General features: G+C 44.9%; 2 protein-coding genes across 9 annotated transcripts; one reads left to right on the top strand and one right to left on the bottom strand.

Annotated features, from left to right (window-relative positions):
- Positions 1–41,723: 41,723 nt before the first annotated feature.
- Positions 41,724–45,978, top strand: Smpd1 (sphingomyelin phosphodiesterase 1). Its single transcript, XM_047517025.1, has 6 exons — positions 41,724–42,240; positions 42,712–43,484; positions 44,225–44,396; positions 44,645–44,721; positions 44,927–45,072; positions 45,211–45,978. The coding sequence occupies exons 1-6, from the start codon at positions 41,935–41,937 to the stop codon at positions 45,618–45,620; spliced, it is 1,884 nt and encodes a 627-aa protein (XP_047372981.1). The 5' UTR covers positions 41,724–41,934; the 3' UTR covers positions 45,621–45,978.
- Positions 45,979–46,107: 129 nt separating this feature from the next.
- Positions 46,108–70,834, bottom strand: Apbb1 (amyloid beta precursor protein binding family B member 1). 8 transcript variants are annotated; one of them, XM_047518140.1, is made up of 16 exons: positions 70,754–70,834; positions 69,954–70,112; positions 62,240–62,971; positions 55,969–56,159; positions 55,810–55,866; positions 55,640–55,725; positions 55,467–55,530; positions 54,887–55,036; positions 54,387–54,514; positions 54,282–54,287; positions 53,873–53,987; positions 53,642–53,726; positions 53,284–53,367; positions 47,040–47,155; positions 46,762–46,938; positions 46,108–46,679 (listed from the first exon to the last, which is right to left on the bottom strand). In XM_047518140.1, the coding sequence occupies exons 3-16, from the start codon at positions 62,955–62,957 to the stop codon at positions 46,512–46,514; spliced, it is 2,145 nt and encodes a 714-aa protein (XP_047374096.1). In that variant the 5' UTR covers positions 62,958–62,971; positions 69,954–70,112; positions 70,754–70,834; the 3' UTR covers positions 46,108–46,511. The 8 variants fall into 8 exon arrangements, with proteins under 8 accessions (XP_047374096.1, XP_047374090.1, XP_047374093.1 ...); XM_047518134.1 differs by lacking the exon at positions 70,754–70,834 and having other exon boundaries at positions 69,954–70,117; XM_047518137.1 differs by lacking the exon at positions 70,754–70,834 and having other exon boundaries at positions 55,969–56,144; positions 69,954–70,114.
- Between the last annotated feature and the right edge of the window lie 612 nt (positions 70,835–71,446).

The raw sequence follows: 71,446 nt of genomic DNA, 5'->3' as shown, positions 1-71,446 counted from the left end.
CTGAGGCAGGAGGATCACAAGTTCAAAACCAGCCTCAGCAATTTAGTGAGGCCTTAAGCAACTTAGTAAGACCCTGTCTCAAAATTTAAAAAATCAAAATCAAAACAAAACAAACAAACGAAAAAAAAGGTTGGGGATGTGGTTCAGTGGTTAAGCACCCTGGGTGCAAAAATAAAAAAACTAAATAAAAAAAAAGTACACTTGCACTTATCTACAACTTGTTGCCACAGATATTTAGTTCTTAGTTTAAATAATAAGGTCCAGCACAAAAGAGCCTAGACAAAAAAAGGAGCCCAGACCATAAAATGGCCCAATCCAAATTTGTTGCTTGAAAAAAAAAAAGTTTGCTTTGCTAAACAAGACAAAGTACCAGTGAAAAGAGGACCGTGTTTGCAATGACCCTGAGAAGTAATGACACTAATAAGCATGAAGCCACTGTTTCTTATGTAGCACACTTGCAAGAAATAGACTCGTGAGGATGATGTTTGGAGTGTGGGAAGCACAGTAAATGTACTAAGTCTATTCACAGGCCAGGCCTACGATGTTTGGAATATGGGACACTGATAGTTTAATTGATGTCCCTTGACTTTCCTAAAACCAGCACCCTTGGAAAAACATAAGCAGCAGTCAGTGCAAGAGAAGTCACCATCACTTTCATTGCCAGACGTACCCACACTGAAGAAGAATCTTCAGGCCATGGAGAAATGCTGGCAGCAAGGGTTTACAGTGAGAATTGTGCCCTGCTTTGACTTATGTCTATTTCATCTTCTCGTAAATAACTCTTTGCTTTGGGATCCTCAAGATTTACTTTATTTTATTTACTTAAGTGAGTAAGAAACAAATTATTTCTACAACTGAAATATTTAGTCCTGCTCCTATTCCAGGCTAGATATAGAACTTAATTCTCTATAGGTTGCTCCAAAATTTCTTGGTTGAAATTGAACACAGTCACCATAGGAAAACCCCGCAGTTTTTCCATGTATTGTGCAAGCCTTGCTGGACCAGGGTCTTGAGACTATCCAACGATCCCATGTGATCTCTCCTCTCAGAGTAGTCTGCTGTGCTTAGTGCCTAACTACACCTTGTGCTCCACAAGTTAGGGACTCCCTTTTTCATTCCTCAGTTAACTGGGGATCTTTAGAATAAAGGGAACAAAGAAACAAGATTTTGCCAGGGACAGAGGCACATATCTGTAATCCCAGCAACTTGGGAGGCTTAGACAGGTTGATTACAAATTCAAGGCCAGCCTCTGCCACTTAGTGTGTCTCAAAGTCAAAATAAAAATGAACTTGGAGTGTAGATCCTTGGGTTCAGCCCCCACTAACCACCCACCCACCCCAAATAGAAAGAGAGAGAGAGAGAGAGAGAGAGAGAGAGAGAGAGAAAAGAAACAAGATTTTAAGTAAAGGAGGGAGAGAGGTAGTGAAGAGAAAAATACATTAAGATTTAAATTAAAAGAATGGATTAAATATACACTATATATATATACTTATATATACAATAAAATCAGTAAAAAAGTTCAATTTAAAATCAAATTTAACAAGCTGATGCCAATTGAATAAGAAATTGATGGTAACATTTAAGAAGTAAAACTGGTCTTTATTTTCTCTCTCCTCCATAGTCCGTGTCATGTTGTCCATGCTTTTAATGAGTCTGTACCAAGTGAACTGACCCAAACCTTGCACTTCAAGAGTTTGAACCTTTGGTGAATTAGACTAGAATTGTGTGAAGTGTATAATTAGCCCTTTCTGCCAGGCACACTGTATAAGATGTCTTAAAAGTCATGTCTCTGACATTCTATGTGCCTACTTCCAGGCCTTTGTTATCATGTGTCCTCGTCAAGACCACTTTTGTGCCATGAATTTGGGTCCACTCACCAAACAACTATTCCCAGGATGACAAGGCTTCTCCACTAAGGGACCATGCAGCAATGCCGGGGACAACACCCACAATCCTTCTGAGGTTCTTTGCTTGCAAACCTACTTGCCAGAATCCATTTCCCTTCCAGGGAGGGATCAGTTGGTTGCAAGGAACAGAAAATATCTCAGTTAACTTATGTAAAGATGGGTTTACCTTAAAAGAATATTGGTGGCCAACTCAGCTTCCAAAGTGGACTGTTGAAACAATTTATTGAGTCTACAGCTTTTCCTGAATTAACAAAAGGGAGGAGCCATTAAAGGATAATATAGCTTATTTATTATTTCAATAGCTTCCCAGGCAGAGCAGGAAAGAAACCAGACCTCTTTTCTGCACAATAATGGGATCCACTAACTCTGGGGAAAAGGCAAGATATCCTTCTAATTGAGGAAATATATCCTTTTTCAATATGAGTTTAGACTGTACTCTCTAAAAATTAATGTCTGTTCCTAGGAGCTGTGCATGAGCTAATATAACAACTCTATTAATCAAATGAACTAACCTGAATCCTCCTCACATATGTACGAAGAGCAAAAAGGAAATTTAGCCAGGAAAATCTAAACCCACAATGAACTACAGACTCAGAGGCTCTTCTCCTTCCTATCCCATCCCCACCTGCACCCCCATACACACAATTTTGGGAGGCTTGGGTGGCAAGAGGCATTATTTTTAACTAGCTAAAGTTCTGAGGATCCTACTTCAAACTGACACATTCAAATTTGGGATGCTGGGATAGATCAGGAGTGATGAATTTAGAGAGAAAGATCTAAGAAGTAGGATTCCTTCTTGTGAATAGATGTGGGATTTTCCCCAAGCCAATTAGTACAGTTTCTAATGGACTAAACTTAAAAAGGAGGCCCAAGGAAACAGCAAACTGTACATCTAAAAGCCAGGGAGCTTGTGAAGGATCTGAATCTGAAGGAACTGTCCCTTTGAGAAGTGAAGAGAAAATCTAAGTTAGGAGTGATTTGTTCTCTCCTTGACATTGAAGTGCCCTTCTGAAATTGTCTCAACTCCCTTCAGTCCAAAGTTCCACACACTCAGATACCCTCACACCATACACCCACTCAGAGTTCCCACGTCCCTTCTTTTCACCTTGATCCTTTCTCATATATCTGAGAGCCCAACACCACCTTCACCAATTTTCACAAAGAAATGCACTCTGAAGATTTTGAGGATTAGTCATGGGAAGTGTTGATATCAACATCACATTGCATCACATCTACCCCTACATGCACACGCACACACACATAGACTTCCTTCCCTCCCTCTCCAGAGTAATCAGCAAATTCTTTTCCTTTCTCCTGAAGATGTTTTGCCCATGCTCAGTCTCCTTGTTTTATCAGCTTTTACCTCAGATGAGCTTGTCGTGAAATTCTTTCAAAAACTACAGTAGTCTCTCTTGAGAAAATCTGGTGAATATTATTTCCTCTCTCTCATAAACCTAGGTTCAAATGATCATCTAAGGAATCTAAGGACAAGAAAAGTCTGCAGACTAGACTAAGGTCAGAGAGCGAGGCTTCTCCCTCTGATCCTCTAGAGCTTCCTGACCCCTTCCTTTTCTATGTGCCTGCTCCATGCCACTTCCTCTAAACCTGAGCTTCCTGGGCTGCTTTCCAACAGCACATGGTGTTAATATGGCCTTCCTAATTTAGCAAAATGCCTGCCATCAAATGATTTCTGTTATTGTGTCTAAAAAGAATTTCTTTTTTTTTTTTTCTTCTGTTGTTTTTTGTTTGTTTGTTTTGTATTTTGTACCAGGGGCATGCTTAACCACTGAATTATATTCCCAGCCCATTTTTAAAATGTTTTTCTTATCTTAAGACAGGGTCTTGCTGAGTTTCTTAGGGCCTCACTAAGTAGCTGAGACTAGTCTCGAACTTGCAATCCTCCTGTCTCAGTCTTCTGAGTTCCTGGAATTACAGGCCTGTGATACCACACCCAACCTTTAGTAGAATTTCTTGAGAGATGAAGAGAAGGAACATATAACTAGAAGCCTGGACTCAGGTCCAATCAACTGTTGCCCAGGGGGTGAGGAAGGAGACAAATATGATACATGCAGTCAGATCTTCCAGGATCTGTGGGCAAGGTAGGCACATGGAGGTTTACTTGATAAAAGTAGCTAGCATACGTACCTTTAGTTTTTGAGGGACTTAGGGGCTCTAATAAATTATACCCTGCCCAAATTCTGAACCAATAGAAAAAAAAAAGCATAAGACAAAGGAGAGATTAAGATAATATTACTGATGAAGTTGATATTAGCAAATATAGCCTACCTCATTTATCAAATGGATTTCATAACCCCAGGATTAAGAAGACTAATCCATCTACTCACAGAATGTACAAGAAAATTATAGCTGTTCTCCCCTTTCATTTATATAGATGAATCAATATTGACCATGAGTTGATAATTATTAATGTGGGTCATGAGTATGGATCTTTATATTATTGCACCAGTGTCTCTCCCATTTTAGTACTCTGCCTAACACCTTTTGGAGAAGAGTGTAATCACCCACTAATATCTCTTTTCTTCAAAGTTTAGAAAATTGCATTAATGCCACCTCAGTCATTAGGCCTTCTCAAAGGAATTTTTCATTTCCATTCAGCCTGCTCAAATTTTCCTGAATTCAATATAGCTATTGAGCCCAAAGCTGCTGACACTGGATTACACCCCAAGTGCATGCCTCTCCTGACTTCCAAGACTGTGGTGCTCCAATGTGTTGGAATGAGAGCGAAAGGCATTTTTAGCTCCGTTCCCCCGTGGCTGCTACTACTAACTCCTACTAAGTAATTTTAGGTTCAAGAAACCTGCTTCCTAGGGAATTTCTCCCTACTCTCTGCATTCATTCCCACTAGAGAAAGATCATACCAAATTCCTGAACTGAAGATGCTATTGACATTTGGGAACTTGGGCCCTGATTAGTAGGATAACCAACTATCTCAGTTTACCTTGGGTACAAGATTTCCAGTGCTAAAGTGAGGAAAACCTGAATCGTTGGTCATTTAACTCAGGCCTAATAAACACCAGACAGTAACTCAGCCATGACCTTCCCCAAGACAGTGTCTTTTCTTGACTTTTGATTAGTCTAGGCCTTGAAAATCAGTTCTTTCTGCCACTTGGACATTTCTCCTCCTCCTCTTTCCTCTTCTTCCTTTTCTTCTCCTGTACTGGGGACTAAACCCAATGACACTCTACCACTAAATTACATCCCCAGCTCTTTTTAAATTTTATTTTTTATTTTGAGATAGGGTCTCACCGAATGGTCCAGGCCACCCTCGAACTTGGGCTCCTCCTGCCCCAGCCTCCCAACTACCTGGGGTTGTAGTCACATGCCACCATGCCTGGCATGCACTTTAATATGTTTTAACTTGAACATGCCTTCTCATAGATTCCTAATTCATAAACATTTCAGGCATATTCTCTCATATCTAATCTCTTTATACAATAACCATGTTACCTGGAAACCCCTGATGATGCTTTGAGTACTTTATAATTATCACCCTGGTCTTCCTCTCCCAAGTCTATTCAGTTTTTCTGTAACTAGATGATACATCTGTTCCCATCTTTAAGGGGTAGGTTCCTATTACTCATACTATGATCACTTGCTCTCTGGTGCTAAAAAAATGTCTCTTAGCAGTGCCCTAGATCTGGACCCCTTTTGAGTGAGTTGTTCCAGCCTAAACAACTGAAACAGTCTGAAATCTAGACTATTTTATCTTGTTAGATTTACTTAGAACCTTATTGCTAATTCTGAGTTAATAATAACTCAGTCATCTCACACTTTTCTGAAACCATCTTTAAAAGCAATTAAATGCATCTCCTTTTCCTATTTTTTCTTTGTCTTGGCAGTCTCAACATGTGGTGAGAGACAGATCTTGAGTCTGAGATAAGCAATATGAATCTGAGGTTAGTCCCTCCCTGGTTGCCAGTCTGGGCAACTTAGTGATACCCTGTCTAAAAATAAAAAATAAGAGGGTCTAGGAATGTAGTTTGGTGGTAGAGTAGGACCTCTGGGTTCAATCCCCAGTACTGCAACAAAATACTTCTAATACTAATACTACTACTAATAATAATAATAATAATTTTTCAAGTGAACTTCAGCCAGTTGTGGTGGCACACGCCTATAATCTCAGTGACTCAGGAGGCTGAGCAGAAAGATTATAAGTTTGAGGCCAGCCTCAGTAGTTTAGCAAGGTCCTCAGCAACTTAGTGACACCCTGTCTCAAAATAAAAAAATAAAAAGGACTGGGGATGTGGCTCAGTGGTAAAGTGCACCTGGGTTCAGTCCCCAGTACTAAAAATTTTAAAAATAAATAAATAAATAAAGTGAACTTCAGAAATAGAGAAGGGCTTGCTCATCTATAAATCATGCTAGAAAACTGAGGTCTCCCCATTGGAGGAAACGCCTTTAAAATATCCTACAAAACACATCCTTCTGTGGTCAGCCCAGTTGCCAAAGAAAAAATTAGAGGAGCAGAACCAATATGTTCAGTTTGTTCTTCCCAAATGTATCATTCGGCTGCAATCGACTTCTCTTCTGTGGAGAGAGCCAGGACTGTTACCCTAGAGGAGCTCCTTCCATGTGAAATGAACCATTGAGACTGGGGGAAAGCACTTTTTTTCTCCACAGTGGTCAAATGACTCATCCTAGCCAACACTAGGAGACTCTTTACCCTTTCTGCCATGTGTCATGAGAAATGTGAAATGACTGGTTTCCAATCTCCAATGTAGTGGAATCGTTTTCATGGTCCCCTAGTAGAAATGTCTTTGATTTGGGTAGCAAAAGAATCTTGGTGTCAGGAAGCCAACATTTTTTTAAATATGTTTATTTTTAGTTGTAGATGGACACACTACCCTTACTTATTTATTCATTTATCTATTTATTTTTATGTGGTGCTGAGGACCGAACCCAGTCCCCACATGTGCTAGGCAAGTGCCCCGCCACTGAGCTACAGCCCAAGTTCCCAGGAAACCAACATTTTGAGAAAGATTTTTAAAGTATAATCATGAGTGATGACACTCATCTTCACTTCCCAACCTGAGCCTGGTTGACTATTTTGACTTTGGGAAAGAATACTAAAAAGAGAGAGTCAGAGAGAGAGAAATCTGACCACATAAATCACCATCAACAAAATAAGTTGCCAAGCTCACAAGAGATTGTTCCCCAGCTTGTGTCTAAGCTGAGCATCATTTCTCTATATTAGTGACTTCATGATCGATCTGTATTTGCTTTTCAGGGCTACCATAACAAAGTGCCACAAAGATGGTGGCTGAAAACAACATATTAATGGATTTATTCTCTCAGTGTGAAGGATAAACTCCAAATCAAGGTCTCAGCATGGTGCGCTGTCCCCAGAGGCTTGAGCAAATTCTTCTTTGCCTGTGGTGGCTCCTAGCAATACTTAACATTCCTTGCCTAGTAATTGTATCACTTCAATCTTTGCCTTCATCTTCACATGTCTCTGTGTCTCCAAATCTCCCTTTCCTAATAACGGAACAACTCATTGCTTTTGGAGTCCTCCTTAATCCAATATGAATTTATCTTAATCTGACTTCATTGGCAAGAACCCTATTTCAAAATGAGGTCACCTTCAACAGTTATCACAGTCAGGACTTTGACAGTATCTTCTGGAGAGACACAGTTCAACCCTTCATAGGTTTCATGCTGAAATCAATGAATGGCAAGGATGTTGGTTCATTTTCATCTTTTACTATGAAATAAGTTTCTCGATAGAGCTATGATACATTATTTTTTAAAATGAACCCAATTCTTCACCACTCCCTATATCAGTGCCCTTTGAAATGTGATTTTTCATCCTTTCCATCAAGCAATAGAGCCTAACCTGTTGTAGAGGCACATGCCTGTATTTCCGGCAGCTCAAGAGACTGAGGCAGGAGTATCACAAGTTCAAAGCCAGCCTCAGCAACTTAGTGAGGTCCCTAAGCAACTTAGGAAGACCCTGTTTCAAAATAAAAATTGAGCTGGGGATATGACTCAGTAGTTAAGTGCCCCTGGGTTCAATTCCTGGTACCAAAAAAAGAAAAGAAAAGAAAAGAAAAAGAGCGTTTTCCTTACTCAGTGAATCTACACTGGTATACTGGCTATGTGGCTTGCTCTGGACAATTGAATGCAGCCGAAATGGCTTTGTGCCAGTTCTCACCTAAGACTCAAACTTTCAGTCTCTCTTTTGGAACCCTGCCCCTGCCCTGCCATATAAATAAGCCCAGGCTAGCATGCTGCATGAGAAGACACATGGTCCAGTCTCCCACGTCACTCCAGTCATCAGCCAGCCAACCACCACACTTGGATGAGTGAGGTCATTCTAAACCAGTCAACTCCTAACTAACCCAGATGGCCCACAGATTCACAGTCTAAGATATATGGTGGTTGTTTTAAACTACTGTAGGTTTTGGGGTAGTTTGTTACATGGCGTTGGATAACTGATGATCAGAGGCAAGAGATTATGTGATTCTGTGGCAATAGATAAGGCATTTAGTTAGTTCACAGATATCAGCACTGGTAGAATCATGACAATTAGAGAAGAAATACCCACATCCAGAATAAGTGTCTGTTTCTATGAGGAATTCTGGACACTTACGTAATGGAACATGTCTTTAAAAAATTCTAACTGGTACCAGTAGCTGGCTGGCCACCTTGAAATGCTGCCCCATAATATGAATTCAGAGTTTTCAGAGTTTGTCAGTATAAACTGGCAATTTGGGAACTTGGCAATGGCAGCAGCCAAATAAGACTTGGCCAGGAAAATTGCACTATGAGTCCAAACCTAGTTAACATCCCTGATCCCATTGCCAATTTATTCATGAATCCACTGGGCCAAAACTAGAAAGGTTGGAGAAGGAGGTTTGATTGATGTAGCAGACGCAACTTGTCCCAATCCACATCTTCTTGTCTCACCTTTTTCTCCAGTCATTGGAAATCAGCTTCCTGCATATAGAATCTATCAGCAGTTTGACTCAGCTTCACTTGTGGCCCAAGGCACACTCCTGCACATTCAACCTCAAAGGGCAAAGCAACTAACACCCTGGGGCAACTCTTGACCAGTGAAGAATGAAGCCAGCGATCAATAAGTGCATGGAGCATTTTACAACTATCCTCAGAAGATCCTGGAAGATGTAGCTCAGTTGCTCACAATAGTGATTGACTCAATTATATTCCTGAATTGGCCCTTCCAGAATGGTGGGGGAGGCAAGAATAGAGGAAGGATGGATCGTATAGAGGAAAATGAGCGGTAGGAGGGGGTGGGGGAAGGAAAGATAATAGAATGAGACAAACATCATTACCCTGTGTACATGGATGATTTCACAGTGTGACTCTATTTTGTGTACAACCAGAGAAATGAAATTTGTACCCCCATTTGTGTGTACAATGAATCCAAATAATAATAAAAATTGTAAAAAAAAAAAAAAAAAAAATGAAAACCTTATGGCAAGCATTCATAAAACAAGAATATGTTTTATCTCTGGGCCTATTTTGAGAGATGTACCTCAAATGCCTTCTTTAGATCTTGTCAATTCTCCAGTCTTGCCCTTCTCAGTCTCTGGCTATCTGACAAACCCATCAGACACCACCCAGGAATCAGTCAATTCATCCCCAAGAAATGTGTCACTCCAGACTGGGAAAGATGGGCTTCCCCTCCCCTACCCACTCCGGCCTGGTGGCTGTGTCCTGTGCAGGGCATCTGCAACTTAGACTTGAGTCTTCTCCTCTGTGGACAGATGGAATTTGAGGGAGGGTGGCAGGAACTCTCATTCGGTTTAATGACAGACATTATGAGGAACACTTCTTCACACCTTGTTTAATCAGTCCTCTGTCCATGGTATTTTTGTTGTTACAACACTGCTGCAATTAATATCTTTACTATCCCAATCGCCTCAAGGAACTGATAGGCCAGTGGAAGAAACCCACACTAACCCAGTTATTATGAAAACAGTTACTTAATTATAACCGTGATACATGCCATGGAAGAAAGTACTGAGTGTCGTCACAGTGAATTACACATGGACCTGACCTCATGAGGTTGAGGGTGAGTCAGAGAAGGTTACCCTGAGGAAACCACACTTAAGCTAAGACTCAAAGAGTGACTTGATTGGGCAATGGTTGGTAGGTAGGTGCAGATGAGAAGGGCCCATCTGTGAAGATTTCCAGGTGGAGGGCTCATTACCAGCACAACATATAGACAGGTGTGCAGGGTCAGGAACAGTCAGCCCTTAGGAAGTTGCCAAGGGCCCTGTCTACCTGATCTTAAGAATGAGTGGGGAAAGGCTGAGGGTGTCAGGACACGTATGCTTAAGGGCTTTGTATACAACTTTGAAGTAAACAGGATTTTTCTGAATCTCACTCTAGAGGCTATGTGGAAGGTGACCTGAAGAGCGATAGGTTGAAGATAAGAAAATTAGGTCAGAGACATAACTAGCTGTGTGGCCTCGGAAAAGTCACATAACCCCTCTGAGCTCCCATTTCCTTATCTGAACATGCAGGTGATAATTATTATCTTAGAGAGTGCTGCTATGATTAGCAGTATTAAGTATTACAAATGTTTAGCGGAGCACAGTGGTGCATGCCTATAATCCCAGTGACTCCGGAGGCTCAGGCAGAAAGATTCCAAGTTTGAGACCGGGCTCAACGACCCTAACCATCTTAGTGAGACTCTGTCTTAAAAATAAAAATTAAAAGGACTGGGGATGTAGCTCAGTGGTAAAGCACCTCTGGATTCAATCCCCAGTACCAAATAAACAAACAAATAAATAAATTAAATATGACAAATGTTAAATGCTTAGTGAATGTTAACACTGAGTGTTTTTCTAAATTCCTCATTCTCCCTTACCCTTCATATCTACTTCAATACAAAATTCTGTTTACCTTCCCCCCTCAATTCCCCTTGTCTTTTTTCTCCTCTCTGTCACCCTTCTAAATTCTCAGAAATCCTAACTTGGTTTCCTACCTGGTGCCTGCCTGCAGCCTGTTCCTCCTCTAATGGACTTTACAGTGTGACCACCAAAGTAACTCAATAGAAACCTAAATATTTCATCTGCCTACTTGAAAATCTTCCAGGTCCTTCATCTGCTGTAGGACCACAACCCAAGCCCTACATATGGGTTCTAAGGTTCTTACTGATCTTCCCTCATACATATCTGCCATTCTTACTCCTCGCCCTCCTCCCAGCTCACCTTCCCCGTCTCCTATACCTTAGACATTTTGGACTTCATGAAAACCCCTCAGCAACCCAGGCTCTTCACCTACTCCACATCCTTACCCACTTTTTTTTTTTTTTTTTTTTTTTAACATTACTGGGGATTGAACCCAGGGACCCCTACTACTGAGCTACATCTCCAGCACTTTTTAAATTTTATTTCGAGACAGGATGGCCTTGAACTTGCAATCCTCCTGTCTTGGCCTCCTGAATCCTGTGATTACAAGCATACACTGCTATGCCTGGCCCTTATTCACATTTTCTGTTCTGCCCCAGACTCCTTCCTCCTTTGTGCCTCACTCATGGAATCCCCGTTTGTGCTTTCAGACTCTGCTTCAGTGTCACTTCTTTCACCTTAAATGTTCACAACCTCCTCAAGCTGTTTATTCGGTCCATCCCTGGGCTCTCAAATCATTGTGTAGATCCCTGTATTACAGTCCTTATCATGTTTATGTTACATTAAATGTTCACCTCCAAAACTATAGGCTACTATAGGCTTCTGAACATTAGTGACCTTGTGAAATCGCTCTTGTATCCTCAGTGCTTAGCATAGATTCTATAATATGTGGAATGTTTGCTTGCTGAACAAATAAATGTATGAATGAATCAGACAAAATCACACTGCATTTGGAGTTCCTATGGTGATAACAGGGTTTGGCCTCTAGACAGTTTGTGTTTAGGGGATGTGCCTTAGGTCAAGCTTGATCCCTCCTTGCCTCCAGGGAGTCTGGTCAGAGGGACAAGTAATTTCCTGTCTCCCACATCTCACTCACTTGCACCTGGACCCCCCCTTGGGACCTAAGACAATTGGCCCTCCGAATGTGGAGTTGCAGTGTCATCTACTGGTGACTAGAAGACCTGCAGGTCAGGCTGGAGGAAGAAGAAGGAGGAGGAATTAAGGCTGGTTTATTCCAGTAGTGAAATCTCAGCTTTTGGACCCCACATTGGGCAGTTTTTCCCACCTAAGTGAGTCCAAAATTGATGGTCAGAGCCTTATTTAGACTTCCCGTAGACTGAAGACCCTTAGTCATGTCTCAGTGACCAGAGCTCTCTCTTCAGCCCTCTAAGAGCCAAGGCCCATTCCCTCTGTCTCCTCAGAAGCTAGTGACCCTGACTCATGACCCAGTCATCCTCTCAGTCCTCTCAGCACACAGCATCTCACTCAGGACCCATTGAGCCCACTCGGGAATTTGCTACCAGAGCCTCCCTCCTGCCCCTCGGTGGCCAGGTCCTCACATGGCTCCCTGCGTGATCAAAGCCCCTTCCTGCATTCCCTTCCCAGTCAGGGCCCCTCACTCAGATCTCTCCAGTTTTCACTCAAGTGTCAGAGACAGGACCCTCCCTCAAACCCCTCATCAGGGATGGCTTCTTCACAGACCCATAGGAAAGAGCTATGTCATTGCTGAAGCAAAAACACCAAAACAAAACAAGGGTGGGGGTGAGAAAGAAAAACCTTTTATATAATTAAAGAAAAGCTATATTTTTAAAGATTTCAGTATTTGTTGAAAAGCATCAATGAGACCATCGTGGGGTAAACCTGAACTTCATTGACATTCTTTGCACTTATAATGTTTTATTTTGAATAGCATATGGAGACCAACCATAAGCTTTAGTGTTTAGACTTTAAGACTTGATCCAGTCCCATGCCTCAGGGACCTGGTGCCCATCACTCAAGATACCATGAAAGTTCTTCAATTAAGGTCTAGTGAGCATGACAAGAGCTAGACAATCCCTTCAGACCACCCAACTGCCTTCCCCTCACCCCTGCCACCATCCCCCAAGAGGCTGTTGGAGGTTCTTGCTTCTGGGACTCTGCCGCCTGCCTTGTCTCTGAGCCCTTTCTTCAGATGGGGGCCACAGCTGTGCCCAGGTCTCATGAGGAGCTGTGCGCCCTGCTAGGCTAATTGGTAAAATCCTGGGGATTGTTTCCCAGAAGGCCAGCATTGCCACCTCTGCCCCAGTCCACCTACATTAGGAGTGATTAGCTAACCTTCTGAAATGCTTCTGCCACACACTAATCCACACGGACAGTATCACAGATAAACAAACCAACTTACACTTTTACCCCAAATCCTCTGGGAAATACAGCAGTGTCCAAAGTAAATATGATTTATGGGGGAAATTGGAGGGTTGAATATAGAAAACTGTGACTCACTATCCCCTTTACCATACCCAGACCTTCCAGAGTCAACCCCTCCCCCCTATTTTGGCCTGTGCTGGGATCTCCTATGCTTGACTGAGCTGTCCATGCAGTCCCTTTAACCATTGACCATTGTTCTTGGTCATCAACTACCTCAAGGTCTGGTTTTTCTCCCTCCTTTCCCAAACAGAGCCTCTGGCTTTAAAGACTCTTTTCATGGAAACAAAACCATCACCTGTTTATCAAAGGCATAACAGGCCAATCATTCAGTCCATCCATTCATTCATTCTTAATACATCTTTACTGAGCTCTGCTATGTATTGGGTCCTGTGCTAGGTTTTGGAGATACAGACGTGACTAAAATTAATCCTGAGCCTTGTGGAACTTACCTCCAAATGGGAAACTTAGGATGTTAGGCAAAGTATATGGTTACTTACTTATTGCTAGAAAGTATGACACATGCTGCAAAAAGATGGACCTCACATGTCCCTAGGCCTGTCATCCATTCCCTGGGCGATGGAAAAGAAATGAATACAACATACATCTGCTGTCGGTGATTCCAAATTTAGGTAGAGAGACAACTTGGAACACCTTGTGGGACAGAAGGTTAGACAAAAATCTCTCTAAATAAAATTCTTGAAGCTATCTGAGACTTGTGAGGACTGGAAAAGACAAAATACACTGGGCCAAGAAATAAAGAGGGTCAGGAAACAGGGCCAAGGTGTCAGGGTTGGCACACTAGATTTGCACAAATACACCAAACAAGAAGGGATGTGTTTAAGAAAATAGAGTTGCAAGGGACTGGAGTGGGACTCAACGGTACGGTACTTGCCTAACATGTGGGAAGCCCTTGGTTCAATCCCTAACATGGAAGGAAGGAAAGAAGGAAGGAGATGTAGTTTCCAAGGGCTGCTGGTGCCACTGACCAGAGAAAGAAATAGAGAAGAGGGGAGGATTTCTTGGAATCAGAGCAACCAGGCTTCACAGGCCAAATGCATTTGTTCATTGATTTGTTCAATCATTTACTGATCAAAGTCAGGCATCATGTTGGGCACTAGAGACACAATAATAAGCAACAGTTTTATGCAGGTAAGCAGGTACATGCTAATGCTCAAAACTAACTGCTATTAAAAATACGTGTATGAAGGTGAGTGGGAGCCCACTACTGAAATTAGTGCTGTGACAACGTCTCCTCACTAATTCGGGAGAGGAAGGAATAGCATCACAGCCAGCGTTCAGGAACTGCTTCTGCAAAGTCGGTGCGACATATGCAGCCGGCAGGAGTGGGCAGATTGCTAACACACCAATGGTCGTGCCAATTTCGAAGCATCGATCCCATTGCCATGTAACAGTTATTTTTACCATTGGCTTTGATTTCCTGCAAAAATTCTTCCCCGGGTCTAGTTAAAATTGGGCTTAACCTTTGCAAATGTGTATGAATATGGATATCATCCATCACATGTGGGCAGTGGAGAAAAGATTGAGAATGGCCACCACACGTGGCCACACACGGCTAAGGATGGTTGAGTCACGATCCTCAAACCAGAAAGGAAGCTGAGTAGGAGGACCTAGCAGGAGGGAGCAGTCGGTGTGAATTGCAATCTGTGACCTGCAGGCAATCATGACAGGTGTTAGTAGATCTCTCCACTGTGGCCTCCCTTGAGAAGCCCAGATAGAATCAGGCCTGGAGCCCGAATGTCTGGGTGGGGGTGGGCATGGGGGGGTCCCTGAAAGCCAGTGACAGGGCAGGTCCCCTTATCGTGGCATCTGAATGCTACACTCCGGAATATCAGTTGGTAGTGAACTATTTATATTTTCTATTTTCTCTTCCTCTGTTCCTCAGAAAAATTTGCAGAAAATGCCTTCTCTATCTTCTTCAATAAGCACGTGTAGCTCATTTAATTTTTTAAGGTATTTATTAAAAGTCATGTTTTTTTTAAAGACCCTAAAATGAAAACTCCAGTTTGAGCTGTGTTCAGAGGAACCAAAGGAAGTTTTGCTCGTTTCCTAGCAGAGCTGTAAAAACAAGAGCAGTCCAATCCCAGTTAGGAGTAGGGAGCAAGGGTGGGCAAGCAGTTAGTTTTCAAGTCAGAAAATTCTAAGGTTTAATTAAAGTGAAAATGAGAAAAAGAAAAAGGGGGAGGAGGAGACAACTCTGAGGCTGCTGGGGAGGTAGGCAGAGATAAGGATGGGTGAATGTGGGCTCTCAGCCGGCTCCCTTCTCCACCCAGACTGCAGAAATCTCCTTCCAAATGCCCCATTAGTCCTCCCTGAGGCTTCATGGTGGCATAAGGGAAGTTGCTTCCACTGCAGATGGATAATGGTGGCCAGAGAGATGGGGGAGACAGCAGATCTAGGCCTCAGAAACCCTACAAAGTCAGAGAGGACCTGGGAAGGGCTAGTGAGTAGAGAAAGCCCTATAGAGGTACACCCCTCGCCCCTCCATCTCTCTAAAGTCTACCTTTGGGAATAAGCCCACAGCCCACCTCAACTGTGGAAAGATGTTCATGGATCTCTGGCCACCACTGACCTCTCCTCCCTGAAGCTGTCTCTAATTATTAAAATTAATTAAGCACCATTTCATGTTTTTCCTCTTTTGTAACTATCTGATCACATACACTCTACCTGCCCGTCAGGACCTCAGTGCAGTCTTTTAAAATCAATTTGTGGGAGTTCTTGATACAGTTGACTAAATATTTCCTTAATTTGTTTACTCTTTTATTTAATTACCTTTTTTTTACATGCTAATGTTTAAAATACTATATCAAATCAGTTCCTCTTTTCTTTTGTGACCACTTCTATTGCTTTCTAAGATGGAAACATTATTTCCTTACAGAGATTTGATATAGTTTCTGTGTTCGTCTGTTTAAGCTCTCTAGTCCCTCTGGAATGTACTTGGTATACAATGCAAGGAGAGGAGCTAGATTATTTTTTTCTCTAATGCAATGCTTGTATAGAATAAATTCTTCCTTTTCCAGTAATTTCTGACTCCACCTTTAAGGTATATGAAATTCATATATGTCAGGGCCATCTTTTTTCTGGGCAACCTATTCCATTCCAAGCAAAGATTCTTTGACACTTGATTGTGCATTCTATGTTATTCTCTACTAACTATATTCTAAATCACGTTTTACTCCTGATTATTCATTCAACAAACCTAAACCTTGACAATGGTTGATTGCTAGAAATAAATAATAAGGCAGGCACATTTTCTGCCATCTCTATGTTCATAATCAAATAAGCTATAATGATAAAGTATGGAAAGTTCATAAGCAAAATGTGGATCTTACAGGTGCTGAGCAGGAAGTACTGGAGGTCTCCTGGAGGTTTCTTTCTGACACCTGAAGGACAAGTAGTACTAATGCAAAGAGGAGGAGTCAGTTGCATCCTGGATGTGAGGATACCTGGGCCAGGCAATTCCTACCTTGTTGCAGTGGCACATACCTGTAATCCCAGTGGCTCAGGAGGCTGAGGCAGGAGGACCACAAGTTTGAAGCCAACCTTGGCAACTAATCAAAGCCTTAAATAACTTGGTACAACACTGTTTCAAAATAAAATGGGCTGGGGATGTGGTTCAGTGGCTAAGGGCCCCTGGGTTCCATCTCTAGTACCAAAATGAAAACAACCATTTCCATCTTAACGTGACAGGAAAGGCGAGATCCCACTCAGCTCCATGGCAGACATCACACCAGGACATACATATAATTCTCATTTAATTCCCAGAATTCTTCTCTTGGTTGCATTATTTACCCCACTGTGTAGTTGGGGAGACTGAGGTTTGAAGTATTTACATTATTCACAGACTCAGTGCCCATAGCACAGCACGGGCAGGATGAAGCCCTGAAGCATGAACACATCCACTTTGTTCGACTCTCTTCCCTGTTCCTTGGGGGAAGTTTACTATCCCTGAAACTTGTGCTTCCTGCTCTCATGTCGCACACCCTAGACCTAAGTCTTTATAAGGTGAGTTTGACACACCAGAGTTCTTGGACTGGCAGGGACCTGGGTCAGACCTGCGAATCTCCCAGGCTATATGACTTTGTCCTTTCCATTCTCCACCCAGTCACTTGTATAGCTCAATGAGCTTGTAAAGAATCATTAGGACCTTCTGGTTGTCGCAGATATATATACCAAAACTTCAGTATAGTACGCACTTGCAGGATCACAATCTTGCTGATTATCTTTTGGAACTTTACTTCCCATCACCCTTTTCTATGAAGGCCATGGCCAAGACCCACCTATGTGGTTACTATCTTTCCATCTTGTGTATCCCTATACTCTGTTTCCCAGCCTCCTCACTCCCCTGCCATACCACCATGAATATGACAACTACCAGTCTTTATACTAGCACTTCTCAAGGTGTGGTCTATAGATGAGTGCCAGTCCACAAATTGTTATTGGTTCATGATGAGATAAGTTTGGAAATTGAAAATCAGTGCTCAGAAACTTTTTATCAGCAATTTGATAGAATAACAGTATGTCATTTGAACATAATAAACAATAGTGCAGTGAATGTAATAGAGTATCCTAAATTGAATCCTAGAAAAGAAAAAGGACATAAGTGGGAAAACTGTTGAAATCTGAAGAGTCTATAGTTTAGTTCTTAGTACTGTACCAATTTAATTTGTTAGCATAACAAATTTGTAGCTAATTTGTTAGTTTTAACAAATGTGTCACAGTTATGTAAGATGTTAACATTGACTGACCACAAGGGCGCACGCCTGTAATCCCAGCAACACAGGAAGCTGAGGCAGGAGGATGGCAAGCTCAAGGCCAGCCTCAGCATCTTAGCAATACCCTGTCTCAAAATTTATAAAAAATAAAATAAAAGGGCTGGGGATGGAGCTCAGTGGTTAAGCGGTTCAGGGTTCAATCCCCAGTGTAGTAAACATTAGGGAAGCTGGGGCAAGGGTACACAGCAACCCTCCACTATCTTTGACATTTTTCTGTAAATCTAAAAGTTTTCTAAAATAAAAAATTATTTTTAAAAAGTGAATTTTTATTTTATGTCTTTTTTACAAAAATGTGAATTTGCAATGGATTCAATATGGAAATTTTAAAAATGAAATTAGTCTGCCACCATAGACAGGTTTGAGCAGCACTGCTTTATATCTCTGTCCTCCACAGCACTTGTCACCATAATTGTGATGGATGCTAATCATGAATATTGGGTGACAACAGCTAGACCTGCAAGTGCAGATTTGGGGACCAGTTACAGCACACTATGAATAAAGTCACAGCCCAGAACCCTGTCAACTTTTCAAATGTAGGCACATTTAAAAATGTAGGACTCTGTCATGTACCCAGGACATCTTAGGAGCCTGTCACATACCAGCTGCCACATACCAGCTACTGTCACAGCTCAGGTCCAAGAATGAGCTTCAACAAGACCCTGAGAAAGTGCCAGTGTACCAAGATTGGCAGGACAAGCAGGATGTGATGGTGCATGACTACAATCTCTGCTACTTGGGAGTCTGACACAGGAGGATCACAAGTTTGAGGGCAGCCTGGGCAACTTAGTAAGATCTTGTCTCAAAATTAAAAATAAAAAGAGTTGAAGATGTAGTTCAGTGGTCAAGTGCCCCTGGATTTGATCTCCAGCACCACAGGGGTTGGGGGGAGATTGACAGGACAGACCCTGAGTTGTTGTGTTTGTGAAGGGTCCTGGGATGTGCTTTCATCTGAGAATGACAAAGCACCGCTCTGTGACTATTATCTGGGGGTAAGACAAAGCCCTTGAATGTGGTGTGGTTCTGGAATGTGACCGGGTTCTAGGATGTAAGGTATTGATAGTTCTGGGCTCTGACAAGTTCTGCTGTGACAGGCACAGACTAGTTCTGTGTAGGTTTCACAGGGATGAGAACAGCAGCTCTAATGTTCAGGTGGATCCTAGTTTGTGCGGGATCTGTGGTGTAACAAGGACACTCAAGGAACCCAGAAGTAGAAGTGTGTCTGGTATTTTAGGCTACATTTTCATTCCAGGGCTATTGACCAAGCCTGCTCTTTCTCCTGGGGTATGGAGCAGATTCAAGCCTCCTATCCCAAGGTACAGAGTTATCAGGGCTGTCTTAGATCATCGCCCCAGAGAATCTGGTCAGGGTTCGTCTAACACCCCCACCCTGCAAAACCCAGCAGCTCCAACAGCTGCCTGAGGCTGCACCTGAGCCTGTCTCCCCTGAGGCTTCACTAGGGGTGGGAGTGGGGTTTGAGTGAGTGGACCTGAGGCCCCTTCTGAGTTCAGACCTCGTGTGGGGCCACAGTGCCATCTACTGGCTAATGTGAGCCATTCTGGTCATGACAGTAAATACTGGACTCACCGGCAGCACTGAGAAACTGTTCTCATCTGAGTCCAAGATTTACAGAGGTGACCTCTTCCTTAAGCCCCCAGTGCCTAGGGTCCCTCACCCAGGTTTCAGTGAATACAGTCCCTGATCCAATCCGTTAGTGAACACAACCTTTTGTTCAACATCCTTAGAGATCAGGTCCACTCAGTCAGTCCCCACTCCCACCCCTAATGACCAGAATCCCTCGCTCAAGTTCCACTGACTCCTAACCCAGGCCTCCCTCAGTGGTCTGGCCACTCAATGACCAGGACCTATGGTTCATAATCCCTAGAGGACCCTATGACCAGGGCCTTACAGTGATCTGGAGCCCCCTCATTTAGAGGCCCCCTCCGTGCCTAGATAACTAGAGCTTATTACTCAGAAGTCAGTGGACATACAGTGTGGCATTTGTGGTGACTCTTGCTCCCCAAGAGCTGAGCAGGTCCTATTTGGCTTCCCCTTTTGCCTACACCTTCCTTCAGTCCCTAGACAGGTCAATACAGAGGTTTCTGGTTACCAGGTCTGAGCTACTCTGTTCCTGGGTCCCTGCTGCCAGTATGACCACAGATGTGCCCAGGTCTCATGAAAAGGGCACTCTCTTCTAGGGTGATTTATCTCATCCCAAGGCCTCTGACCTCAGAAAACCAGATTGTGTAGTATTGCAGTTCACCTGCCACACTAGGACTCACATCTGCTGACCTCCCAGCACCAGGTCACATATTTCTGTGCCGTCTCATCCCATCTCCATAGACAGGGTTTCTATGACCAAGTGCTTCTCAGATGAAGCATCCCACCTGAGACATGCCCTAGGCCCCTAGTGCTGACTCCCATTCTCCTCTCCTTCCAGACTCCAGCACAGCTCAGACCCTACCTTCTTGTTTCCCATCCTTTTTCAAATGAGCATCTACACATGTTAGGAATCTCCTGAATCAGGGTGTGGGGTGGGCATGCAGAAGGCAGCAACACTGAAAAGTCATTTTGGCAGAGATTTTCTTTTTCTTTTCTTTTTTTTTTTTTTTTTTGTAGTGGGTATTAAACACAGGTGCTGCTTTACGAAACACTGAGCTACATCCCCAGTCTTTTATTTTTTAAGACAAAATTTCACTAAATTGCTGAGGCTCACCTCAATCTTGCAATCTTCCTGCCTCAGTCTCCTGAGTTGCTGGGATTATAGGCATATACCACCACACCCAGCTCCATTTGGACAGCAATTTGAAGAATTAGTAAGAGTTTGTCAAAGGGTCAAAGATAGGAAGATATTTGAAGACTATAGCTGATAAGTGTGGATGTTTTCCCTCTAGGATGGAAAATCAAAGAACTCCAAATAGGAAGTAATAATTTTTTTTTAATTCTTCTTTGAAAAATCAGTTTTAGGACATTGTGGAAGATTGGACAGGGACAAAAACAGCATCAAAATATTAGTCAGTGCAGCTCTGACATTCATTGAGTCAGGTTCATGTAGCAGGTTAACTGGTGGCCCCCCAAAGTTATGTACATGTCCCAGAACTTGTGCATGTGACTTTCTTTGGAAAAAGGGACTTTGCAAAGGGAAGAATGGAGGAGCGCTGGATTGTGTAGAGGGAAATGAGGGGAGGGGCAGAGGTGGGGGAAGGAAAGATGGTGGAATGAGACGATTATTATTACCCTAGGTACATGTATGAGTACACAGATGGTGTGAATCTACAGTGTGTACAACCACAGAATTGAAAAGTTGTACCCCATCGGTGTACAATGAATCAAAACGCATTCTGTAAAAATAAAGATAAATTTTAAAAAAGGGACTTTGCAAACGTAACTTATTTAAGGATCAAGGTGATATTATCGTTGATTATCCAATGGACCCTAAATCCAATGATGAGTCTCCTTATGAGAGACTCACAGAGAAAGCCTTGTGAAGACAGAGGCGGACATCCCGCGCAGATATGGGAACACAGTTTAATTAGACCCAGAAACTGAGGAGTTATCCATTGTGACAGAGCCTACAGTGCTCCAGGATCTGAGTTCTCCTTTTGCCTTCCTTGGCACACAACTGAACTAGGTCTCCCACCTAGTTGCCCCCTTGACCCACGTATGCCAAGGGAACAAGGGAATGTGGGCAGCAACAGTGGGCACTGCTTCCGGGCCTGGTGCACAAACACCAATTCCAAGTCTGGGTTTCTCTCTCTCTCTCTCTCTCTCTCTCTCTCTCTCTCTCTCTCTCTCTCTCTCTTTCTCTCCAGTATGACATCATCTCAATCATCTCAATTTCAATATTTCACTACCCAGAGCAAGTTCAGGAGGCATGATTTGAATGTGACATTACTTCTGTCCTCATGGCTCCCTCAGATCTCTCACTATAGATACACAGAACAGTGACAGGAACAAAAATAAACCTGCGTTGTGTTTCATCACTAACATTTTGAGTTTGTTTTTTAAAGCACCAAGTCTTATTTATCATGACCAGTTATGGAAATAGAATCATAGTCATGCAAATCCAAACTGTCCAGAAATATTACTGTTTCCTTAATCAGTTGATCTTTGCACTGTCCATGGCACTATTTTCTAACTTTGCTCAAATCACTAACCTCTTATCCCTTTGTCTTCATTATTAAAGTGATGGAAATCTGTCCATCCAAGGCAGAAAATCAAAGTCTCATTCTTTTTTTTTAAATTTTTTATTTTTTACACACTGCATTTTGATTCATTGTACACAGATGGGGTACATCATTTTGTTTCTATGGTTGTACACGATGTAGATTCATTCTTAAGCTAAAGAACTGGACCATTTCTTTAGTCATTTTTTAGACCTCCAGCTGTCTTCTTACCCAAGTGAGGAATAGAAAAGAGAACTTCATGTTTATTTCTTCTAAAATTATTCATTGTGCTGGGCGCAGTGGAACATGCCTATAATCCCAGAGAATGGGGAGACTGGGGTAGGAGGATTGCAAGTTTGAGACCAGACTTAGCAACTTAGAGAGGCCATAAACAACTAAGTAAGACTCTTGCAAAATAAAAAATAAAAAGGGTTGGGGAGATAGCTTAGTGGTAAAGTGCCCCAGTTTAAATCCCAGCACTAGGAAAAAAAATTTTTTGAATAAAATTATTTATTGTGTTATTGGTATGCACTGTAGTATCAACACATTTCCCACCTTTGCAACAATGTCCATTCCTGAGGCACATTATCTGAGAGGTTTACATGACTTCTTGAGATCTACAACTATTTCCTAAATTGAAATAAATCTGGAGATCTTATAGGCCTGTCTCTGCCAGCAAGATTTTTGCAACAGGGTGTGGGCAGAGAGAGAGAGGTAGTGCAGAGTGGTTGAGAACATGGTTAGGGTTTGGACAACCAGAAAAGAGCCCCAGACTTTGATTCCACCACTTACTGGCTATGGAACTGAAATAATTTAATCTCTCTTAGTTTCCTGAAAACTGAGGATAATAATAGTACCTAGTTCAGGGACTGGTGATGATTTGATTAAATTTTATGATCCTTCCAGTCTTCTTACCTTTATTCTTAACTGCTAAAATACCGGGTCCAACTCCAGAATCTGCTCTCATACCCCATACAGACTATGTGGATTGAATTCCTAACTACAATAAGTAGAAGAACGCAATCATTTTGCATCCAAAGAAATAGCGGGAGAAACGGGGGAAATGTGAATGTATTACAAGTTAGTTACGTCAGAGTTCAGTATCTAAGGGGGGAAAGCCAGCAAGGATAGCCAAAAAGAAGGCAAGGTGACTGAGTGTCAGAAATAGTGTCCAGATCTTCTGGTGCTATTTGAAGCTGAGAGTAGAACCACGATTTTGCTAAAATGACCCAGATGTCCTCTCTTTTTCCTGAACCTTTCACTGCTGAGGTTAGCAGATGACTTGTAAAACCAAGGTCCTTCTACCCAGGAAGGGATATAGATACATTATTAAGGAGAAAAAATAGGCAGGGGGTAATCCCCTCATGATTGCCGCATCTCCTGCAGCCTGACTTCCTGCAGGACAGGAGGTCAAAGTTGTGAGGATTCTGAAGAATACAAAGAGGAGGAGGAATGGGGGCGGGGCGGGGGTAGGGGTTGTGTTTGTTGGGGGCACACTGGTTGGTGGGAGGGTGGCAAGATTGAGGTGTCAGAGCAGCCTGGAGAAGAGAATGCTGAAGATTTGAAGATAGGGAGAGTCATCAAATGCATCCAATGAGTAGGTGAGAAAATGGAAATAGCATGTGAGGCAAGCTCTTTTGAGACACTCCCCAATAAAGAGTACCCTGCATTTGTTTAGTGTTTTGTTTGTTTGTTCGTTTGTTTTGTACTGGCAATTGAACCCAGGGGCACTTTAGAACTGAGTTACATCCAGTCCTTTTATTTATTTATTTATAATTTTTATGTAGTCTCACTAAGTGGCTTAGTGTTTCACTAAATTCCTAACACTGGCCTTGACTTTGCAATCCTCCCGCCTTAGACTTCTTAGTCTCCTGAGTCAATAGGATTACCAGCATATGGCCACTGCACCTGACCTGATTTCTATTTTTTTTTTTTTTTAAGATAGGGATCTCACCTAATTGCTGAGCTGGCTTGGAATTTGTAAGCCTCCTTTCTCAGCATACTAAGTAGCTGGGATTACAGGTTTGTACCACCATGCCCAGCTCATTCTAGACTTCCATAAGAAGTGGAGTGGGGGGGGGCACATCTGTAACCCCAGCCACTTGGGAGGCTGAAGCAGAAAGATCATAAGTTCAAGGCCAGCCGGGGCAACTAAACAAGACCCTATCTCATATGGAAAATTAAAAAGGAGGTAGGTCAGTGGTAGGGCGTTCCTGGGTTCAACCCCCAGTTTTGACAAAAAAAAAAAAAAAAAAAAAATCCTGACCACTCATCATAGAACTTAATATTAACCAAGAGAGGAGACATAACTAATATAGTCAGATTCCTAAATACACTAAATTAGATGGGATACAGAGCAATATAAAAGTGCCGGCCTGGGCTGGGATTGTGGCTCAATGGTAGAGCTCTCACCTAGCACATGTGAGGCACTGGGTTTGATCCTCAGCACTGCATAAAAATAACTAAATAAAATAAAAGTATTGTGTCCACCTACAACTAAAAAAAAAATATTTTTAAAAAGTGCCAGCCCTTTGGATGGAGGAAAAACTCTGTTGGAAAGGACTCCACCACTTACTGGCTGTGTGATCTTAAGCAAGTTACTTAAATCGCTGTATGTTTCATCATTTGTAAAATAGGGTAAGGGTAGTTACATAAACTAGAGGGTTAGGGTGTTTTTATGTCTTCTAGGACATAAGAGAGGGGAAAGAGAGGGTGGCTTCAAATCAAGTAGGCTTTTAATTCATTATAACAAAACAAGGCAATTTCTGTCTGGATGACTCCTGAATTATTTCTAAAATAGAAGCCTAAATCATTAGATGAGAGTAGGTGGTATGTGGGCAAAGGAATCAGAGATACAAAAACATCTGCAAAGTTTTGAAACAATTATTAGAGAAAAAGAGAAAGATGACTAGAGGAACAGAAAAATGGTCAGGCAGCACTGTGCACCCCCATGAGGCAAGGAATCATGACTTACATTATCCTTTTCCACACCTATAGATTTTCTATTTTCTTCTACTTGGGTTCAAGAGTAGAAATGGGATGTACCTGGGATTTTTGAGACTGGAGTTTCACCAGACGAAAACAACAGAGAGAGGAACCTGGGAGCTGAGGGTATCTGAGAATCATTAGTGTTAGATTATTGAATTTACATTTACATGGACACAAAGCCAGGAGGTGGGGGAATGAACAGAGAGAAAAAAGGAAGTATTGGATGTATTGATGAGGTCAGAGAGCTATTGCAGAGGGGGCAGGCACACATCCATGCATATCACCCACGCATTCATGTGCGTACAATGCACTCACTGCTACACGCATTCGCTTTTTAGATAAATTCTTGGGTTTGGGCTGAAAAAGAACTCCAATGGTTAACTTTTTCAGAGACTAGAGATAGTAAGAAATGCAAAACTCTATTGTAGGGACTGGATTTCACCTTTATTCAGCCCATCTAACTATGGGCAGCAGCATTCTCTTCCATATGAGGCTCTCCCCCACTGTGTGTCAAAGATCTCGCAGTCTGGTTCCGTGGAGATTACAAGACTCTGAGTCACTGAAAACAAGGTGTCCACATGGGACGGTGTGGTTGGTGAAGCAGTGTTTCAGGACACGGAGAGGTGCCTGTTAGTCTAGATAAGATGTAGACAGCTGTGCATGGAAAGCCTCCTTCCAGGAATCACTGGAAGATCATCTACCCACACTGGAAGCGTGGGGAGTCCATGCAACTGTTAACAGCAGTTCTGTGGAGGTCGGCTTCTGTGCCGTCCTCTTGCTAGCTGATGTGGGTAGGATGAACTGCTCAGTCATTTGCCAATCCCAGTGGAACAGTCACTCCTGGTCTGACCTGCTCACTCCAGACATTCCACCTACCTTATCACCACCACCTCCTCACGATCAGAGGCTCCTGGCTCCTGGTTTCTCACAACATGGGTATTGATTTGAATTACCTGTCCAGCCCTGTTCTGTTGACAGCTTTTGTAATGACATAAACTCTATTCCTCCATCCCCTTTTTCTATTATTCCCAAAAAACTTGTTTGAAAGTGAACTTACACTCAGATACACATGAACACACACATGAATACCACTCAACATCTGCTCTTTGGTAATATCTACATTCCTACCTCTACAACAACTCTAAGTTATTCTTGAGATACTATAATCATTTCCCCATCTAGAGCAGGGCTCAGCAAACATTTTTCTGTAAATGGCCAAATCACAAATACTTTAGGCTAAAAGGGCCATACTATCACTGCTGAAACTGTTCAACTCTGCCATTCTTGTGTAAAAGCATCCACAAAAGAAAATACATAACAAATGAGATGGCTGTGTTCCAATAAAACTTTATTAACAGTAACTGAAATTTGAATTTCATAGTTTTCTTTCTTTTTCTAAACTATCCTACCAGACAACTGTAGGTACCATTTGATGCCAACTGTCACATGATTCTGGTTTACAAGTTCAAGAACGTCTTAAAATTTAGGAAATACATTATAAACAGTCCAAGTGGGATATTGATATATTGATCTTATTTACTATTGATGTGAAATAATGACTATGCTTATTTATTTATTAATTCGTTTATTTATACTACAGATTGAACCAGGGGTACTTAACTACTGAGCCACCACACCCCACTACTGTCCAGACAGATATTCAGATGATTCAAAGCTAGCTTTCTTTTTTTTTTTTTTTTTTTTTTTTTTTTTGGTACCAGGGATTGAACCCAAGGGCACTTAAACACTGAACCACATCCCCAGCCCTTTTTTGTATTTTATTTAGAGGCAGGGTCTTGAAGAGTTGCTTAGGACCTCACTAAGTTGCTGAGGCTGGATTTGAACTCATGATCCTCCTGCCTCAGTCTCCTGAGCTCCTGGAATTATAGGCATGCGTCACTGTGCCCAGCTCAAAGCTAGTTTTCTAACCCTGTGGGTGCTGCTCTATTTTGAATTTCACATAGTTTTCATATGTCACAATGTATTACTGTTCTTTTGATTATTTTTAACTATTTAACTTTACTTTTTAAAAATTCTTAGCTTACAAACTATATCCAAAACCTGGTGGTAGACCAGATTTAGCCTAAGTACAATTGTTTGCCCACTCCAGTCTAGAAGAGGAACATGCAAAAAGAAAAACACACACACAAAAAAAAGTGTTCTAAGATAAATCACTGTTATTTATAGTGGAATACTATGCTGCTTTTGTTTTTATGTTATTTAATTTTGACAGCGATGGGGATTAGAACTCATAATTAGGGCCTCATACTTGCTAGAAGCACACTTTACCTCTAAGCTACATTTCCAACTCTTGCTTTTAAATGTTTAAAAAAATTAGCAGTTGCTTATTATGCCATTCTTCAAGTTTTTATGGAGGGACTTCTACTCCATCCTCCAAGGGAAAATCTATTAGAGAGCATTTCTGCCTCTTTGTCCTTTTACTCAACTTATGATTCAGTTGATGAACTAGTACAAAGCAGTTGCCAATGTTGCAAAGAGGTTGCATTGGAAAATGAGTTTCTGCAAGGTCTTAGGCCTCCAACAGAGAAGAAAGATATCACTGAGTGGTTTTCTTGACACTCCTTCCCAACTTCTGATGGATGCATCCACACACTTGGAAAATCATAGCACTTGCTCCCATGCTTTCATAACTATCATGGAATTTTTAGACTTCTTTTATACAGGGTGTTAGGGTGACAGTCAAACAGGTGACTGTTATGTTATTCAGCATAACTTTACTTAATCCTTTCGTTGCATGCACTATCTAAACTTAGTACTTTCATCAAAATATTGAAACATGAGAGGTCCCACTCAACATTCTGTTACATACACACACCTATATATGGTAGAAACATTCTAAAAAACACACAAGAAAGTAGTCCTGGTCCTCTCCAGGGAAAGAGAGTTTGGAATAGGAAGGTAACATTCTTTATTTAAAGAATACCTTTAAAAGTACTAAAATGTGTCCGGTGACATGGTGCATGCCTGTAATCCTAGCAACTCAGGAGACTAAGGCAGGAGAATCACAAATTCAAGGTCAGCCTCAGAAAATTAGCAAGAACTTGTCTCAAAATAAAATTAAAAATGCGAATGTAGCTCAATGATATAGTTCCCCTGGGTTTAATCCCCAATACCACATACAAACACACACAGTACTAAAATGTTATTGAATTTGAATGTTTATAGGAGAAGGAGGCTCCAGGGCTTCCTATTTCACTATCTTGCTGAATATCTCAGAACCAAAACGAAACAAAAAGAAGAGAAAAAAAAAAAAAAAAAAAAAACAGGAGATTAAAGGTTGCATAGAGGAAGTGGGAGAAAATAGATGGAGGGAGGCTTTGGAAAGAGAAGTAGGTATTTAATGGAGAAGTCTCCTGGGTGCTTTGTGTGGCTATAACAGAATACCTGAGAATGTTGCCTTATAAAGCAAAGAGATGTCTAGCTCACAGTGTTAGAGACTGAAAGTTCAAGACAGTTCCTTCTGTCTGGTCTGTGGTAAGGACCTCAGATCTCTGGTTACATCTTAACATAATAGATGGTACCATATAACAGAAGAGAATGAGAGAGTGACAAGTGACATATGCCAATAAGGAAGAGGTCATATGGCGAGAAAGGAAACAAGAGACCAGGGAGGGCCAGACTTGCTCTTGTATAACAACTAGCTCTCCTGGGAACTAATCAACTCTTACCACATCTAATCCACTCCACAAGACCAGCACTAATCCCTTCATGAGAACAATCATGACCCAATAATCTCCCATCTGGCCCACCTCTTAAAGGTCCCACCACCATTCAATACTGTTACACTGGCAACCAAGCTTCCATCGTATGAACCTTGCACAGGGGAGAGGGCACAAACTGTACCCAAAACAGCACCATGAAAACGTTAGAAAAAGCTACACTACTCACCAAGAATCTTGGAGTTGAATTTGTTTGGAAACACTGAATATCTGTCCTTGAAATATGGAACAAAAGTGTAGAGACTGCCATAAAGCAGCCTGCCACATATGGGTTATTCCTGCTCATCTCCTCTCCTAAATTGGGATCTCCTGTAGAGCAGAGACATTTTTGCTAACAGGTGTATCTCCAGCTGCTTGATCAGAGCTTGACACAGTGGCACAGAACATTTTGTGTGTGTGTGTATGATTGTCTGCCAATAGAAGGAACTGTTATAGTCCGTTAGATAAATACTCCCTACATCTTCCACAGAGGGGCAAATAAATGATTTTTCAAAGTTTCTCATATTCTTTCCTTTGGCCTCTACCTCAGTGCAGTCACAGTTTCCTCTCTTCTGACATTGGACAATATGGGTTGGTGCATGGAAGACTGGAGAAAACTGGAAACTGAACCTCATGAAATCAGTGACAGCTGGGTATGGCAGCACACACCCGTATAATCTCGGCTACTCAGGAGGCTGAGGAAGGAGAATCACAAGTTCCATGTCAACCTGGGCAATTTTTCTTTTTTTCTTTTCTTTCCTTTCTTTTCTTTTCTTCTTTCTTTCTTTCTACTGGGAATTAAAGCCAGGGGCAATTAACCATTGAGCCACATCACCATGCCTTTTAATATTTTATTTAGAGCAGAGTCTCTGAGTTGCTTAGGACCTCACTAAATTGCCCAGACTGGCTTTGAACTCACAATCCTTCCACCTCAACCTCCTGACCTGCTGGGATTATAGGAATGCATCACTGTGCCTGGCAACCTGGGCAATTTGGTGAAACCCTGTCTCAAAACAGAAAATAAAAAAAGGGCTGGGATGTAGCTCAGTGATAAAGTGCCTCTGGACTCAATCCCCAGTACCAAATAAAGAAAAAATAAATGACAGTCAATAGCACTTACTGTGTATAAGACAAGGGTTAATACCTTATGATTGGTAAGGAAATAAATTGCCATTCTAAGGTCTAAAGCTTATATGGACATAGTGGGGCTGGGGATATAGCTCAATGGTAAAGTAGTGCTTGCCTAGCATGTGCAGGGTCCCACGTTCAGTCCCCAGCACTGGGGGACTACACAGTAACTCCTTATGTTGTAATCTGAATATTAGATACTTCATCATATATATCTTATACATCAGATACTGAAAGACTTCCTCTATCCTACTTACTACTCTAAGCAATCCCTCTCTCATTGGATTGTACCTTGTACCGTGTATTATCTCCATGTCACAAAGGAAGAAACTGAAGCTCAAAATATGACATGTTTGACCAAGGTCACACACCTCCTAAACCAAAAGGTCCTTTAATCAGTCCCTACTATAGGGAACTGTACATACAAGGCATTGGAATTACCTATCAGGAGACAGCTTCTGAGTCTGGGCCTTCCAATGTATAGATTCTTAGTTTGCTAGTATTCTCTAAAAACTCCACAAGAGGGTGACCTTTCCCCACCAGTTCTAGGTTGCTGGCTTTGGAATTATGACTTTAATTTAGTTTTGGGTACTTCAAGGGTTGACTGATCACCTGTGCAGAATTTCCTGTATGTTTCCTGTCACGAGGAACATAGGTATTCTAAGTTGATTCTCAATCAAGTTATCCCAAATTAACTAGAAAGTTACCTGCCCAACCAGGCAGCCCATATTTTCCCTCTGCCAAGGACTCACCATGCCTGACACTCAATTTGCCATGGTGGCAGGGGCTGTCCAAGCCTTAGATCTTTAAACAACAATCTCCTTTCCATCCTTCAAGTTCTATTCAATGTCCAGTAACCTGTAAAACTCCACAACAGGTTTCAGAAGTTTGATAACCCAGAAAAACTAAAAAGTAAGGTATTTCTCATGACTTGCACTTCCAGCCCAGTAGGATGCTATTCAAAAAGACTCATTAATCACAGGATACCTAAGTTATATCTGTGTCCTTTCCCAAGACAAACACTGAGAATAAGAGTGTGGTGGACACAGTGTGATGTTCAAATTTACCTTCAGGAATAGAGGTGTGCGTTTTAGTCAGCTTTTCTTGCTGTGACCAAAAGGCCCAACCAGAACAATTAAGAGGAAGAATCTTCAGAGATTTCAGACCAGCTCCACATTTCTGGGCCTGAGGTGAGGCAGAACATCATGGTGGTAGTGTAGCAGAAGAAAGCAGTTCAAGACAAGGCAATCAGGAAGTAGAGAGAGAGAGCTCCACTCACCAGGGGCAAAATATAAACCCCAAAGGCACACCCCTGGTGACCGCCCTCCTTAATCCACACCCTAACTGCCTACAGTTACCACCCCATTAATCCATATCAGTGGAGGAATGCTCTGATTAGATTAAGGCTTTCATAACTCAATCATTTCACCTCTGAAAATTCTTGCATTGTCTAGTGCATGAGCTTTGCAGAACAGCTCATGTCTAAACCATAACAGGGTGCTCCTGGAATAGGGACCTTGACTATAAGCCTACTGTCAACTTCCCCAAGACCATATCTGCTTTCTGGGGCAGTTCACATCCTTGAATGATCAGTTTAGAGGGCAATAAAGACCCAGTCCCCTTGCCTCCACTTGAAACAATTTTGAAAGGTTTTCTCCACTTCAGATCATTCTGTAGGGTCATCGGAGGCCTCTGCAGAGATTGCATCAAAATGCATCCCCTCTCTCTCTCTCTCTCTCTCTCTCTCTCTCTCTCTCTCTCTCTCTCTCTCTGTCCAATCTGACTTTCTTCCTTTCTTTCACCAGTGGAATTTTGAGAGCACTCCCTAACAAATCTCCTGCAAGTTCCTCTCCATTTTATGGTTCTGGGTAACCAGTGCTGATTAGTGCCAGAGTGATCTGAGAAAACAGATGACGGAATAGAATCTGGGGGATAGTAGGGGATAGATCACTCGCCTCCCACCTAACCATTACTGGTTAGGTAGAACTTGCATAGTCACTGGCAAACTGGGGTGTTATAATGGTGGAAAGGAATACATTAGCTAGTTGAATGAATCAGACTTTGAAGAAGTAGTAACTATGAAAATAGAAAAATTGAGTGGCTATTGCTGAGCTCCATCAACACCCATGAGAAAAGAACAGAAAGTTGAAAGTAATTGGCAAAAGCATTGGAAAAAGTGATGTTCCACACTAAATAAAGCAGAAATGCGGCCAGGTGCTGTGGTGCACACCTGTAATTTCAGTGGCTCAGGAGGCTGAGGCAGGAGGGTCACGAGTTCAAAGCCAGTCTCAGCAGCTTAGTGAGGGTCTAAGCAATTTAGGGAGATCCTATATCTAAATAAAATATAAAAAGGTCTGGGGATGTGACTCAGAGGTTGAGTGCCCCTGGGTTTAATCCCTGGTCAAAAAAAAAGAAAGAAAAGAAAGAATGGTAAACACCAGTAATAAAAAAAAAAAAAAAGAAGGAAAGAAAATGAAATGCTATAATATATAATAGACAAAAATAATTTAAAGCATTAGAAAAGTGGGTAGTGAGCTGGGCATGGTAGTGCATACCTATAATCCCAGTGACACAGGAGGTTGAGACAGGAGGATCACCAGTTCATAAACAGCTTCAGCAACTCGGTAAAGCCCTAAGCAACTTAGCAAAACCCTGATTCAAAGTAAAAATAAAAAAGAAAGGACTAGGGATGTGGCTCAGTATTAAAGTGCCTCCATTTTAATTTCCAGTAACAAAAAGAAAAAGGAGGGGGAGAAGAGGAAGGAGGGAGAGGAGGAAGAGGAAGAAGAGAAAGAAAGACACACACACACCACTATACATGGCGAGAAAAACCTACCAAATAACTATGTTCCATGGCTGGAGGATACATGACTTACTGAAGCAATAAAGAATATGTGGTAAAGCTGGGTACTGTGGCGCACACTTGTAATCCCAGTGACTCAGGAGACTGATGCAAGAGGACAGTAAGTTCAAGGCCAGCCTCATCAATTTAGCAAGGCCCTAAGCAACTTAATGAGGCCCTGTCTCAAAATAAAAATTTAAAGAAAGTACTGGAACTGTAGTTCAGAGGTAAAGTGCCCCTGGGTTCAGTCCCCAGTACCAAAAAAAAAAAAAGATATATGGTGAGAGGAGAACCAATAGCCCTAAGAACTTCCATAATGGCTCTCCTCTACAGGCCAAGGCTGACAGTTGGAAATACCACTACTGAACAGGACTTATTGATAGCAAGAGATGACAAGGCATGCCAGCCAAAATAGAAGCTAGGTCTCCTGTAACCATCAGAAGCCCCACTAGCAAGCACAATAGCATGAACTCACACTTAGCAAGACTGAGTAACTTTTGCTTCTGTCAAGTATCTAATGAGACAACAGCAAAAGCAATAGCCAAATCCCCAATATGACACTGTACCCTGAGAATAACAAGTGGTGAGTTGTCTATGTTGGGCTCCTTTCAAACTTAAAGGTGAAGCAATTTGTTTTGATAGAAATAAAGGCATCTTTCAGAAATGGGTCATGTTTTCTGCCCACAAGGCCTTAACCATCACCACTATCCAAGGGCTCATTGAACAATGAGCATGGAACCCCATCAGGTTTGGCCAGAGACCTACTTTTCATCCAAGGAGGTGCAAAATGGGCACGTGACTATGGGAGACGCTGGTCATATTACCTATCTCACCACTCATAAACTGCCAGGCTGAAATGCTGATAGAATGGGTTGGTGAATGCCAGCTGAAGCACAAACTTGGAAGTGATACCTAAGGGGGACAGGGTGCCATCTTCCAGCATGCAGGATGTGCTCTGAACCAGCTGTGTTCCTAAATCAAGTGGGTAAAGCAGGAGTGGCCCTGCGATGATCACTCCCAAGGACCCACTTAGGAAGTCTGTGCCTCCTGCCTCTGCAACTCTAGGTTCTACAGGTTCAGAGGTTCTGGTTTCTAGAGGAGGAATGTGTCCAACAGGGAAATAGGTTATGGCTGCTGCCGAGGAACTTTGGGTTGCTTGTGTAAAGAAGCCAGCTGGCAAGAAAAGGCATCCCCATCTTAACTGTACAGTAAATTCTGATTGCCAAGAGGGAGCTCAGCTGTTACATAAAGGAGACATGGGGAAATGTGTTTGGCAACCCCCTGGCCCACCCGGGTGCCTTGTGTTATTCTCCTGCCCTACTTTGATAGTAAAAGTACAACCATCACTTGCTGGTAGTCTTAGCTACTAGGGAGGCTGAGGCAGGAAAATCACAAATTTGAGGCCAGCCCAGCAACTCAGTGAAGCTCAAAGTTCCCACTCTGTCTCAAAAGAAAAAGTAAAAAAGGACTGGGGATGTTACTCAGTGGTACAGTGCCCTTGGGTTTAATTCCCAGTACTGCCAGAATGAAACAAAATGACAAAAACATGACTTGGGGAGGGCATGGATACCAGCAGCTCAGACCTGAGGGTGGGGGGGTGCAGAAATCTGGGTCACACCATCAGGTAAACCACTGAAATCAGCAGACACTAGCTAAGAGTGCAGGAAATCTAGAATGGACAGAAGAAGGAAATGATGAATAGCTGTTGCTGTTGTGATATCAACTGCAGTCAGCTATATTTTCTTCCACTGCCTTTCCTCTTCTGTTTTCCTCCATGAAGAGAGACTCGTTAGTTTGCTAGAGAAAGTACTTGGAGAGCTTACCTAAGGGAATCCAAGGGGCACAAGTAGTAGGCTGTGGTGGACCCTGTGATGTGCCACTTGGATCTCCTTGCAGTGGTCTCAAAAGAAAGTCCTCTGCTATCAAATCTCCTCCAAAGATTTTTCCCAAATAAAACCAGCCCTCTCAACTCCATTTTAGAACTCTGAAGAGTCATCCCAGCTTCAGAACTCTCCTAGGGTCCAATGAGGCCTTTATGAGACAGCCACACAAATACTATCGTCCTACTCAGTTGTCCTTATACCCAATTCAGCTTCTATCAATCAATTAATCCAAACCCAGAAACTTCAAAAGTAAGGTTGGACCAGGCATGGTGGTATTCACCTGTAATCCCAGTGACTCAAGAGACTGAGGCAGAAGGGTAGCAAGGTCTAAGTCATCCTCAGCAATTTAGTGCAGCCCTAAGCAACTTAGTGAGATCCTGTCTCAAAAGGAAAAATAAAAGGGACTGGGGATGTGGCTCAGTGGTTAAGTGCCCCTGGGTTCAATCCTTGATACTAAACAACAACAACAACAATAAAAACACAACAACAAAAAAAACCAACCACAGCTGGGTGCAATGGCAAACACCAGTAATCCCAGTCACCAGCAACTCAGGAGGCTGAAGTAGGAGAATCACAAGTTTGAGGCCAGCCTTAGCACCTTAGCAAGACTGTTTCAAAATAAAAAAAAAATTAGAAGAAACTGGAGATGTAATTTAGTGGTAAAGTCCCCCTGGTTTGGATCCTAAGTAACACACAAAAACACACAGAAAAAGAAAAGGAAAAAAAAAAAAAGCTGCCAAAGTAAAAAGATATATTAATTATTTGGGGTTTTGGGAATTGCAATTCAAGAGACACGGGTTCAGAGAGCTCTGAATAAGTGTTCCAAAGAAGGTACAAAAAGTGGAAATTATATGTGCTATTCTAGGTTGTGAAGAAATAGGTGCTATGAGACTGATAAGAGATAAAGAATGTATAAACAGAATGGAATGACCATAAAACAAGAATCCAGTTAACATCTTGATAGGCATCTTGAGTCTCTGGGCACAATGTAATTGTCCAGTTGTTCTGGTCTTCCAGTTATCTGCCCTCAAAAGGACAGAGTACACCAAAGTTCACATTTCTAAGCAGCTGCTGAAAACACGTGTAAATTCTTCCCCTTTAGTGGCCTTCTGGCTCTGTTTTGAAAAGCTCTTTCAATGCTGCTTTCATCATAATTTTCTTTTGATTTTCAGGTTCCTTTCCTTTCCTTCCACAGGTATTCATCCCAAGGGCAATTTTTCTTTTCTTTCTTTGGTGCTGGTAACTGAACCCAGGAGCCCTTTACTACCAAGGTACATCCCCAGTCCTTTATGAGAAATAGAAAGTTTGGTGGTCCATTTTCCGAACACAGTATTTAGTGCTGCATTAGGGATAAAAGCAGGTGGACTGCTTTCCCAGGTGCTTGCTATCCAGGTTCAGTCGCACACCCTTCTGGCAGAAGTAAAGTTTGCCTTGCCCACCCACTTCTGAGCATGTGTTTGATTTCTTGTGGCACCTTGATATTTCTAACACCTTTTCATTTTTTTTTTTTTTTAATTTTTGAGAAAGGGTCTTGCTAAGTTGCTGAGTCCGCCTTGAACTTGCATTCTGCTGCCTCAGCCTCCCAAATAGCTGGGATTACAGGTGTGTGCCACTGTGCCAGGCTCCAAGAGCCCTTTCTAATATCTGCATCTGTATGTGATTCCTGGAGAACTATGCTGTCCAGATCAGGGGAAGAATTTTTTTTTCTTTTTTTATTTTATTTAGATTTTTATTTTTACAGACTGCATTTTAATTCATTATACACAAATGGGGTATAATAGGGGAAGAATTTTTGATCACCTACCCAGAAGAATAAGAGCATGTGGTATAAAGCTATTGAAGGTTCCATCAAAGCAAGGATAGAATGTGAAAACACTGTAAAAGAGGACTAGGAAAATGGGAAAGAAGAGAGTGGTCAAGAAATATTATTGCCGGGCACGAGGGTGCACTGTGGTGCACCCCTGTAATCCCAGAGGCTAGGGAGGCTGAGGCAGGAGGATTGCAAGTTCAAAGCCAGCCTCAGCAAAAGCAAGGCACTAAGCAACTCAGTGAGACCCTGTCTCTAATAAAACACAAAAAAGGGCTGGGGATGTGGCTCAGTGACAGAGTGCCCTGAGTTCAATACCTGGTACCCCAACCCCAAAAGAAGAAATAAGTTACTAAAAAAAGAAGAGAAGAAGGAGGAAGAGGAGGAGGAAAAGGAGAAGAAGAAGAAGGAGGAAGAGGAGGTGGAGGATGAGGAGGAGGAGAAGGAGGAGTGATAATAAGGGGAAAACAATATATATATTATATATATATATATATTGGTGTGATAATAAGGGGAAACAATATATATATATAAAACAATATATATATTATAATATAATATATTTAATATATATTTATATATAAAACAATATATATATTATATATATATTGGTGTGATAATATACATATATATAGTGTGATAATATATATATTGGTGTGATAATAAGGGGAAACAATATATAAATAAAAAACAATATATATATATTATATATATATATATTGGAGTGAAAATAAGGGGGAAACAATATATATATATTACTAAGGACATGGGAAATGAGCCGAGGTCTTGGAGAACAGGTAGAATTTGCAACACTAGGTCATCAGTGTCCTCCTACACAATGAAGAGCAGATATTCAGAGCAGTATCCGTTAAGGAGAAATGAGACTACTTGAAATCCCTGGCAGGCAAACAAGAAAGGGGATATTATGTTTCATAGCAAAAATACCACGCACTTAAATGCCTTGTACTTTGTGCACTACATCCCTTCTCCCTCCGTTTTCTTTTGCCAAAATTCTAATCCCCAAAGAGCTATTATAGATTCAGTCATACAGTTATGACAAAGAAGTAGCTGTCAGGAAGGAAAAACTTTTTTCCTCCACCCTCTTCTGTTCAGTGCTTAAGGCTTGTGAATTAGAGTGACAAAAGATAGATTAACAAGAGAAAGGGGTTTATTTGTATGTACAGGGAATCAACAAAAGAAGTAGGTGGCAGGCTGGGGAGAGAGCTCAGTCGGTAGAGTGCTTGCCTTGCAAGCACAAGGCCCTGGGTTCAATCCCCCCCGCACTGCAAAAAAAAAAAAAAAAAAAAAAGTAGATGGCTCATTAAATGGTTAAAATTAAAGGCTTATAAACCTAACTTAGTAGGGGAAAGGTAAAAGGGAGAAAGGCTTAGCTGGGAGGGAGGGAGAAGGAGAGGGGAAAGGGAGGGAGGGAGAAGGAGAGGGGAAAGGGAGGGAGGAAAGAGGGAGAAAATAGGTTTCTTTAGCAAACATGACAGGTTTTTAAGAGAAATAAAGGTGAGACAAGAAAGATTGTGATAATGTTCGCATCAGTATGAGTGGTCTTTCTGTCTCCTTTGGGGCCATAAAACTCCCCTGGAGAGGGTGTTTAGGGTTAAGTTTATTCTTGATCTCTCTCCTGGAGTTAGAAGCCCCTCAGAAGAGGATATCTGTGGCAGTCCTCATTTTTTTCAGAAATTGTTATTTTAGTTGAATAAAGGAAGCTTCAGTAGCTCAGTGGTAGAGCACTTGTGTGAGGTATTGGGTGCCTAGCCTAGCATGTGTGAGGCACTGCATAAAAAGCAAATTAATTAATAAAATAAAGGTAAAAAAAAATGCCTATTAAAAAAAAGTTTCTTCTGCTTGATGTGGTTGGCACACACCTGTAATCCCTGGGACTCAGGAGACTGAGACAAAAGGGTTGCAAGTCCTAGGCCAGCCTCAGCAACTTAAGGGAGGCCCTAAATAACTTAGGGAGGCCTTGTCTCAAAATGACAAATACAAAGGGCTGGGGATGTATCTCAGTGGTAAAACATTCCTGGTACAAAAAAAAAAAAGTTTCTTCTGGTGTAACAGTGGTCCATTTTATGGTCTGAATATAGCTCTTGTTGCTCTGTCACTGAGACTATTTTAAAATGAACACGTTTCTTTCTCTTTCTCTCCCTCCCCCTCCTAATCTTGCCCCTTCCCCAGTCTTGGGGGTGGGGGGGACAGGATTAGCTTTCTTCCCCATCCTAGGCAGAATTATCTGTCCTTGAGCATACACCCACCACAGGAATGAAGTAATTCAGACTTTGACATCAGAAGATCTCAGAAATGACTATCTCCCAAATTAACAAACAAATTACAATTCCCAACAGAGAACATGTGAAATGTAGTCTTTGAATCTTTAAAAAACATTGTTCACCCTGATGGGCAGAAACACAGGGTGTTTGGGACAGGAGTCCCTTGTGCTTCTCCTCTGCTAGCAAAGCAATAAACCTTCTTTTTCTCTTTTCTCAGTTCTGTGTCCTTGTTACTGGATTGACATCAGGGACAAAGAGGAGCTTTTGGTTACGCTGGGATCTGTTGAATCTGAAATGCCTTCAGTTTAATCTTTCTTTATAATAACTCTGGGGTTCTGAGTACTTCTATCCATGTCCATAAACTCTGAATCTGAAATTCAACTAACCATAGGTGAGAAATATAACAGGAGAGCTGAGCATAGTGGAGCACACCTATAATCCCAGTAACTCAAGAGAGTGAGGCAGGAGGATGGCAAGTTCTAGGTCAGCCTCAGAAACTTAAATCCTGCCAAAAAATAAAAAGAGGGACTGGGGATGTGGATCAGTAGCAAAGTACTTGCCTAGCATGCGTGTTGCCAAAATTCCAGTCCTTGTTTCCAATGTCAATCCAATAATGAGTACACATTTTGAGAAAAAGGAAAAAGGTTTCTTGCTTTGCTAGCAAAGGAGAAACACAGGGGACTCCTATCCCACAGGCTATGATTCTGCCCATTGGCAGGAACAGAAGGCTTTTAAAGAGACGGTTCAAAGGCTATTTTCCATGTGTTCTCTGTCTGGAGTTGTAATTCACTTGTTAATTTGGGAGATAGTCATTTTTTATATCTTTCGGTGCCATCCTCAAAGTCTGGATAACTTTGTTTCTATGGTAGGTATGTACTTAGAGACAGATAAATCTGCCAGGATGGGGAAGAAAGATAATCCTGTTTCCCCTGAAATGAGGGAGGGGGAAGAGATTAGGGAGGAGTAGGGAGAGAGGAAGAGAAAGAAACATGTCCATTTAAAAAACAAGTTGCAGTTGCAGAACAGCAGAATTACATTCAAAGCATAAAGTAGAGCACTGTTACAAGACCCTAATTCAAATATAAAAAGTAAAAAGGGCTTGGGATGTGGCTCAGTAGTTAAGTGCTCCTGGGTTCAATTCCCAGTACCAAAAAACCCTGGTTTTTATCATTGGATTGGCATCGGGGAAAAGGATCAAGCTTCAGTAACATTAACACAGGCCACATCCTAAATTGTCATGGCAGTGGGGACTTGAAAGACCAATGTCATTATGCTGACAGTGAAAAGTCAAGAGGTGAACCTGGATGGGACACTCTGGGTCCCACAAAAAAACAAAACAAAACAAAGAAACAAACAAACAAACAAAAAAAAAAAAACTGAAGGTCTGGGCTATGTTTGTGGTTCAGTGGTAAACTGTTTGCTTGGTATACATGAGGCCATCTCCTTTCCTCTCTCTTTTATTTTTCTCTTTGGTACTGGGAAATTGAACCCAAGGGCACTTAACCACTGAGTCACATCCCCAGCCTTTTTATTTTGTAGTTTTAGGCAGGATCTCGCCAAGTTGCTCAGGGCTTCACTAAATTGCTGTAGCTGGTATTGAACTTGCAATCCTTTGGAGTCGCTGGGATTATAGGTGAGCACCACAACGTTTGTTCGCTGTCCTTCCTCTCTGAGAGGACCCATTATCTCCCTTGAGTGTCCCCTTTTCCATCCCGTCTAACAAGCCTATGCCTGTTACTTTGAGCTAGTCTGAAACCTTTCTGATTTGATTGCAAGAATCAGGGTGAAGTAGGGGAAATTTTTCACATGCCTGTTTGCTAAAAGGCCCCAGCCCTGTAACAACAGGACTTGCTCTTTCTGCCAGGACCCATGGCATAGCCTATAATCATCGTGACTTGGGAGACTGAGACAGAAGAATCATTGGTTCCAGACTCTACACAACTTAACCAGACCCTGTCTCAAAATAAAAAATAAAAGGATTGGTGATGTAGTTCAGTGGTAAAGTGCTCCTGGACTCAATCCCCGGTACCAAAAAGGAAAAAAAAAAAAAAAAAAAGAAAGAAAGAAAAAGAAAGGGAAAGGACTTGCTCATTCTGTGGATCTCGGAGAAGTTCTTTAGGAGTCAAACAGATCAGGTTTTTAATTGCTGTTCTGCCACTTAACTTCCCTGTGCCTCAGGTTTCCTACGTGTAGAATGGGAATAATGATAGTTTTATATTTACTTGGTAGGGTTATGAGAATTGAAGATTAGTAATTTAAAAATGCCTGTCTGAATTCGTGTTCAGCACTCATAAAGAACTCAATAAATGGGTGGTGGAAGACCCAAGGTCTAGTCCATGTTCCTGGCCTTGGTAGCTGTATGGTCTCCAGTTTCTTACTCACGTCACCACCCTCGAGACTTACTTTCCTCATCTATGGAAAGAAAGCAAGTGTGTCCCCGCGTGTGTCCAGGGTCCCTTCCCTCTGGAGAATTCTGAATCAAAAGTGACTCAAAGATTCTTAGTGAAGGTGACTCAAGGGTGCCGCTGCCCGAGACTGAGAGTAGGCAATCCAGGGGAGGGGCCTGCTAGGCAAGGGCAACACGGTGCGTGGGTGGGTCGCGGCCGCGCCTTCCTCTGCGGGTCTGGGAGTTAGATGCCGGGGTCAGCCTGACAGCTATTCCAGGAATCTGAATGACGATCCGAGCGAGGAGGCGCCTGCGAGCCTCCGAAGGGCTTCCACCAGCCTCACTAGATCGGGCGAGAGCACCGCGGCCTCCTGCGACTGTGACAGCAAGGCGGTGCCCCAGTTAACCCCGGAGAGCGTCCGCCCATCCCAGTGGCCCGCGCGGTCCGGGTCAGGGCGGCGGGGGGCGGGGGCTGGAGGGGCGGGACCCGGGGCGGTCCCCGGCGCGCCTCGCCCGCTCCGCCTCCGCAGCGTTGACAGGACCACCCGCCACCGCCAGGATCAGCTGCTGGGCACGGGAGGAACAGGAAGGGGTGGAGCTGCATTATGGAAGGCTGCTGAGCAATCAGTCGACCACAGCGAAGGGTAATCGGGTGTCCCCAGCGCCACCGGGGCTTGGCCCTAGGCCGGTAGGGGCCGGAAGGGCGAAGAAGCCCTGTCTGGGAAACCCGGCTATGCCCCGCCACGGAGTGTCAACCCGCTGGGGCCATCCCAGGTTCTGCTGGGAGCAGGCACTGGAGAGGACCTCGGGAGCTCCCAGTCTGAGACTCCCTTGGATGGTCCTGAGCCTGGCGCTGATGCTGGTTCTACTTGACCCCATGGTTCTCTGGGCCCCTGCCAGAGCTCACCCTCTTCCTGCTCAAGACCATCCTGCCAGGTTTGATGGCATTGTCCCCCAGCTCCGGGATACCTTTGGGTGGAGAAACCTCACCTGCCCAGTCTGCAAAGGCCTCTTCACCGCCATCAACTTCGGACTGAAGGTGAGCACTAAAAAGGGACTGTGGTGGAGCGGGTCAAGGGGAAGTTCTGAGGATGGGGGCTGGGACTAATGGGGGGCCATGAGATCTGAATGCATCCCTGTTAGACAGACTGGCTTCTACATGACTTTACTGACTTCACTTCATTTTGGGGATATCCATGCCTACCTGCCATTGCTACCCCATTGTGACCTTAGTAAAATAAGGAAAGAGTGGAGACAGTGCCTGAGAAAGCCTGCCAGTCAAGCATAATCCTGAAATGTTGCTGGTCACTGAGCTGAAGGGGAAGTAATGGCCTGTTGTTTCCTGAGTCACAGGGGCATTATGTAGGAGGTACTGAGGTCTCTTCATCATGTGGCATTGAGTCCAGCCCAGACCCAGTTTGGACATAGAGGCCCACAGAGTGGTGATCAGGATTGACCTGATTCCCCTGCCTCATCTCTGACTTCTCACTGCTGGTTCCTCCTACTACAGAAAGAGCCCAATGTGGCACGGGTGGGCTCAGTGGCCATCAAACTGTGCAAGATGCTGAACATTGCACCACCGGCTGTGTGCCAGTCAGCTGTCCAGCTCTTTGAGGATGATATGGTGGAGGTGTGGACACGCTCCGTGCTGAGCCCATCTGAGGCCTGTGGCTTGCTCCTGGGCTCTACCTGTGGGCATTGGGATATTTTCTCATCTTGGAACATCTCTCTGCCAGCTGTGCCGAAGCCACCTCCCAAGCCACCCAGTCCACCAGCCCCAGGTGCCCCTGTCAGTCGCGTTCTCTTTCTCACTGACCTGCACTGGGATCATGACTATTTGGAGGGCACAGATCCTAACTGTGCAGATCCTCTGTGCTGCCGCCGGGGCTCTGGCCTGCCACCCACCTCTCAGCCAGGTGCTGGATACTGGGGAGAGTACAGCAAGTGTGATCTGCCCCTGAGGACCCTGGAGAGCCTGTTGAGTGGGCTGGGCCCTGCTGGCCCTTTTGATATGGTGTACTGGACAGGAGACATCCCCGCCCATGATGTCTGGCAACAGTCTCGTCAGGACCAGCTGCGAGCCCTGACCACCATCACAGACCTTGTGAGGAAGTTCTTGGGGCCAGTTCCAGTGTACCCTGCTGTGGGCAACCATGAGAGCACACCCGTCAATGGCTTTCCTCCCCCCTTCATAGAGGGCAACCACTCTTCCCGCTGGCTCTATGAGGCAATGGCCAAGGCATGGGAGCCCTGGCTACCTGCTGAAGCCCTTCACACCCTCAGGTACTTAAGTTTTATTTAAAGCCAAGAAGGGAAAAGAAAGGTGGACCAAACAGGGAGAGAACTTGGGGCATTATCTCAGACTCCTCCCATGAGTCCTCAGGGCTCTTCACTGGTCCTCCCTAATCTGACCCCACCTTCCCTTTCTACCCTTATCTCCTTCAAAGAGCTAAAAGCATAACTTCTCCACGCCCCAGCCCGTCTTTGTGTTGGCTTTTTTTTTTTTTTTTTTGGTACTAGGGATTGAACTCAGGGTCACTTAACCACTAAGTCCCATCCCCAGCCCTTTTTTATATTTTATTTAGAGACACGGTCTACTAAGTTGCTTAGGGACTCACTTACGCACTGAAGCTGGCCTTGAACTTGTATCCTACTGAGTAACTGGGATTACAGGCATGTACCACCATGCCTGCCTGTGTTGGTCCTCTCTAAAATTATTTCCTCTCCTCTTTAACATCCCCAACTCTTCCCTATTTTCCCAAGCCCACGTCATCTTCTGTCAGAAAGGTCTTTTCCCATTCTAACTCACCTTTCTCTCTTCCCCAGTGCTCCTGGAGCTCCGGCACTCTGAGCCATTCTTCTGTGTCGTAGGAGTCCTATAATTAGTGCAGTTTAGTCTTTAGCTAGAATGCAAACTCCTCCAGTGTGGGAATGACCTCATGTGTGCCTCTGCCTATCACAAGACTGGACATGCAGGATAGGATTATGAACAAGTGTTGACCATCTTGTTCACTTTGTTTCAGAATTGGGGGGTTCTATGCCCTTTCCCCACGCCCAGGCCTCCGCCTCATCTCTCTCAATATGAATTTTTGTTCCCGTGAGAACTTCTGGCTCTTGATCAACTCCACAGACCCCGCTGGACAGCTCCAGTGGCTGGTGGGGGAACTTCAGGCTGCTGAGGATCGAGGAGAAAAAGTGAGGGACAGTGGTGGGAACCTTGTGGAGTAGGTACAGCTGGGAGTTGGGGGAGAAGCAAGCTACTGTTCGAACTAGAACACCTGTGAGCAGAGAAGCTTGATTTTCTGGTGGTGTTAACCTATTTCCTGGGGGTTCAGCTCTTGGTCATACTGGAAAGCCCTTTCATCTACACTTCGTCTACACTCTCTAGCCAGGGCTGCCTGGGTCCTTTGATGCCCTGATAACCACCCTTCTTTCTCCCCCAGGTGCATATCATTGGTCACATTCCCCCAGGGCACTGCCTAAAGAGCTGGAGCTGGAATTACTACCGGATTGTAGCCAGGTAGGAAGAAGTGGGTGAGAATGGGGTGGTGGGGGGATAAAGAATCTAAAGGTTAAAATTCCCTCGAATGTCTCAGCTTCCCTGCTGCTCCATAGGTTGGTGGGCAGGCTATCTCTGAAGAAGATGGTGAAGGAGCATCCTAAATCCCTAGCTCTTCCTCCCCCACCATAGAATCTTTTGAATATAATTTGTGTTTTCTGGCCAGGTATGAGAACACCCTGGCTGGTCAATTCTTTGGTCACACTCATGTAGATGAGTTTGAGGTCTTCTATGATGAAGAGACTCTGAGCCGGCCACTGGCCATAGCCTTCCTGGCACCCAGCGCCACCACCTACATCAGCCTTAATCCTGGTGAGTGATGCAGAGGGGATCCTCCTTATCAGGGTGTTGGTGGGACAGGTGAAGGGGGTGGGAGCCAAGGCTGGCAAGGGGCAGGATGTGTGGTCCTCCCTGGACTTGCCTTTGCTCCTTTCCTGTCCTTCCTTGTAGGTTACCGCGTCTATCAAATAGATGGAAACTATACCGGGAGCTCTCACGTGGTCCTGGACCACGAGACCTACATCCTGAACCTCACACAGGCAAATGCACCTGGAGCCACACCACACTGGCAGCTCCTCTACAGGGCTCGAGAAACCTATGGGCTGCCCAATGCACTGCCGGCTGCCTGGCACGACCTGGTATACCGCATGCGGGATGACATGCGACTCTTCCAGACCTTCTGGTTTCTCTATCATAAGGGCCACCCGCCCTCGGAGCCCTGTGGTGCACCCTGCCGCCTCGCTACTCTGTGCGCCCAGCTCTCTGCCAGAGCTGACAGCCCTGCTCTGTGCCGCCACCTGGTGCCGAATGGGAGCCTCCCAGGTGTCCAAACCTTGTGGCCAAGGCCCCTGTTCTGCTAGGGCCACACGGCCCAGAGTCAAGAATGTTAGTGTTACGAAAGGAGCAAAAGCCTGAGTGTACTGTGATTCAACCTGGCAGAACATCCCAGGGAAGAGCCCATCCTCAGGCCCCACGTATACTGGGAAACAAGACCTTCCTTCTAGAGCTGGTTTAGCTGGATTTGGGAGAGGGTTTGGCTGCTCCACCTGCCCAGGATCCAGACTGCCCTAGGGCTGCTGTCCTTTCATGGCTATGGAACTGAGGCCTAAATGCCCTGGGCACTCATACGGTAGCTGTCATGCCAGGCCAGGAACCCTGCACCACTGCTGCTACCTGATCCTGCCAGGCTGGTAAAATAAAGATAAAAAGAGACTTGGACTCCAGGCTCCTCTGTGGCTGTCCCAGTTTCTTCTTTCCAAGCAATCAGGCAGGACAAGGGGACCTTGAGAATAAGACTGTAGCAGATTGATAAAGGAGGTGATGATGTGTCAGGCATAGGGAGGCACATAGCAGCGCAGACAGACTTTATTAGTGATATCAGTACAGCGGAGGTGCCCACAGAACAGGGGAGAGGGGACCCATGCCTGGACCAGTCCCCTCCTTCTGCCCTGCTGGGCCTTATGAGGATGGGGCCTGGCCTGGACCAGTTCTTCCTGTTCCACCTCAAACACTGGGGATGGAGAGCCCGGGACTGGTCTCGCTTCCTGCTCCTCTTGTCTTATCCAGTGTTATTTCCTTGAAGGGATTAGATCTCTTCCCTCCCCAGCCCTTAGGCAGGGAACCCAGGTACTGAAAAGGGCAGTTTGGGGGACCTGAGACCTCAAGAACAGCATTCAGGGCCCCTTTCTGCCCCACACCCATGAGTTCCCTGGGGCCCAACATGAGCAGGTAGAGGGAGGAGGGGGGCATCTTCATGGGGTCTGGGCCCCAAGACGTTTGGGCTTAAGGGAGCCCCACAGCGACTGAACACCCCTGCGGACAGTCCAACCTACACGTCTGGCAACAGACTCTGCAGGGGGTGCTGGGAGGCAGGAGGTGGAGGTCTGGGAGCGCGCATCCAGACACTTCTGGTAGCGGAGCTGCAGAGAGGCAGACGTGCACTTACTTTCCAACCTGTCCCACGTGAAGTCCCACCACCACCCTGCTACCCCCCTTGCTTACCATGCACGCAGCCTGTACAGCCTCTGAGAGGCTGGCAGCGTTGGGCTCGCACCAGAACATGTGGCAGCAGAAGGAGGCTGGGCCGGCAGCCATGATGAATGCAAAAGTGTGGACATCTCTGCCCACAGCAAGGAAGGAGAGGAAGCGCACCCGACACTCCCCTAGAACTGCCTCTGTCTGGAGGAAAGGAACCCAGTTAAAATGGAACATCCTCAGACTCAGGATCTTCCCCTCACCCCTGGCAAGGCACAACCAGGCCTTCTACCCCAGCTCTTTACCTGCTGGTGCAAGATGGTTAGTGTAGCAGGGGCCACACTGACATGACTTGGGGTCCACTGTTCACGAGTACTGGAGGACAGGACTGACTCCAGGGCCCCATTAATCACGTCTACCCCTAGAAGACAGGGACACAAACAGCACCACTGAAGACAGGGTGAGAATACCCCAGCTCTACCCTTGGCCTTCAGTTCTGACCAAACTCAGAGTCCTTGTTCCATCCCCACTCCACCAGCCCGTTTAAGAAGGGCTTTCTTAGTTCACTTAAAACTTTTTTTTTTTTTTTTTTTTGGTACCAAGGATTAACCCAGGGGTGCTTTACCACTAAGCCATATCCCCAGACCTTTTTATTTTTTATATTTGAAACAGCGTCTCACTAAATTGTTTAGGGTCTTGCTAAGTTGCTGAGGCTGGCCCAGAACTTGTGATCCTCCTACCTTAGCCTCCTGAGTCGCTGGGGTTACAGGTGTGTGCCAACACACCCAGATCAAAAATTTCTATAATGTTCTCGATGGTCAACATGTCTGACTTTTAAATAAGTCATATTTCCATTAAAACACAATATTTTCCTTCACCTGAAACTACTTTTAAACACTTCCATTCATGCATCCCACTTTTGCTTGAATGCAGCAAGAACCAACACAGGAGCACAAAGCTCAGTAGAGGCATGGGTTCTAGTCCCTGCTATATTAATGAACTGACTGATCTACTACACCTTCATAAAGAGTCAACACAAAAGGTACATGCCCCTGTGGTTCATGCCCCTTTTAGTGCCTCTGAGTTCCTATTGGGAGCAGACCACATGGCTGCTTTCTGAACAGAAGACAAAGCAAAGGATAAATGTCTTCCGTGAAAGTCTCCTCCAACCTTGGCCTTGCTCATCTTACCTCTGGCTGAATCAAGGTCAAACTTCTCTCCCAAGTGTGCAAGTCTTTCCAAAACAGGCCTCATCTGAACTGTCAAGCCTCATAATTTTACTGCTCTCTGAGCTTCAAATGATTTATATAGCATTTATTAACATCTAATCTTGGCAAATGGCCTGCTAGGCAGATGGGGAATATAAAGCAAGAGAGGAGGATGTCCTCATGGGACACAGACAGTGATTGAGGGAGAAGCCTTTGGAGTGCCCTTGTGGCACTGGCTGTCTGAGAATTCCAGATTCTCATCTTTCAGGTCCTGGCTGGGAAGCCTTCTCCAGAACAGGGAAAGGACAAATCTAAGACAATTCTTACAATATCTTATAACTGCTGGAAACTCTTTTTAAAACTGGACTGTGGCCATCTCAAGAGCAGAGAGCGTGTTTGATTCATCTCTAAATCCCCGGTCCTAACACAGAATTCATCTGCTGAAGGATTCCAGATGCATGACTAAGTCACCTTCAAGGCAGCACGGGCAAACACACCACACTGGTAAACCGAGTAACACAGGAAGCCACAGGAGGGTGACCACACAGGTAGGAGTAGAAATACCAGGTCATACTGTAAGGGAACCCCCAAAACAGGGCAGAGGGGTGTGATGTCTATGAATTTAGGCCAAAGAAATGGGAATCCTCCAAGTTTATAGAGGTGCGAAGGACATCAAGGTCAAATTGCTGAATTTGTAAATAACTGGGAGTGGAGCCTGGTCTCAGTTTCGGGGACATATTGACAGGGAAGTGGCAAAAGCAAGGAAATGGCTGGGTGCCATAATGAACACCTGTAATCCCAGCCACTTGGGAGGCTGAGGCAGGAATATTGCAAGTTCAATATTGCTAAGTTGCATGGGCAACTTAGCAAGACCCTCTCTAAAAATGGAAAGTGAAAAGGGCTAGGGATATGTCTCAGAGGTAGAACACTACTGGTTCAAACCCCAGTGACAAGCATACATACATACGTACATACCTACATACATAAATTTAAAAAGCAAAGAATGTGGTATAGAAAAAGGCTGTCAGATTTAGTAACAACTCAGGACTAAAACTTACACCCTCCCCATCAGACTCATACTCCCAATCTCTCTTATCCAGCTGTACTTTTTTATAGTTGTTGACTTCTAAAATGCCATATACTTTACTTATTTTATTGTCTATCTTCCCTTCTATAGAATGTAAGCTACCTGAAGACAGGGTTTTTTGGTTTTTTTTTTTTTTTTTTTCAGTTTTGTTCATTAATGTATGCCCAGACCTAGAATAGTACCTGACATAAATCAGGTATTCAATAATCATTTGCTAAATGAATGAATCATTAATGAATGACCATTGCAGCTTCAGTAGGAGAAATATTTAAAAAGGAGGCTAAAAGGGGAGTATAGATAGCCAGACATGGTGGCACATGCCTGCAATCCCAGCCGCTAGGGAGGCTGAGACAGGAGGATCACAAGTTCAAAGCCAGCCTCAGCAAGCTATTGAGGCTCTAAGCAACTTAGTGAAACCCTGTCTATAAAATAAAAAATATAAAGGGCTGGGGATCACCAAAAAACAAATATCCTAATTAATAAATGGGCTAAGGAACTGAACAGATACTTCACAGAGGAAGAAATATAATCAATCAACAAATGTATGAAAAAATGTTCATCTATAGTAATTAGAGAAATGCAAATAAAAACTATTCTAAAATTTCATCTCACCCCAGTCAGAATGGCAATTATCAAGAATAGAAACAATAATAAATGTTGGTGAGGATGTAGGATAAAAGGTACACTCACACATTGCTGGTGGGACTGCAAATTAGTGCAACCACTATGGAAAGTAGTATGGAGATTCTTAAGAAAACTTGGAATGGATCCACCATTTGACCCAGGTATCACATTTCTTGGTTTATACCCAAAGGACTTTAAAGTCAACATACTATCATAACTCAGCCATGTCAATGTTTATAGCAATTCAATTCACAATAGTTACACTATGGAACCAACCTAGGTGTTCTGCAACAGATGAATGGATAAAGAAGATGTGGTATATATGTTTATGATGGAATATTATTCAGCCTTAAAGAAGACTGAAATTATGGCATTTGCAGATAAATGGATGGAGCTGGAGAATAATATGCTAAGGGAAATAGGCCAGTCCCCAAAAACCAAAAGACAAATATTTTCTCTGATGTGCGAATGCTAATTCACAATGCAGGGGGGTGGCTAGGGAAGAATAGAGTTACTTTAGGATTAGGTAGAGGGGAGTAAAGGGAGGGGAGGGGGATGGGGTATGAAGGATAGTAGAATGAATCAGACATTATTACCCCATGTATATAACTATATGACTGGTGGTATTCTCATCATGTATAACCAGAAGAATGAGAAAGTATACTTCACTATATATGATGTATCAAAGTGCATTCTACTGTCATGTTAAGCGTCCCTCGGTTCAATCTCTGGTAACCAAAAAAAAAAAAAAAAGGCGGGGTGGGGAGTATAGAGAAAGCAGGAAGTGAGCTAAGAAACTACCTGTCCAAAGGCCTAGTTTAACCAAAGCAGACCTACAGAGCTGTGTAAAGTGACAGATTGAAGTGGGGGGGACCCGATATGGGACTAGGGCTAACAGCTCATAACTGGAAGAGTCAAAAAGGGGTTAGAAATTAAGGGTGAGGAGGAGACACAAGCCTCCTGCTCCTTCAGCATGCTGTGCTCACCTCTAGCTCCAAGTCTTTGGTAGTGAATCTAATTGGAATATCTACTCCTCTGCAAACCCAAGCTTTCCTTCAGAACCCCAATCCCCACCTTTTCAAAGAAGGGCTTCCTCTTTGAAAGTAAGGTTTTGGTCATTAAAATCAGCATGGTTTGAAGCAAAGAGCAGAGATTTAAAGATGACCAGGGTTTGGGTTCTAGGACTACCATTTCTTGGCTCGGTAGGTAATCTGAGGCAAGTCTTACTCATTTATTCCTTCATCTGTTTATTCATTCACCGCACTTGTTTAGTTCTTCCTCAGTGTCATTTGACACATGACACCTGACACAGGACACTCCAAGAAGCAGTCTCCTTTTTCCCTCCCACCTATCTCCTACTCTCACTATCCTTGGAAGAGTCATCCTCTTCCACCCATCCATTAAATGTTGGAGGGCTCCAAGGTTAGGCCTCGTCTATTTCCCTTCTCATTTCAGGCTGTCCACCTTCTGGGGTCGATCTACTCCACACATGTGACTTTGATTCCTTTACAAACCCATGATACACTATCTCCAGTTCAGATCTCTGCTCTCAGCTCCAGACCTGTGAATCAAGCTGCCAATTCAACCTTGCCAAGGGTACCTCAAACTCAGCATGTCCAAAACTGAATTCACAATCTCCACACCAAAACTGGCTTCTCCCAGCATTTGCTGCCTTTAGGGAATGGCACCACTACCCAGTCAGGTCCTAAACCAGGATGCCAATAGTCATCCTTAATATTTCTGTCTTTCACTCCTAAAATCAGTCTCCAAGGTCTATCGATTTTAATTGTCTAAGAAGCTCTTGAACCCACATGCTCCTCTTCAGTTCTACCATCAGTAGTTATAACTACTGCAAGAGTGTCCTAACTGAGCTACCTACACTCATCTCTAGCTGCTTAACATCTTTCTTCATGGTATAGACAAAGTGAGCTTTATAAAATGCAAACCTACTTATGTCCATTACCCTCCTGAAATTTTTTCAATGGTGTTATGGTTTGGAAAGTGTCCCTCAAAGGTCCATATGTTGAAGGTTGATCCTCAGCCTATAGCACTATTAGAAGGTTGTGTTATCTTTAAGAAGCAGGCCTACTGTGAGATCTGTAGGTGGTTGGGGACATGCCCTTTAAAAGGATGATAGGACCTTGGCTTCTTCCTTACCCTTTGTTCCTGACCATTTTGTGAGTCTGCCATATGCTCCTGCATGATGTGTTGTTTCACTATAGATCTAAAAGTAACGGAGTCAACTGATCAGAGGCTAGAAACTCTGAAAATGAGCCAAAATAAGTCTTTTCTCTTTATAAGTTGGTATCCCATGTTTTTGTGATAGTAATGGAAACTAACAAAAATGGCTCCTTGCTGCCTTTTAGGCTGAAGACCAAATCCTTCACCTGGTCTCTGAGGTTCCTCACTGCCCGACCACTGCCCAGTTCTCAGCCTGGCCTTGCTCTGCTAGCCTTCTCTCAGTGTTTTCCAAGTACCAAAGTGTCTCCCACTCTGGACCCTCACACAGTGGTTCATTCTGGAAAGATCTTTCCCTATCCTGCACCTACCTCCATCCCACTTTTCTACACGGGTTTCTATTCATGCTATTTACTTCAGTTCAAATGTTACTTTCACAGGGAAGTTTCTTCTAATCCCCCAGAATAGATGAAAATCCTGTTACATCTTGCTACTTTCTTTCTAATGACTAAGTTTATTATTACCTTTGCATTTATGTGATTATTTGGTTAATCACATATTGATATTTCCACTGTAACCTCCTGCACTCCATGAAGGTAAGACTATATTCATTGTTCTCCCAGTGCCTAATACAGGGCCTGGCACATGGTTAACTTCAAAGGTATTTGTTAAGTGAATGAACAAATAAATATAGGTATCATAAAAGCATAGTTTCCTCAGTTCCTTATCTAGAAATAGGCATGAATCATGATCCCAACTTCATAGTATTATCAAAAATTAAATGTCATAATATGGAAAAGCTTGAAACCTGGGTGGTGGTGCACATCTATAATCCCAGTGACTTGGGAGTCTGAGGCAGAAGGATTGCAAACTCAAGGCCAGCTTCAGCAGCTTAGTGAGGCCCTAAACAACTTAGTGAGACCCTGTCTCAAAATTAAAAAAAAAAAAAAAAAAGGTCTGGGGATAAAACTCAGTGGCAAAGTGCCCCTAGGTTCAATCCCCAGTACCAACAACAACTAAAATGGAAGGGCCTGAAAACAGTAAAGCATGGGTCAATGGTGCTTACTGCTTTCTCTGGATGCTCATGATCCACAGCTGGTGCTATAACACCAAACCCATCTTTGGACTGCTACCTGGTAACTCCAGTCACCTAATACCTGTACCCCAAACCCACCAAAGCTTTTGCACAGAATGCGGGAGTGGGCTATCCTTCTCTGTCTGGCTCAGCAGTGGTTACGTGACAGGTGCTCAGTGAAGGCATGCTGACTGCTGCTAGAGGTTAAGCCACCGGGTGCAGTCAGGACAGAGCTACAGGGAGATGGGATGAATTCTGAAGGGCAGGGAGACACCAAGTGTAAGGAAGGTCCACTAGAAAAAGTACTGGAAGGCAGAGGGCAGGGACAGAGCTCTGGGATCAGGACGATGGTCCCTGGGTAGAAAGGACATACATACCAACAGGTTTAGCAACAGGCACATTCCCCAGGTAATAGACTTGGAACTTCTGTACCAATTCATTCTTAGGTGCTGGGAATTCCACTGGGAAAAGAAGAGGAGTCAATTGTGGTGGTAGACCTTGCTTACTCCTAGTCTTCAACACCAGGACATAACCTGGGCATTTGCCCAGACAAGACCCCACCTCCGCTTCTTCTCCCTGATTCCTTAACCAAAGTCCCTTCACTTATGTGATCCAAAGTATTTAATCTCCAAGTGCTCATTTTTCTCTCATGACTGAGAGCTCACACCTCTTCCTTTGGTTGCCCCACCTTTGCCAACAAAGTTGAGCTGGACCTGGTGGGGCTGTGATACTAACCTTGGAAAGGGACATCCACAAGTTTAGAGTGGTCCAGAGACAGTCCATTTACCAAGCATCTAGCATTGCGCCGTTCCGCCATGATCTGAGGAAGGAAGGAATGGACGGGAGGAGAGGCGGGGTATCTATTAGAGCTTCATGGCCTTGGAACCCCCCACCCCTTCAGTGACTCCACCCACGCCCTTGTAGAGCAAAGGTGGCAGCTGGTCCAGGGAGTGGAGGGGGCCGTGCCTTAGAGCAGATCTCATGCAGGCTGGTGGCGATGTTCTTGGCAGGTGCCTCACAGCGAAACACGTGGCACTTGAGCATCTGGGTCAGCTTATCACGAGCTACGTAGGCAAAGTCCCTGTTGGGGGAGGGGCACCTCAGTGTCTCCCAGAGCCATCAAGTGCTGAGCCTGACCACCACCCCACCCACATCCTCCTTGCCCATCACAGCTTCTCCAGTTTCTGCCCTTGGACGATGCCCTAAAGGTGCTGCCTTCTGGAGGGAGGGTAGACAGGCAAGCATGCTGAGGAAGGGCTTAATGGTTAAGCACAGCGGGCAAGAAGGGGCAGGGCAGAACAGGGGAGCTAGGGTGCTTCAAGGTGTCTGATCCAGGTGTGGGAGGGGGGATGATCATGGCAGATAGGTATAGTACCTCTCCCTGGGTCCGGCAGCACAAGAGAGGCAAAGAACAGAGTTAGGGAGGAGGACTTGGACTGATGGATGAACCCCACCCTCAAATCCCAGGCCTTGCTCCCACCTTCCACTGTCCCGCCCAACGCCCCACACTCGAATGCTGATAATGGGCTGGGCGTGTAGTAGGGCCTGGGTCTGAGGTTCCACCAGCTTTAGTGTCTCGTCCTCCAGCTGCAGCAGCAGATCCTTTCCCTGCAGGCCCCAAAAGCAGACACTCATTGGTATCCCAGCTGGGAAGACAGCTGATTTCTGCCACTTCCAGTTCAGGCAACATCAGCCACAGCTGGAGGGTCTTGCTTTGGTGTCAGACCACCCACCTGCAGGCCTCACTCTGATAGAGGTCACATGTCCCCTCTCCCATGACTTCCTTTATCATCCCTGGGGCTGTTAGACAACCATTCCCCACAGTCTCAGGCTGAGGTCACTCATCCATCCCACGGGTGGGCTACTTGGGCTGACCCAACACCCCTCCCCCAGTCCCTCCTTGGGCAGGTAAGATCTCCCATCTCTCACATTCCCTGCACACTCCCATAGCACCACCAACTCCCTGGTTCAGGCCCTCACCTCGCCCCAGCCCCCAGACATGGGGTCATGCAGATTATTTTTGTGGTAGGAGAGTTGACGGATGCAATTGTTGACTGCCACGCTGCTGCGTCCTGGAGCCAGCTCCTCCTCAGTCATCTCCACCCAGCCTAGGGAACGCACTGCGAAACACTGCCAGACACAGAAGGGATTGGGGTAGAAAGTCTTAGCTGAAACTGGAGACGCCTTGGGCACAGAACAGAGAATTTCCTGACTCAGAACTTGGCAGGTGGGAGGGCATTCTGAACTAAGACTGAGAAGCCCCTTAGCTAGGATGTGGCCAAGAAGAGGAAAAGCTCAGAGGAGACCCCTACTGGTACAAGGAAGCATCTAAGACTAGCCTGGAAGGGTCTGTGGCAGGTCACTGGGCTGGCTGTATCAAAAACTGATGAGCCTTCAGCTCAGACAAGTGGCTCTGTGCTAAAGACTGGAAGAACTCCTAACTCAGGACCTGGAAGCTTCACTAAGACTAAAGATACCCTCACAGCACTCCATGAAGGGTTGACCTGCACACCACACAAGGGGTTCCAGTCTGCAGAATGGGTGCCAGTCTGGAACAAACCTTGATTCCTGGGTTGGCATTCCGTGGAGGCAGCTTCTCCTCCTCTTGGGGCAGTGGCTCTGGGCTGGAGGCAAATGGCAACACTTGACATGGTGCCCCATATATGGAGTCATCCCAAGGCCCTTTCCAAAGAGATCCATCCCACTGCTAGCCCACTGTGTCCAGTGACTCACCTGAGGCTCTGAGCTGGGAAGGGCAATGTCCCCTCCTCAGGGTCCTTCAATCCCAGTTCCATTGGGGCCTCCTCACTGGGTTCATCCTTGGGAAAGAAACTGAGGAATCAGAACCAAAATGATGCACCTTCTCCAGCTACCTCCATGGTGAAGCAGGTCCCCTCACCCACCTTCCAAAACTCTCCATCCTCAAAGCCTTCTCCATGGGCAAAGCCTGTCCAGGTGAGCTGGGAGAGGGGATGGGAGAAGTGAGTGGTTGCTTCATCCTGTTCTAGCAGCACACACCCTCTCCATCCCTGGTTAAGAAACAATAGGCCACTGAGCCTCACCTGGGACTCCTCTTGGGGACTGTTCCCCTGTGAGGGGGAGCCCTGTCCAGGGGGTTCCCACTGGGTGGTCCCTGTTGGGATGTGCCAATAGTAGGTCCCTGAGGTGTCCTGGACCCTCATCCATCCAGCCGGCAGGTCGGAATCCGTCTCGAAGGCGTTGGGGTTCCAGAAGGAATCTGCCAGGTGGGAGACTTGGTGAGGGTCAGTCCACTCAAAAAACAGACAGCAGATCCTATGCTCAGTCCCCTCCCTGAGACCCCACACTTGAGATGAAGTGGTGGGGAAAGGGCCACAGCACAGCATGGTTCCTGCTTCCTTCTAGAGCCTTTAGTATTGAGTCACCTCATGGGGGACCACCAGCAGGGAACATGGCTCAGGTCTCCTCCTGGGCCCTGCTACTGCCTACTGTGGCCACATGGAGAGAAGGAAGAAAGCAGGAAGGAAAGAAGGATGGGAGTGAGAGAGAGGGTGGGTGACCCTAATTAACCTCTCATACATCATATATATCCATATTTTGGGGTACGCAAAGGTGCACACACCTACCAGCTCCTGCACACATACATGTGTACACAGACACATAACATATACAAGCCCTACCACATACCTATGTAGCCACAAACACAAGGGTATGCCACACACAGAAAATGCCAGCACACACGGCAGGTATCACATACAGGTGCACATATGTGCACAGGGGCACACACACACCAACTCCATATACTTCTGAAGACGTGTGTACAAATAAAGCTATATATACTAGCCCCTGTCACAGGTGTGCAGATGGCACACCACCATAACCCAACACATATGTGGATACCACACATATAGGGGGATGCCCATTCAGACACACAATACATGTCAATCCCCGGCCCCATCACACCCATACCATGACCCCTGGCACATGTAGATGCAGGCAAATACATTATGCACATACATACATACCATGCGTCTGTGACATACACCCCTCCTTCACCAGCAGAGCTAGACCACTCCATCCCTGGCACCCAGCTCATATATCTCCACCTCTGCTCTCTCTGCCAGCCCCAGCCCACATCATGCCCAGCCCCATGCTGCCCCTCACCTGGGCTGCTGTCCTGAAGGATGATGGCCAGGAAGAAGTCCTGGGAGAACATGGTGCTCATTCCTGGCCCCTCCTGCTTCCACCCTCCCTCCTCACAGCCCCTCCAGCCCTGCCAGCTGGGCTCACAGCCTGGTGCTGGGCTGCAGAGAAAAGCTCATCCCACCCCCTTCTCACCAGGGCAGAGCGTCTGCCAGGCAAGATCCTCCCCCGCCTGGAGCTCACTAGGGAGGGGCCAAGACCACCATACTAGAGAAGCTCTTTGGGATGAGGATGGGAGTAGGAAGTGGGGGTCTCATGAGACCCTAGCCCTTCCTGCTTACACCTCTTCCTCCTGACCCTGACCTCTCTCCCCCAATCCTGAATCTCCATCCCACTCTTCAGCAGTCACCTCAATGCCACAGTCAAGCCTAATCTTAGGAACACTAGGAGGCTCAGCCTCTGGGGAATAGCCCAGCCACCTAGAGCCCTGCAGAGCCTATAGCTCTCAGCATAAATAGGGTGTGGCTTCAAGGCCCTCAGGGATCCTTCCCCTGCCTAGAACCTGCCCAGCGGTTTGAACCTAAGGGTGGTCCTTGAGGGCCTGGACCCTAGCAAGCTTGAGGCAGGGCTTGGGGCTTCCCAGCACCACCCCCCCTCACCTGCTAGGGCCCAGCTAGGCTGCAGCGTCTCCTCGGCAACCGCAGCACAGGACCGGCTGGGAGCGCCCAGGCTGCTGACGTGCTTTCCGTTACCAGGGAAACCAGGAATCCTGACTGGTCCAAGAGGCAGCACTGAGGGACAGGCAGTCTCAAGACCCAGGATGCTGGGCAACAAGGCACAGAGGGGCTGGTTACACCAAGGTGCTTGCACACCTGACATGAGCTATTTAGCAAAGTGCCTCACCATCCTCAGCTTACAAATGAGACGTGCCCACAGACATCCAGTGAGGAGGGGCTCTTCTTGCCCATCTAGCTGCCTTCTAGGCAGTCATCACTATCTCTCCAATCCCCACATCAGGCTCTGACACTCAGCTGAGACTCATCAAATCCAAGTTCTTCCCCAGAGACCCTCCATTGCACTCAGGGCTCTTCTGCTAAAACCTTCCAGGAACACCAGCAACCAGGAGCCCCTGCCCTCGAGAGTGGCAGCCTATTTCATGGAGGGTCAGACACTTCTGGAATCTGGGTCCAGTTCACCATCTCCTGAGTCACACACATCAATCCATCTGCCATTCCTGTCAGCCTTTGCCTTCCTGCTTCAAAGAGCTTCATCCTTCCGATTTGTCCTGGAGGGCAGCTTCTCCCCCCTTGACCATCTGGGAGGCCCTTCTGGAGCTTGGCACATCTCCCTCCAAGCACAGCCTACAGGGGCCTTTGCTTCCACACACATGCATTTATTCCAGAATGGACACTTTTCTGCATCAATTCATGCAGGCATTTACGCACGAATCCAAATATTCATGTTTCATTCCTTCCTTTCTTCATCCATTCACAAATACCTTCGTAGCAAAGCCAGGTGTACTCATTTGCTCAGGATACAGTGATTCACTTAATGCTCTCCCCTCTCTCCATCCCACATCATCACTACCACAGGCCAAATTACTAGCTTTTTTTTTTTTTTTTTTTTTTTTCTTCTAACCTGGATCACTGCAACAGCCTCATAACTGGTCTCCATTTTCCTATCTAGTTTCCACCAATCTGGGCTGCACATTACAGCCTGAATGATTCTTATGAGAAGCTAAACCAATCAAATTACTCTAAATGAAATACTTGTAATTATTTTCTCATTGCCTTCAGGATAAAATCCAAATTTCTCCAAAGGTTTTATGTGCTATTATGAGCCAGTGTCTGCCTCTCAGCCTTATCTCTGACCACTCTTCAGCCTCCCCATTTCTCTGGGACACATCTTTCATTTTCCCAAGCCCAGCCTCCCTCCTCTCAATCTTCACCTCGCTATCATCCACTCCACCTTCAGACATCAGTGTAAAAGGTCACTTCCTGAAACTGACCCACTCTTCTCTCCCCCACCACACACACAGGCAGGTAAAGGATTCCTCCCACACCTCCCCATCATCGCAGATCATCATACAGATCGTAGCTACTTCTGTTTCCCCACTGGACTGTGAATGCACATTTCCTGTGTAGTACACATCCCAGCATCTAGGACTAGACCAGGTACAGAACCTGGTATGAACCCAACATAGGGAGTAAAGTTCATTCATTCATTTATCATCTATTCACTTAATTCACTCATTCCTGTATTTAGGCATCATATCAACAACTTTGTGGAGATCCTAGGATGGAAAGGAGAAAATAAGTTGTGCTCAATCCTACTCCCATTCCTACAAGAGCTCAAACCTCTGTGGTCCTCATGATCATAGTGATAGTCACCAGAGTAAGAAGTGACTCAGCCCCTTCTGGGACTGGCCCCACACGTCTACCCTCAATACCCACAGTCTCTCACCAGGGCATGATCCTTAAGACTTCTCTTGCCACTCCCACATACTTGCTGAGATTGCTGCCCCTGCCCACATGCCCTTCCCAGTTCTTCAGCACTCCTACCCCACAACTCCCAGAGGCTCCTAAGTGCAGCTACCAATGATCATCCAGAAACCACTAAGCTCCAGGCCTCTATTTAACCAAGACTCACTCCCTAGGTTTTCTAATTAGTCAGATAGCCTCAGACTATCTGCAGACTGATGAAAGCCTCAGATTGATTTTGTGTGGCCCACATAGTGATTTTGAAAAAAACAGAATTAGTTGCTAATGTTTAGAGATTGGGATATTTTATATCAATATCTAATTTTCAGTTTCCCTTGAACTGGCTCCATTGACACTACAGTTTCAACCCTATACATTACTATACTCAACCCTATAAATAACCAGCTGGAGTGAAACAAAGGCTGTTCCTTCTTAGGGGCTGGAGGTACCAGGCTCAATGGTACACACCTTTAATAACTCTAATTCCAGATACTCAAGAGGCTGAGGCTGGAGGATCACAAATTGGAGGTCAGCCTCAGCAACTTTGCAAGACCCTGTCTCAAAATATAAAATAAAAAGGGCTGGGATGTAGTTCAGTGGTAGAGTGCCCCTGGGTTCAATTCCCAGTGCTGGAAAAAAAAGGTAGGGGAGGCAGGGTGGTGTGGGGTGGAATCAGTGACCATCAAAGGCTACTAACTTCACAAAAAGAGAAGCTTTTGGTATAGTCAATGCCACCTATAAAGTGTTCTTACAGAAACAAAACAAAAACCCTCAAATCTGAATCTGATCCAAGCTCTAAAACTGTCTACTAATTTACATGAAATCCAAGGGAAGAGGAACATTCTAAACACCACCACAGGGAATGAGTCTGAAAAATCCAGAAACCCCACATCAGAGAACATGGTTCTCTAGTTTAAAAAACAAAAACAAAAACAAAAACAAAAACCCTGAAAAACAAGGAGAGAGATGATGGAAACTTGTAGATCAAAAGAAACTTTAAGAGACATATCAACCGTGGACATATTTGGATTCAGAGTCTGAAGTTCCTAAAAGGTAGGGACATTTATTAGACAACTGGGAGAATAACATTGCCTGAGCATTTGATGATACTAGGAATTGTTTAAATGTTGTAGATAGGATATTGAAATTGTAGTATTTTTTAAGGAGTTTTTTTTTCTTGGAGAAATGCATATGTAATGCATTTACAAATGAAAGTTCAAAATAACAGGCTGGGACCCAGAAGTGGGTGGGGACATAGATGTAGCAAGATTAAGTATGTATTAGTAATTATTGAAACTGGGTCATGGGTAAATCAGGCTCATTACTCTACTATCTTTGTTTCTTGAATTTACTTGAAAATATCCATGACGGACTTTTCATAAGGGAATGGTGTGCTCTAAGCTCATCCAAATTGCATGTTTCCATAGTTTGGGGTCTGGGTATTAAGTCCACTGCCTGGTGAAGATGGAAGTGTTTTCTTTCTTTTTCTTTTTTTTTTTTTTTTTTTTTTTTTTTGACAGCACTGAGGATCAAACCTGGGGCCTTATGTACACCAGGCAACCATTCTATCATTGAGTTGCATTCCCAGCCCCTCAATCTTTCTACTTTTTTTTTTTTTTTTTTTTTTTAACAATACTAGGGATTTTTAACAATACTAGGGATTAAACCAGGGGTGCTCTGCAACATCCTCAATACCCCACCGCTTTTTTTGAGGGGGTACTAGAGATTGAACCTAAGGGTGCTTTACCACTGAGTTATGTACCCAATCTCTTATTTTTTGAGACAGCAATTGCTAAATTGCTGAGGCTGGCCTCAAACTTGTGATCCTCCTTCCTTAGCTTCCCAAGTCACTGGAATTACAGAAATGGCCCACCATTCCCAGCCCCACTAATCTTTACTCCATTCACAGAATTTCTAGGTTGCAGATATAGTCTCTTATCTGCTCTTTATTCCTCAGCTCTGTCCATATCTCTGTGAAATATTAGCAAATGTCAACTAATTTAAGTGTAAGCATAGGTTAATTCTTCCTTTGCTCCCCAACTTTTGGTCAATATACTATTCCTGAAAAATTGTATTGTTGCAATGGCTATCATGGTGCTCTGCACAGGGCACATGGATCATAAACATAAAATACTGCCAATCTTTCCAAAGAGACTTCTATGTGGAGGTACCAGTTGCTCCCTCTAGATCTGCCCTGCTAAAGCAGCAGGCTGCCAAGCACACCTCAGTGCATCCTGCTGTGTGCACTGGTGACAGAGTAACATAGGACTGAGAGATCAGGCCTAAATTCAGACTAGGTTTAGATCTCAGTTCTCCCTGTCATCTTCTAAAAGCTACTCAACTTTTGCAGGCTTCTTTTTCATCATTCGTAATATGGGCATAACAACAGTATCTACCTCAGAGCATTATTGTGAATATTAAATATGATAACGCTGAGCAGAGGGCCAGTAAGTGCCCAGTACCTAGTAAGTATCCAATAAACTGACTAGTCCATATATTAACCAAGATGGAATGCATAACAAATAGATCCATCCATCATGGAACATGTGATGGATAGAGGTATCAAACTGTCTATGCACTCTCTGGATGAGACAACCTGGGCAAGGCCTGCTGTGGACTGAGGACATGGACTCTGTAACTCATGTCTGGGCTGTCCCTGGCCTCTATGAAGCCTGACCTCTGCCCCCTCCCCAAACCCTCCCACATTCCCACATCAAATTCCACAAGGTACCTGTGTCCTCTGGGGAGCCATAGGAGGGGCTTCCCTGGGATAAGGTAGCCCAGCTTGAGTCCTCATCACTGGCTGCACTGTTCCGCATACCAAATAGGAGACTGGCACTCTTGCTGTGTTCCCGGGGGCCATCTGTTAGGGTCTGGGGCCCAGGGGGGACCTCCACACTCTCCAAGGGTTCAGGCAGCCCTGGGGGAGAAGACAAGTCCTCCTCTTCATCTTCATCCTCATCTTCGTCATCCTCCTCAGCCTCCCCTGCTGCCTTCTCCTCTCCTTCATCTGGCCCCTGCTCCTGGGTGCTGATGATAAGGCCAGGTCCTCGAAGCCCTCGATTGGCCGCATTGTGGGCTGAGAGCTCCAGCTCAGAGTATAGATGCATCAGGCCTTTGGGGCCTAACGGTGCCATTTCAGGCTCCTGGTTGGCTTCTTCTGCCAGGGTCAAGGTCACGTTGCGGTTCTGGTCACGGTGGGCTGTGGCAGCCCGCCGGAGCTGGTTCTGGCCCTCCTTTAGCCATTTAGCATTGGCAGGGCCTGGCTCAGGCCCACCACCCTCCCCCATCGCACTGCGCAGGTCCTTGGGTCCCACAGCTGTAGCCTGCAGCTTGGCGTTGAGCAGCTGGTTGTGAGCAGCGTGCAAGGGCAGGGGTAGGCTCAGTGCAGGGCCTCCGTGGCTATTGGCATTAATGGCCGACTGGCTCAATGATGATGGAACAGACATGGCCTTGGCAGATCCTGTGGAGCGGGGAAGGGAGACCATGTTGAGCAGCTGATAGCAGAATAGCAACATCCTTGTTTCTGCCTCACACCTGTGCCCTGACTCTCATCTCCCCACACTCTGTAAACCAGCACACACTGCTCTGTATACCATGAGAATGACTGGGCTCAACTTCCGTCCCTGTACCATCACCACCATCACAGGCCAGGACCAGGTGTGCTGCCCACTGCATCCCCAAATTCCCCAGCCCTGATCATCTGGGATAGCACAGTCAGCGCCTGCTCTGCCCTCACTACCACCAACAGAGCCTCCACACAATGGCTCTCTGTGCATCCCTACCCCCAGCTCATCCAACCCGAGCTTACTGTGCCAGGGACACAGCTGGCATGGGACTGGCTCATGTGTTTTGGACACTGGACACTTAGTGTCCCTTTCTTCCTGCCACACTGCTATCCCAAGCCCCATCAATGTGAGCTCCCCAGGATGTTTGAATCATTATAAATAAACTCAACCAGCTCCCAAGCCCTCCCTATAATCGGGACTGGGTGGACAAGAGCAAATGAGTATAGAGCTAACCTTCAGAGCATGGCACAGGAAGGCAGGTCACAGAGGAAGGGTCTTGAGCTCCAATTCATGGTTCCTTTGACCAGTCAAAATTACATTTTGGTGACTATTCTATGAAGTATCTAACCTTGAACACCAGTTCCCCCCTTACAGCCCTTAAAATGACCAATGCCTGGGTCACCATAGAAGCCTTGGATCTAGACCCTCCAGTCCTTCGTGTCTTTGCCCGGATGTTACCTCCTCAGTGAGGCCTTCCCTAAGCACTCATTTTAAAATTGCAGACTACCACTCCCCTCCTCTGCACCCCACATTCCTCCTAGGTTAATTTAGTATTTATTTTATTTCATGATAAATAATTTTGACCCTAATTTAAATTCCATGTTGGAGAGGATTTTTTTTTGCTCCCACCCACACAAAGACAGTATGCCTAGTACTTAGCACAGTCCTGGCACAGAGAAGGAAGACACTTAAAATGTGTTGAATGAATGTATGAATTTGGCCTCACATCTTCTCCAGGTCCCGTTTTAGCATATCCTCTGCCAGTGTCAGAAAACACTTAGGTTATGGCACTGTGTCTCGGAAATGGCTGGTGATGCTTCAACCTACCTCCACCTGCTTGTTGGTGAGAGGATCTCCTACTCTACAAAAACAGATGCCCTGTTCAGACGCCCTCCTCACCAGCCCTTCACAGATCACATCCCCACCATGGAACCCTCTCATTCTCCCTGACCTTCCATGGCTCTGCTATTCTCTTTCTCTGACCCCTACTATAAAATGTGCCCCACCAGGACCCTCGCTATCCCCTCCATCTCCCAACTCACTTCCCCCCACCAATTCTTCCTCATCCTAAGCCCTCACTGCAATCCTTCCCTCAGCCACCCCACCTATCACTCTCCTTTTGCAACAGCCTCACACAGAGTTCTCCCCTCCTAACCAACCCTTCCTCCAGTTTCCCCTCATTGACCATCCCAACACACACCACAGTTCTTTGTTTCTGTTTTGTTCTCAATTTTTTAGATTTTTTTTTAAGTTATCAATGGACCTTTATTCTATTTATTTATTTATATGCAGTGCTGAGGATCAAACCCAGGGCCTCACACATGCCAGGCAAGCATTCTACCGCTCAGCCACAGCCCGTTCTCAATTTCTTAGGAGTTCCCTATCTCCCTGCTCTCCCACTAAGGAGCTCTTCCCTACTCCTCACTGCCCCAAAACTTCCTGCCTCCTGCGCTGAGAACAAGTGTTACACTGCCTGAGCCAGGCTTCCCCATCACTAGGTGTGGTGCATGGTCCTGAGGCCGCAGCTCCACTTTCCATGGTTTCTAGCTCCTCAGATCCTAGTGGTGACGCTATGCATATATGATAGAATAAATGGAAAAAGGTTTCTGTCAATGTGTCTGCCTCACATGTAATTGTTAATCTGCTCAAAGTGACTCCACCTGGGCAATGAGGAAACGTATGGTCACTGGAATAAAGGAAGAAAAAAAATAGCTCTGCGTTCACCCAGAACCACAGTAATCTTCCAAAAATGGAAACCAGATTGTGTCACTCTCTGGTTTAAAAAATTAAAGGGCTCACCACTGCCTTTAAAATAATGTCTGAGCTTATGACCAGGATATTGGAGAGTCCCTGTGAGCCAACCCCTATGACCTCTCAGATCTCCTCCTCCTTCCTACCTTCTACATACCTTATACTTCAGTCATATGCACTGTGGCAGATTCTGGAATGTGTCACACACATCGGACAAAGCCCTAGATCTTTGTTTATACTGTTCTTTCAGCCTGGAATCCTGTCTCCCCTGTGAGAACCTCTACTTGTATTTCAAAACTTGGCTCATTTCAAAACAGCTCCTAAACAAACTTTCCTGTACTCTCCCCACCCTCCAGTGATTATTCCCTCCTTGTGTACCATAACACCCAGTGAAACATGGCATCAGAGTCTCTGAGGCCATGTCTTATTCAATTTTGCATTCCCATTACCAAGGAGAGTGCTGTATGTCTACCAGAGCAAGCTATCATGTGGAAGGAAAGGAAGGATGGAAGCCACAGACAATGGGGTGGGAGGAACCAGGAACTAGGAAGCTTGAAACTGGCTGGGAATCAATACCAAGAAAGCCTGTGTGGTCCCACATGGTAGGCATGAGCAAGGCAGTCTTAGGGAAGGTACTGCCAAATGATGGAGGGACCACTGAGAGGAGAGTAAGATGGGACAGGAATCCTGGACAAGTAAGGCTGAGGTCCAGCAAGAGGGGGGCGGGGAGAAATTCACTTAAACCTACCTTCCGGCTTAAGACTGTTCAACAGTGGCATCTCCATAACTTTTAGTAGGTGGAAGACCCAATGACTCTGACAAAAAGTCAGAGGGCTGACAAGCCCTTCTCTGAAGCAATGGTGAACAGAGCCAGGTTCTCAGAGGTCAGGCTGGGACCAAGCTGCTTAGCACTGAGAACTGTGCTCTGAGAGGGGCACACGCTCTCCAAGGCTAAGACAGTGAAAAGCCAGGTTGACTTCAGGGCAGTCCTGCCAATCTGGTCACTAGGGCAGAAAGTACTGGGAGTAGAATGAGGAAGATCTGCTATAAATGCTACAGCCTGGACATCATCCCAGACAGTGTAGCCACCATCATCTCCCTTTTTGAGGTCAAAAAGATGACCAACTAACCAAGCAGGGTGGCTCACACTTGTAATTCCAGCAACTTGGGAGGCGGAGGCAAATTTGAAGGCAGCTTCAGCGATTTAAGATACTCAACAACTTAGTGAGACCCTATCTCGGAAAAAAATTTTTTAAAAGGGATCGAATGATTAATTTCTTCAAGAAGGAACACAACTCAACCTTTCCTCTCCCACTTTGACACCTGGAGCCTCTCAAGGCATGGAAAGAGCCAAACAGGTTCTAGTTCAAGGCAAGAAGCTGGGCAGGAACTAAAAGGAGTGGCCGCAAAGCCTGAAAAAGCTAATATTATACCACAGGGGTAGAAACTGAGTCTTGCTGAGTCAGGAGTCTTCTAACCTGATAGCTTACTAGATTCGCTGCATGGTGGTAGGCATGGGGAAGAGTGATGAATAAGAAAGAAATGGTTCCTACCCTGGAGGAGCTCAGCCTAGGGGAAAGAGTCATCGAACAACTCCTTACAATGCAGCGACATGCCAGTATCTGTAACAGCATTGGTGCCAATATGCACTTCCTATTTACTGAACAAATGATTGAGCATTGTAATGGGGAAAGAAGAAAGCACCACCAGAGCCTGGGGCTTACTCTAGCCCAGCATCAGTGAAAGCCTGTCTGAGCCTGGAGCACAACCCTCCTTGGACCACCCCTTTCAACTCCCCCTCCTGTCAAAGATGATCTGCTCTTCGAATTACAGAGGAAAGGGAAGCCATTAGATGGGGAACATCCTCAAACATACAACTACCAACTTCAGCCCCTATCCCTGTTAATGCAGCTTCCATTCCCAGAACGACTCAGTAACAGCTCCTACCAAGGTCAACATGACCCCATGTCATTTAATCCAATGGACACTTGGTCATCTTGGTTGTACTCTCAGCAGCATTTGATCCCATGAACTCCTCGTCTTTCATTTGTGGCTCCCACACTCTACATTTCCCAGTTTTCTTTCTACCTTCTGGTTACTGTTTGTTGGCTTCTTAGACTCCTTTGCTGGCAATCTTCCTCTACCAGCCATTACAGGTGGAATTCCTCACAGCTCATTCTTCTGCCCTTTTCTCTTTCTTATCCCATTTACAGTACAGGTATTCATTCATGCCTGTGGTTTCAGTTCCTTCCAAATTTACATCTCCATATCAGACCCCTCATCTGAGCTTCACACATATACATCAACTTTCTACTCAACAACTTCACTTGAATATCTCAAAGGCGGCTCAAACTAATATGCTTACTTGTGTTTCTTCCCCAACTGGTTCTCTTTCAGGATCTGGGATGGTGGCATGATAAGACCATCCATTCTGTTGTGCAGATTAGAAGTAGGGGTATCATCTGAGATACAATATTCTCTCTCATTCCCAATATTCAATCTATGCCCAAGTACTAATCATTTTCTGAGAAAAATGTCGACTTCATCTACTCTGTACCTCACTATCATCAACAATGTACATCAAGGTCAAAGATGTTAAGATCAAAATTCTTAGTAAGGCCTAAACTATCCTGCTTAGCCTGGTCCCCACCTTATCCCTCATGCTCCCAGCTTTGGTTACTATCCTCTCCAGTCTCAGTGGTTTGGATTCCATGAAGACATCAAACTCTCTCCTTCTGCATGATTTCCCTTCTGCCTGAGGGCTTCTTCCTTTACTCTCTTAACCCAATCTCTACTCCCTTAGCCTAATGAACCTCCTTCATATCTGTTAGTTCAAACATCATATTCTCTGAGAAACCTTTCTTGACCCTCTCCTTATTCCCCAAGCAACTTAGCTTCTTTTTTCATGTGCTCTCAAAGCACCATACCTCTTTCCTTTGTGGTGTTTATTACATTTGTAATATTATACTTATTTGATTTCCATTCTAGATTTTCAACTTCATAAACCCAGTCTATTTTGCCCATAATTATATCTTCAGAACCTAACACAGTGCCTGGTATATATTAGGGGCTCAAATACTATTTGTTGAATGAGTTAATGTCATATGCTTTTTTTTAAAGGCTCACTTTGGATGCTATGTTGAGAATAGCTAAGGTGAGGTAAGCAAGAGAGCCTGCTCTTAGAGCTGTCAAAGAAAAAAGGGTGGTAGTCCAGACTAAGTTTAACAGTGGGAAGAACAGTGGGGAGGGAGTGAACAATGGATCTGAGAAGCATTTAGGTAATGGATGTGACAAAATTTGGTGAAATTAGATGTAGAGGCATGAGGGAGAAAGGTTAATCTAGAATGTTGCCCAGGATTCTAGCCTTGGAAACTGACTGAAAAGGAATCATTTCTGAAAGCTGAAGGAAGAACAGAGTTAGAAAAAGGATAGACAGGGATCAACTTGGGATCTGTAGGCTGGGAATTCCTATTAGAATTTCAAAAAGAGATGTCAAGGACAGTGGGATATAAGTCTGGATTTCAGGAGAGAAGTCTGGACCGGATACATAAATCTGGGATTCATCAGCATATACATGACATTTGAAACTTTTGGAAGTAAATAAAATACCCAGGGAGAAAGGGCAAAATGAGAAGACAGCTCAGGATGGAAACAAGAGCCTCATCAACATAAAAGAGAGGAGAGAGCAAAGAAGATTGAGAAGCAGCAGACAATGCTTAGGAGAGAAAACAGGAAAATGTTTCAAGGAGAGAGGACTGACAGTCAACTGAACACTGAGGTAAGGGGGATCACAGGAGAGTGTCCACTAGAGTTTGCTACATGGAGATCTCAGGTGACCTTGGCATGGACAGTTTCAGTGGGTGTCAGGATGGAGTGGAGTGGTTTCAAGAATGAATGGGAAGTTAGGAAGTGCGGATAAGATTTTGGCTTGAAGGGTGGAAAGCTGGAACCACAGCTGAAGGGGCTCAAACGCAACAGACACACAGGCAGATTCAAAATAGGGACGGAACAACCTCGGAACTGAAGGTGGGAAGACTGCTCCTAATGAGTGTTCCTAAGAGTGCTAGGCCTCCTGGCGGAACTGGGGACACAGCCGGCCCCTGGGCACACCCCTCGGTCGCTGAGGGCAACAGAATGCGGCTGGACAGAGCCCTGGCCTGGGACTCCCGCAGGAATCCCTGTGGCCTGCTTCCTACCCCACCCGTCCCCTTCCAGCGCTAGACCTCCCCTCCCCCACCCCACCCCCGCCGCCCCTCGTTCCGCGTCCCCTACACTTGCCCCCTAGTTGTCCCGACGAGCAAGAGGTAAAGATCAGGGGAGCGGGTGGTGTGAGGACCAAAGCAGACCCTGAGAGGGACACCGGGGGGTGGTGTGAAGAAGCCCAGTGGGAGGGCCGCCCACGTCTTGGGGGGCCTGGGGCCTGGCCGGGAGACCTGGGCCGCCACGAGGAAGGGGACTGCAGAGCGGGTCTCCTGCTGGGGGTCGGGATCCGGCCGCCGAGGTTGGGCCCCGGCAGGGGCAGCTCCTACCTGCGCGGCGAGGCCCCAGGCCCAGGTGGCGGAGGTGGCTCAGGCTGCGGGGCTCGGGCTGCGCCGCGGCTTCTCCATCACAACATCCCCCGCCCAGGAGCGCGCAGGCCGCGGGGCCGCGCCCCGAGCGGCGGAGGCGCGCGGGGGAGGGGGAGGGGGAGGGGCGCCATCTTGGGCCGGGCACGGGCACGCGAGCCCCTCTGGGGCGCACTTGCTGCAGCTACCTGGGGGCCCCACCCTGCAAGACGCGCGGCCCTCGGTGAGCACCCCGGCCACGACCCCTTGGCCAGCGGACAAGGCTGCACCGGGTTTCCCGGGACCCCTGGGACCCCTGGCCAGCACGGCACCGCCCTCCCCTGCCATGCCACAGACTCACCCTGCGCGCCCCGCAGGGCCGAGGCCCCGCACTCCTGCAGGGCGACGCACCCGAGAGGATGGAGCCCGAGGGGCTCTGGCGGTGCCGGGCCGCGGCGCTGCCGGGAGCGGCTCGCTGGAGGCAGCCTGCTTGGCTCTTGCGGCAACACTCCCTGACGTGCTGGTGGGGAGGCAATGAGGACACCGCGTTGGTGATAATAATAGCTCGTATTCATTGACCGCTCACAGTGTGCCGGGCTCTGTGTTCAACCATTTGCGTGCATTAAGCCTGTGTCAAATCAACTCTGTACAGTCGCCACAATTTTTAAATACTTAGTTTTCAGAGACAGATGCTGAGATTCAGAAAGGTAAAGCGACTTGTCTGCAGTCACAGTGGTGAAATTAGACTGCAAACTACTCCTGCTGCTGAACATAAAGCTATGACACAAGGCCTCGCAAATGTCAAGAGTAAATTGCTTCCTAGTAGAAATTCACAAGAAGGAAGAGAATTTGAATGAAAAATATAAAGGAAGGAATGGTGGGGCACAATGTTTACTGCGGATTCCAGTGATCAGATTACTGACCCAGAGACCATCAAGGATAACGAAGGGCAATGCTACCAATAGAATTCTCTAAAGGCTTACTCCCCTAAGGCTGAAGTTTAATTTGTCAAATCTTTTAACATACTGAACAACTGATTGGAGATGCATCTAAAAGTAAAGATATCCAAATCGTCTCCTCTTATTAGTCTTCTAAGGAGTTTCACTAAGGTGAAAAAGAACCCTCCCCAATACACACACACACACACACACACACACACACCTCAGTCTGGATGCAGCTGCCACTTCATCCATTCCCAATGAGCACCACCATCTCTGGCTTGCCCACGCCAGAAGCTTCAAGGTTGTCACTTGACTTGAGGTGAATATAAATATTTTAACTTTTTATTATAAAAATTTTCAAATATATACAAAAATAGAACAGTATAATCATATACCCATCACTTACTTTCAACAATTATCAATTCATGGTCAAAAGCTTATTAGTTTATTGTAATTGACTCACCTGTGATATGTGAACCATGTACCAGATCCCAAACCAGGGCATGGGGATCCATGAATCAGATTTAACTGCAACCCACCTGGAGGAGATGACCTCTAATCTGAGTCCTTGAAAAAAATGAGTAAGGTTACTCAGGAGAAGAAAGGTGTTCCCATTCATTCATTCATTCATTCATCTCTTCCAACAAATCATTATTATGTATGAGGCACTGTCCTTGGTACTAAAAATACCTAAAGAAAGGAAATAAGAGTTTCTGCCCTCATACAGCTTGAAATTTAACGGAGGAAAGAGACATTAAGCATGTAACAAAAATTGTGATGAATATCTCAAAGGAGATGTATAGGGCTTTATATGAGCTTAATTTGGTTCTGGAATATTTGGGAGGCTTTCACAGGATGATGATGATGATTTGCACTATAGTAGTAAGAGTAGAGATGGATAAAACTTCACAGG

Source organism: Sciurus carolinensis, chromosome 11 (assembly GCF_902686445.1).
Source record: "Sciurus carolinensis chromosome 11, mSciCar1.2, whole genome shotgun sequence".
Taxonomy (NCBI): Eukaryota; Metazoa; Chordata; class Mammalia; order Rodentia; family Sciuridae; genus Sciurus; species Sciurus carolinensis.
Note: the sequence above shows the minus strand (reverse complement) of the source record. Positions and strands in the feature narration are given on the sequence as shown.

Bases quoted from the DNA above. Each gene is read 5' to 3' on its own strand.
- Smpd1 (XM_047517025.1), top strand. From the start codon at position 41,935: ATGCCCCGCCACGGAGTGTCAACCCGCTGGGGCCATCCCAGGTTCTGC. The intron at 42,241-42,711 runs GTGAGCACTAAA...CTCCTACTACAG, and splicing joins CCATCAACTTCGGACTGAAG to AAAGAGCCCAATGTGGCACG. The intron at 44,397-44,644 runs GTGAGGGACAGT...TTTCTCCCCCAG, and splicing joins CTGAGGATCGAGGAGAAAAA to GTGCATATCATTGGTCACAT.
- Apbb1 (XM_047518140.1), bottom strand. From the start codon at position 62,957: ATGTCTGTTCCATCATCATTGAGCCAGTCGGCCATTAATGCCAATAGC. The intron at 56,160-62,239 runs GTACCTTGTGGA...ACCCTCACCAAG, and splicing joins TGGCTCCCCAGAGGACACAG to TCTCCCACCTGGCAGATTCC. The intron at 53,368-53,641 runs GTTAGTATCACA...TTCTTTTCCCAG, and splicing joins TGTGGATGTCCCTTTCCAAG to TGGAATTCCCAGCACCTAAG.